Raw genomic sequence first — 60948 nt, forward strand, 5'->3', positions numbered from 1 at the left:
AAGACTGAATGCTTGAGGATCAAGGAGAACACACCAAAGGAAGGATCCTACAGAGACTACAGAGTTATAAGATGGAAGGGACATCAGAGGTCTTCTAATCCAACCCCCAGCCCAAGGCAGGAGTCTTAATTCCATCCTGGTCAAATGTTTGTCCATTTGAAAATCTCCAGTGATGGAGCATCCACAACTCTGGAAGGCAAGCTATTCCATTAATTGTTCTCACTGTCATAAAATTTCTCCTTACTCCTATGTTGTATCTCTCTTTAACAAGCTTCTACCCATTACTTCTTGTCCTGCCCTCTGGTGCTCTGAGGAATACGGTAAGTCAATCCCCTCTTCTCTGTGGCAGTCCCTCAAGTACAAGAGATGCTACTCAATCCCCCTACTCTAAATAAGTTTCTTCAAGAAATCCCTAGATCATTTTGCTCTACTAACTTACATATTCTGAGATAGAGAACTGGTTTTCTTCCAAAGACAGAATATGGCCAGATACATAGCCAATTTGTTTATCTGTGGTTGTTGTGGTTCCTCACCAGACAGTGGATCCAGCAACTGAGTCTGAGGAATCAGATGAGGAGGAGGGGCCTGGAGTGACATTAGAATCAGAAAAAGGCTCTGAGGAGCTCCAAGACTTACAGTCTGAGGAGGAGCCTGGCCCCTCTACTCACACTCAGGCTGAGACACAGCTGTGCTGGGAGTCTGAGTTGGACAGTGATGAAGCACAGCTGGGAGATATCCAGGATGCACGAAAACACTGGCAAGAAAAGAAAGTAGGACAGAGGAATGCAACGGGGTGGCTCCAAAGGCAAAGGAGAAGGCATTAGGAAGCCATTCCTTGGCTGAATAATAAAAGTGAAGGTGTGGGAGGTGCTGGTTGCTGAAGGCAACCATTTGTATTGAGAACTGAGTTTCTGTGAACTGTGCTTGTTTGCCTTGGACATTGACTCAGGTCTGTGAATAATACAAGGGGTTAGTTTTTCTTGCAGTTCCTACCTGTTTGTTGGAAGAGGGGTTTCTACTTGTGAGCATAACAAGGACTCACATAGGCTGGGACAGAACAGCGTTTGAGGAAGAATTTCAAGGTAGATACTCCAGACTGCCCCTCTCATTTTCTCATTCAAGAAAATGCTACTTTTAATCTCATAACCATAAACATTATTTTAGGATGATAATGCAAAACCTCTGCCCAGTCACACCACTATAAGTCTACTACACCAGCAATAGCCACATCCTTGTCACATAGCATGTCCAATATTATATTAATTGCCTTGATACTCATCCAGTTAAGTTCTTTCACCCATTCTTAGGATAGTGCAGCCCAAAAAACAACTTTAATTAGAAACAAGCTGCAAGTTCTTAGTCAAGAGCACTCTGAAAAAAACTTTCCATTTACACTGAATATGTCAACAAATTAGGACATATGACATTGGTTGGCTTTCTCTTGAGAAACCTCTATCATTTGCTGACTTAGATAAGTCAGAGATTCATTCTCACAATTGCTCTCTGACCAGGAAGTATCATCTTGCAAACTCCAAATCACATATAAAGGGGATAGTAACTCTTTGGGGAGGATATTAAACCTCCCTCTTGTTTGTCAAAATTAGACTAGGAGTCTAACCACCAAATCAAAATTTGGCTCAGCTATATCTCAAAATTTGCAAGATTCTATGCATTCCATATCAGATGCAGTAATTCCAGGCTGATTGCTGGAAGCACTAATAATGAAACTAAAGGTTAAAAATTCTGGATACACAATCTGAAGTTTGGAGTCAGAGGAGAAGATCATCATTCCAGAAAAAGAAAGATAATTGTCAGAGATAAGTTGCTAGATTCTATCATTGATGACACAAACATGAGCTTACAAGTATTCAAAGAAGCAATTACTACTGGGCAATTCTAACAAACTGAAGTTGATCTACTCACAAAGTCACACATGACTGAACACAAACATCATAGAGCAGGGGTGTCAAACTCGCAATATCACGTGACGTGTCGTGATGTATCATGACTTTTTTGCCATTGCTGGCAACGGGATGGGCACGGTTTCGCTATGATGCATCCCGCCACGGGCTAGCAGTTTAACACCCGTCATAGAGCTTTTCCTCTTTAGAGTTTGAAAACACTTGCTGGCCAGTGAAACCAGAATCTCAATCTCCTTCTTCCCCATAAGTTCACTTGATGACCTTGGTTTACTGTATATCCTTCTCTAAAATTAAATTACTTTAGAGACAGCGCAAGAAATATATGTCAAGACTTTAAAAAAAAGTCTTGAAGGAGGTTCAGAGCACTTTGGACAAAAGCTTTCTAATAACCTCAGGAGCAGGCTATGACCTTAGCAAATGTGGCAAACACCTTCTGTGCTCATCTCAAAAGAAATTACACCTGTTGACACAATTACAGGGACAAATGGGCTACAGATCTTGCAGAGATTATCAGAGCTATTCAGAATGTCTAATGGCAAGTGTATTTTATATGTGTCTTAGGAAAAGTCTGGCATGCCAACAGTCTCACCCCATGCGCAACCAGCCAGAAAAGGCAGATTATCCATAGTATGGGGATGACATATGTTCTGTAGCCTCAGGAGATCTAGGCAATTGCATAGATTCTCACTTAGGGTCCACAATATCTTCAGCAGAGCGACTTGCTCCCCAATTTTGCCTTGGGGCTCTTTGTAGTTGAATAGGAAAACAATGCCTGTCGTCTGGATGGAATCCCCAACCTCACCTCCCCATGCCTCTACCTTTGCCAGGAAGCAGAAGGTAGGGAGGGACTTACCTAGATTTCCCTGCTCGTGAGAAACGATCAGAGGAAAACAACCCTAAACACGTGTAGCGGCGGGGAAAGCTTTTTGCTCTAACACTAGAAAAGCAGCTTTTGCCCGGGTAGGCGCTCCTCCTACCTACCACAAGGCCAGGGATGGACGAGAGGTAACAGCAGCTTTCCTCTCCGCAGCTCTGCGGTGTACCCACGTGCAGCTCTGCCGCCGCCAACACTTCGGGTCTCACCACTGGGCTGACATTCACAAGGACAAGCACCGCCCATTTCGCGCATCGGGATGACATCAAGCCGCTCATGCCGCCTACCGCCATATTAATACCTGGCACTGGCTGCGTTCCTACTGCAGGCACTCCGAGCCACAGGTTAGCCTTATAGGGTTCAGTGCTGTTGCTTTATAATTGCACGAACCGTGTACATTCAGAGACTATTAATTCCTAAACGATTACGTTAACCGTGGATAAACGTGCCGTGAAACGCAGCCAAACAAACACAGCTTGCTTAACCTGTTTGCTAAATGAGTTCATTTTTTACATGAGCAAAATACACTGAAAAGCCAACGAATCAAATAAGAGGCGTTTGCGTAACACACTAAGCAAGTGTTAGCAGTAACCATTTAAGAGACCTGATTCAGCACGTTGTGCAAACCTTAACAACGTCTTTCAGCTCAACAGTTTCTGAAGATGAGGCAGGGATTTTCTCAGCCAAGTACAGTGAAATACCTCAGCAGGCATATACCCCACCTCTCGAGTTACAAAACGTTCAGGTTAATAACCTTCCATAGCAGCGAGCAGTGAGATGTTGCTCAGTGAGATATCTAGATTTGCTAATTCACATTACTAAACCAGGTCAGTTTTCCAGAAACAGATGGAAACTAAGTACCGTTGGTCCACTCATTATCTAGACCACTGTGTTCTCAAACTTAGCAATTTTACGATTTATGGGATTCCACTAGCTAGGCTATGTAGCCACTAGGAATGTTAAATTATCCTTTTTTCCATAGAAATTGATAATTGCTTTTCAGTTCTGCAAAGAAATGGGCTGCCCTTGGGGAGACAATGTTTTTTTAATAACTTCATTCCCTAAAATGTATTCCCTGCCTCATTCTGGCCATGATGATGGCTTTGGGTCTTCATGCAGAGTATAGTATTCAAACTCATGGCATCTAATAGAGGTCCTTGTGAAACTTAATGTTTGACTTTCACTTTCTTCCTGCATATATACACAAAAGAATGGGTACCTTGCTAATACAGCTAAAGAGACTATATTTAACTGATATTACAACAAATTGCTGAATGTTAAATGGGCTGGTGTGGCTTGTGGAGACAAAGATATTCATCTGTTTTTCCTACTCATTTAAACAGGCAAGAGGTTTAGCAGCACCTCACCCAAAATGCAGTCTGTTTTATTCCAAGTAATGCAAAAAAGAAACTCTTCCCCAGAACTGTCCATTCTAATATTTAAAAAATATACTGTTGACCCTAAAAACAGAACTGCCTATAGGAGTTCATTAGCACTGTAGAACCTCACTATTAATAAGGAATTACAATTTTCTTAAGGCCTTTTACATTGTTAGAAAGTTGGAAATAAAATCTGGTCTTGGGCTGCACTCTTAATGATTGAGTCTGTAAGAAGTCACAACCAGGGAAATATGGAAGAAGGTGGTTCCTTAATTCCAAATAGGAATAACAACAAGTGGAGTTAACAGAAAATTCAAAAGCTGATTGAAAGCTAGTTTCATCTAAGAGGGCTTGATGTAGGTTCTCTCATTCTCAACTGTGGTGGTTCTGAATCCATTTTTGGACTATCTTTTTTAAAGGGCAACATAAAATTGAGATGGTGACATACAGTCATCTTTTGCAATGATAGGTTATTAGTTATCATAACTATTTCTATTAAACTGGAGATATGCTGAATCAAGGGTACTGCCAGAACTGATTAAATGCCATGCCAAAGTGGATGGATTGTGCCAATACATTTTAAGAACAATGTAGATACTGCTGGAATGTTCTTAGAAACATATTGTGGTTAGGTTAGACATTTTTAGTCTAGATTAGCATGAAGTTGGGTAGGTTATAGTTTGCAGTGTTGTGGGAAGCTAGCCATTAGACATATGAACTAAGTTATCGTATTGAGCCATAATAAAATTAAGATATATTTAGCTTTTTTATCACTTTAGGTTTTTTCATTTATACAGTTTCTCTAAAATAGTTAATAAAATATTATTTGACAAGTGACCATCTTTAACATATTTTCATATCTTTAATATATTTTCACCTCTGAATTGCTTTGTGAAGTAAGTCAGAAACTGATTTTGCATTTTTCAGATCCAGTGGTGGCTGATTTAACAACTCTATCCTCCATGTTGTGATCCTGAAGATGAATGTAAAAATCATCTACTTGAACTGCAGCCCAAAGTTTGTTGAATCCTTTAAAACTAAGATTTTTCATTCACTTTCAGTGTCAACCTCTAAGTTATTTTTTATGGCTTTGTTGTGGCAAATTTCTATATGATCAAATGTACTGCTGAATTTCAACCTAGGTACCCTTGCAAGTACAAGTGGTGGCAATTTCTTAGACCTCAAATGCCACAAGAGCAAGTAGATGGCTTCACATAGTAAACAAAAGAAGCATGAGATACCAATTAACATTATTATTCAAAAATCTGCCGTGATCACTGAGTTGAAATGGTGAATTGATACCAGATGCACTTTGGTCTGGACTTAATGTTCTCTTTTTCAAGGAATCATCCTGGGGAATTTGAAAAGTATATTGGTACAATTATGTATCTTTAACAGTTTATTATACAGGCTTTCAAGGTCAAAGTGATAAAATGCAGTGGCTTATAAAAGAGGGAGACATCCTTGAGAAAATGATTATCAGTCCCCTAGTATATCTCTGAAAACAAAAAACAGCCTGATTAAACCTTGTATATTAAAATTTAATTTTGACTTCGGTGAATAATGGTTTGTTCTAATCAAGCTTAATTTAACCATGATGTATTGAATAAATCTAAAACTAAGCGCACATAAAATACTAAGCTATAAACTGTGATTTACAAGTCACAAAGACTGAGTTTATATAATTTACTGAGCCTAAACCAAAAAAGATCCATTATGTTTTAACAGATTCTATGAGTAAGTGCTGTGCTAATTATTTTATGCTTTGTGCTTTATTCACATACTTTCCAAGGAGATAAAGTGATGATCTTCTTGGAAATAAAATATATGGATTACTTCATGCATTTAACCTCATGTCTCAAATATGACACACAAGTTTGCTAAATATTTTTCGTATAACACTCTGTACACATAAGAGCTTGAAAATTCAGAAGGTTTTAAAGAGGGATTTCATGAATGTCCTTCAGACTCATAAATAGCAAGCAGCTGTATGGAGGAGGGGCAATCCTAAAATCCATAGCTATGTAATATTAAAACCAACCCATTCTTGTCAAAAGGATATGAAAGTTCTTCAAAGCAATTATCAGAAAATGTTAATTAATAGGCATGTGAAGAAGCAAGAAAGCCAAAAATATGAGCCAGATGTTAAAGACCTAGAGTCTGCAATTTAAAGACAGTCATGAAAATAGAGATTATAGACAGAATGCAGAGGTATTGTTTTATTATACTGGTAGAAGAGTACAGCCAGAATTCAAGAATGGAAATATTGTTTCCTAGAATGATGAAAGCACAAAATAATAGCTACTTCATGCCAGGGTGCACAGACAAAATTTTGGGAGAAAGTAAATAAAACTCTCCTAAGCCTCTTTACAAACTGTTCATAAACTGAACAGGCCTAAGCCAAGTCTGATGTAGTAGCCCTGCATTAACCATTAAGCAAAATAAGCAAATGCTTGGGGCACCAAGGGAAAGAAAGCACTACAGAGTTTTGTTTCCCCCATGACCTGGAATAAAACTGAATTTTTAATCTCTTATTTCACCTTCAGTATTTATTGAATGGATCTTAATGTCTTGAGTTAACCAATGGAGGGGCCAAAGGACACCATTGTTTTGCTTAGGGCTTCAGGTGGCCAGCAAAAGAAAGAAATTTGGGAGAAACAAATTAAAATAAGGACTGTAACTATCTATGATAAGGCAACCAGAATGATTGGATTAAAAAAAGAAATATTATATTGATGTGTTTAGTATTTTTAGGACTATTGGGAAAATTATATATTTAATTGTTATCTATCAAACCAATAAGAACTGTATTAATTCAATGTTTGCAAAAGAGGATATTTGGGAAAAGAGGAAATCAACTAAAACTATTATGTGGACTGTGGATTATAGACATCAGTTGTTAGTGATTGTTTTACAAATGTAACCCAGACAACATACTGTTCACCAATTATTAAGTGATTTATGTTTTTTTAAAAAGTAAAATATATTTCACAAAAAAGGAAGAAGTTCAATAAAATGGGCTGGATAAGAGAAAAATGCAGACCATCGCCATGGGAATTGGACAAAGGCTTGAAAGGCTGTTGCTCCTAAATTTTAAGTCATCTTCTTTCTGGTTATTGGCACAGGTTGGAACATAATTTGCCTGTTCTCAATACACCCAAAGATGCTTTCGTTTCTTACATTGTTGCACAAAGGAAAATACAGCCACTGCTATCAGTATCTAAAACTCTATGCTCTACTTACTTTCCCTCAGTTCACTTTTATGCTTTCCAACCAAACAGAATATAGCAAAGAAATTGTAAAAAAGAGGTTCAGAGCTCTGTATCTGTCAATAGGAAAACTCTTCAAAACTGAAAAGAAAGAGATCAAATGTGGTTTGAGAGACACTGTAACAAGAGAAAGATAAAGTTTAAAAATAGACTTGGATAAGACCAGAGGTTGCAGAGAAGATCCAAGGGGGAAAAAAAACCCTAGGAGAGGCAACTGATAGTGGCTCAAGACTGTTATGCGCTCCTGGCCACTTTCCTTCATGACCAGACACAAGCTCACCTGACCAATAACCAGCCAAGACACAGTGAAGGCCTTTTGTTTCATTTATTGCAATAAGCAGGGAGAGAAGCTATCAAAACATGGTTCTCTCCAAAGTTTCAACCCAAAATATTCCCATTTTTATAGATCCCTGGCCCCCGGCCACACATCCCTCCTCTTTCCCCATTGGCTGAGGTACTATGAGGTTACACTCTTTCCGACCGCCTCCTACATATTTCCTGCTACATACTAAATCATACATCCCATGTACATTAAAATTAAGAGATAATTTATGCAAGGTGTGTCAGTTATTATTAATCAACTAATTGCACATGCGCAGTTGCTTGAATTCTAGCCCCCTTTTTATGATCTTTTTGAAACAAATAGGTTCTTTCCTGTTTTGCTAGTTATCTTCTCTTACAGATGTTTTTATAGCTTGTCTTCTTCCTTTCCCACTCTTAAGACCTAGCTAATTTTTGCCTACGTGTTTCACTTAACATCCTTTCTTTGTGCTCTCCTTTACTGGCTCTCATCTTCTTAGTAAATTCAGTTTTAAATTTCTCTTTCAATATTAAAATTTTTGAAGACTTTTCATTTACTTCTATCAAAACCAAAGCATATTGCAGCCTGTTCTGCAATGTTCATATATAGCCTCCACAACAGATACTATATAAGGGGAGAGCCGAAACACCCAGCTAACATGCAACCACCCCAATAATTAGATCTTCAGAGCCAGTCTCTTAATTCTTGTGAGGAAAGTGCATGTACTACACATTATCTCTTTCCCCCTCTCTCTCGTACACACACATAAACATGTAAGTTTGTTAAAGAAAATAAAAGTACAGTACTTTCTTTGGCCACTGCTGGTACAAGGGGTTGGAAATAATCCCAGAAGCCCTGTTCCTAATGTTTTCCCCATGTGTTTTTATATACAGTATTAATTTACTTTGTGCGATCAAGTTGTTTCCCACTCCTAGAACCACATAGATTTTCCCATGGGTATCTAAATATCTAAATAAAAAAATGTAAATATAAATAAAATAGCCAATTCAAATTTTTCTAGAACTCATAAGTTTATACGTTCCAATAAAAAAAATCTAATAACCTAAGACGAATATTCCAGCTTTGGATTTTTTCCCCCCCAAATTCATAAAGAGTATCGTTATTATAACTCTTTTTTTATTCTCTCACGGGAGAGAACAACGTGATTTTCATTTTTGTTTTTATTCAGATTCACGTGACTGCAAGCCTGCGATCATGTGACGCATCATGGCTGCGCCCAGCTGGCTCTGGGTTCCGCAGCTGTTCCTGTATTTGGTGTTCCCCTCGTCCGCCGCGTTCCTGGTAGAAACCTTAGAGCAGGTAAGGGGGGGAGGAGGAGGCTTGTCCTGGGAACTCCGGGAGGAGGAGAGATATGAGGGGTCTTTCATAGTTTCCGTCTGCCTCGTCCTTGCAGGTCTGTGGTTGTTGTGCCGGGCCCATGCGAAATGAGTCCGCAGCAGCCGTTTTCTGCGGTTCCCGGATGGGTACGGTACGGCGGGGCCGCTGCTGCTTAGAAAGAAACAAGAAGATTATTTTAGGGTGAGTCAGTTCGAACTGACATGATCAGTTTCTAACCTTTATCCGGACTCCTCCTCCCCCGCCTGAGGTGATCCAACTTACACCCCGGATTTGCTAGCTTTTTTCTCCACTTTCGCTTATGGGGAAAATGACGCAAGACTTCGAGCTGGTAGCCTAACACAGCGTTTTCCAACCTTAGGAACTTGAAGATGCGTGGACTTCAACTCCCAGAATTCCCCAGCCAGCTATGCTGGCTGGGGAATTCTGGGAGTTGAAGTCCACACATCTTCAAGTTCCTAAGGTTGGAAAACGCTGGCCTAACAAAATACGTTCCGTAATACAGCCAAGTACATTACCTTTTGCTTAACCGTGGTAACGAGGCAATGCAAGTGCAGCCCCTGGCATCTGATAATTGTATCTGGTTTTAGATTCCATGATGCATTGTCCAGAAATTTATTTAAAATGTTCCATTGCCCTCAAGAGATCGTGATCTGATTAAGTAGACTTACTTTATTTATTTTTTTAAAAAAAAACAAAAGTATATTATGAGAACGTATAAAATGAGCTTTTCAAAAATAATGTTGCTGTTTTCAAAATAAAACTTTTCTTCTTCGTTTGTTCGTTCGTTCCTTCCTAACTTCCAGTGGTGAGGTGACAACAGTGACATAGCTAAATATTATTTAAATGGGAGAAAATATGACAACATTGCAAAAATTCTCCCAGGAATTAAAGGGTGTGAAATAGAAGGCAGGTCCTCTCTTTCTATGGAAAATGCCGCCTTAAATGTAATTTACCTTTTACAGTTGTGGCATTACATTTCTTTGGGCATCTAGTTTTAACTTTAAAATGATTGTAATGGAGGTGAGATTGATGGGATTTTATTTTTTTTTATGTTAGGAGTTGAATCTTGTGAATGTGTGAATTTACTTCTGTAAGATAAAGTAAATACACTTTGGTTACTAAGAGTTCTAAATATATAGTTATTTAACATACGCTAATTTTATCTTTCCTGAATTGCTGGGCAGTTCATAATGCTTGATTCCTAGGATCTGAAAAATATTAATTAGAACAAAATATACGTACTATTATAACCTGAATGATAATTTCCACATTCTCTTAGTATTGGGCTATGCTGACAGGGTAATCTGAGTTGAAGTTAAATGTTAAGTAATATACACTTTATTTTCCCAAGTTGATTTATTCAATTCATTAATGTATAAATGAACTTCATGGTATAGTATCATCCTGGAATATTTTTTTCTCCAACATCATTTGTTAGATAAAACTTAGGAGATAGGATCAGAACTTTGGTGGAGGATAACACCGGGAGTGGGGGCTGCCATGAGACATAAAGAACATTGTGATAGTTCCACCTTTATTCTTGGAGAAGTTCCTGCCCTCAACAACTTTTTCAAACAATTTGATATGTCACCCAATCTGGATTTGTGCAGCATGTTAGGATTGTTGGATTCAGCATGTTTATTTTTCTTTCTTTGTTCCATTTTAATTAATAAATGTACCAAAAGAATCAAAACTGTTATGGGAATCCAGTCAACAAGCATAACTGACTGCTGCATCTGTTCAAAAGGTGTTATACCAACAGACGTATAACATTCCATAAGTGAGGTTTGTGATAAGTCTTATCTAGCTATCGTAAAATGTTTTTTTTATGACTGCCAATATAAAAATAACCAGTCCTTTACAGTAGAAGTAAAATAGCTGCTTATCTCTCTTCATCTATAGATTGGATTATGGGAATTGCTCATTGCATCAGCTCTGCTCTGGCTTCCAGGAGGTGAACACAGCTTTTGTCATGTAAGTTGAATTTGTTGGACCTGCTGCAGCTTAAACCTCTAATTAGAAATGATCCTTGGCTCCATTTGTTGAGAAAGGCATAGTTTATTAGAGATCAAGTGTATTGCCATAATGCAAAACCAGAATTGAAAATCACATGCCAAAATCTCTAGGTTCTATTCTTCCCTCCCCTTAACTGTCTCTCAGTGCTCCCCACCTTGTAACCATCTGTTTGGGCAAGATGTTTTCCTAACAGTTCAAGTGCAGGTTGGTATGTGACCCCCCTCCTTCTTCCAGCTAGGTGACCATGAGGCAGCGTTGCGGAGGTACCACACTTAGTTTCATTTCCCAAAGCATTTTCCCCTTCATCTCCCCTCCCCACAGTTCATGACAGTCTGTCACCGAAGTGAAACACCAGTAAGCATAAGATGGCAGCTGACAGAATTATTGATACCATCATGATCATAATTCCCCATACAAGACACAGGACTGAAAGAATTTTTATTTTTGATAGTACAGCTTTTGGGGGTTCTTTGTATACCCTGAACACTGAGGCTGGAGGAGACAAAAGACAGCTGCTGGGTTCTGATTTCCCTCTCTGAAATACTAGCAATAATTGTAATTTGTGCTCAGATGCTTGGTAATGGTTTATATGTGAGTCTCTGATTTATATATGCATTACATTTGTTGCGTAAACAGCCATGGAATGTGTTCTTTTTGTATAAGCAGCTGTTGGAGAGTGTTTGAATTTTATATTTGGGCATTTGAATTGCACATGTTATATGTCTTCAAGCTGGAAAGAAGGAAAGCCTCAACATGAGATACTTGTTTTTAAATGTAAATTGTCCCACCACAGCAGACATAACATCAGAGTGATGGATTACACTAAACATTGTTCACAGCACAGAGGAAGCACAACATTGGCCTTGAATATGTCTTTTCTTGATTATTTTGTTCTTAATGTAGTGATCTGACTGACAATCCATTGGAAAGTCTCCCTGAAGACCGCTTCCGAGGATTCACACAGCTACAGACCCTGTGAGTATTATACATGACGACAAATGGAAAATCAGTGGAGGCTGCTCATTTTTCATTTATCAAATTTATATGGTCGTCCATCTCACAAGAAGTGATTCTGGCTATGTAGCAAAAAAGTATAAAAACATGAACATATGAAAACACACATACAAACAGTATGAGATTTGATCAGCCACAGAGCCACCTCAAGATCTCACTGGTGCTCTTAAGGGACTTCCAGAAAATAAGGAGGAACAAAACTGTCTCCTTAAAGGGAGAATGCTCCATAAGTTGTGGGCATCACAACAGAGAAGGCCTACCTCCTGGGGCCCACCAAATGAGGTTTAACAGGAGATGAGAACTGGAGCATAACCTTGCCAGTTACGCATTACTGCCACATTCTCATTAAAAGGATTCAACGAAAATCCAAAGCTTTTCTTGGCTACGTGCATTAAGCATTTGGGATGTGATTTTGAGATTTTATTTATTTGGGGGAGGGACCCTATTAAATTTGCCTCTTACCTGTTTCTGATATAATTTATGTTGATCCCCAGTGCTTTACCCCAGAAGCTGGACTGTCCTGGAGGCAGTGAAGTATGGAAAAATGTCACCATCCAAGGGAACAATCGTATCTGTCGTGACCAGAGGAACTCCTGCAATGGCTCATTGGGACTTGGTATGGATATAGTAGGCAAGATCTCGTGTGCTTGGGTTGTAACCACCTAAGAAGAGGTGGAGAATGGTGGGGATTGGTGATGGGGACCCGTAAAAGTAAGTTGTTTACCTCCCAAACTCCAACAAAATTATTTTCAGTCTTATGAAAAAATAGTAAAGAAGAGTAGCTGCCTGTTGGGCCTTCAGGGCCAAGGTGTTCCATAGGATTGAGGGCCCTCAGAGAATGGTTTTCTCCAGAGCTAGACTTATTGAAACTCTTATCAGGAATCGGATGGGCCATTAATAACCACTTCCTGGAAGAGCATGAGAGACAGGCACAATTATATTGGAGAAGATGGTACTAAAAGGTCAAACCCAGAAGATAGATTTGGAAGCCTCTTAGCAGCCAATGCAGTAACTGAAGAATAGGCGTTAATTCTGCAGTAATGGTTCTTATCTGCTAAAAACCTACCCAATGCATTTTGACCCACAGCAGTTTGGGTCGTGTTCCAAGGCAGCCCCAGTAGTCTAACCATCAGTTGGTAAGGGTGTGAATCACTCTTACTATGTTTTGCCACAGTCTACAAACATAAAGTCTAGAGTTCCTCTGCAGTGAAACAGCTACAGGAAGGCAAACTGAAATAAGCAAGAAGGAACTCTCACATTTCATGTTCCCACTCTGCTATCTCTTGTATGCTGATGTCAATGAGGTAGCTAAATACTATATATTAATCTGAATTTGGCTGTTGAGGTTTTGATTTTTGAGTTTCTTCATTGATAACATGCAACAATAATTATTACATGGAAGTAGCACAGTTGCATTGGGCTGTTCTGTTAAGGGCAACGGAGGACTATCCAGCAGGAAATTCTTTTGCACAAGATCAGTGTTCTTGCTTAGCTATTATTTCTGAAATTTGTAGATGAATATTTTTCAGAAATGAACTGCAGCTGGGCAAGGAGGTGGGTTTTCTATACATTTCTCCAGTGGAATCTATTTCTGATTTTAGCATTTTATGGGCTGATCCTTGTCCTGAGTCGACTGAGCAAAATATTTGCTAAGTGGAACACCTTGTACAATAAAATATCATCAGTGGTAGTTAGGAGGCAAACGCCTGAAGTGAGGGCAGCAAGGTCCTCACGTCCTGAATCTTAGGAAGCTGGCAGGAATAGCCAATACTCCAGAAGACAGGCTTAAGATACAGGAGGATCTGGACAGACTCGAACACTGGGCACTATCTAACAAAATGAAATTCAATTGTGAAAAAAGTAAGGTTCTACATTTAGGCAGGAAAAATCAAATGCACAGGTATAGTATAGGTGGTACCTTGCTCAATAGTAGTAACTGTGAGAGAGATCTCGGAGTCCTAGTGGACAATCACTTAAATATGAGCCAGCAGTGTGCTGCAGCTGCCAAAAAAGCCAACACAGTGCTAGGCTGCATTAACAGAGGGATAGAATCAAGATCACATGAAGTACTAATACCACTTTACAATGCCTTGGTAAGGCCACACCTGGAATACTGCAATCCAGTTTTGGTCACCACGATCTAAAAAAGATGTCAAGACTCTAGAAAGGGTACAGACAAGAGCAACAAAGATGAGTGGGGTACTGGAGGCTAAAACATATAGGGAACAGTTGTTGGAATTGGGTATGTGTAGTTTAACGAAGAGAAGGGTGAGGGGTGACATGATAGCAGTGTTCCAGTATCTCAGGGGCTGCCACAAAGAAGAGGGAGTCAAGCTATTCTCCAAAGCACCTGAGGGCAGGACAAGAAGCAATGGATGGAAACTAGTCAAGGAGAGAAGCAAGCTAGAACTAAGGAGAAACTTCCTGACAGTTAGAACAACTAAACCAGTGGAACAACCTGCCTCTAGAGGTGGTGAATGCTCCAACACTGGAAGTTTTTAAGAAGAGACTAGACAGCCGTTTGTCTGAAATGGTATAGGGTTTCCTGCCTGAGCAGGGGGTTGGACTAGATGACCTCCAAGGTCCCTTCCAACTTATTATTATTATTGTCTTAAAAAAAGGTGGGTTTGGCAGAAAGGATTAAGGTGGGCAGGATAAGTTCAGCTGTGCAAATGGATGGTACAGTATTAATGGTGTGGGAGAGACTGATGTAGAAAGAAAGAAAAGACCAGAAGCTGTGAATTGTGCTGTTTATGGAATGAGATTTGAAAAGCAAGAGGATATCCTCACCCTTTTCCATCCACTCTCTACAGTTTGGGTATGCCCAGAGGGATCACTTTGTACTTCTGATGGACCAGGCTTGTCCCAGTGCCTCTGTGTAGAACCATACCATGGCTATAAATGCTTGCGCCAGGTGAGCTGCTCTTGGATTATGATGGGGTTTATGTTCCGTGTGCTTTTTTCCTCTGGTACAAGGAGATAGGGCTCTTGGGCATGGTGGGATGGAAAATCCAAAGTAAGTGCTCTTAAATGAAATTGATTATTCCAACTGGGAATAACGTTATGTGTTATATTGCCTTCTACTTGCTGAGGTTGTTGGAAACTAACATGCAACAGCATTGGAGGACTTCAGTTTGGTAAAGACTTCAGTTTGGTAAAGGGTTTTAGCCCATTTGATTCAAGCCTTTGAGGTTGATGAAAAGGAAGCTTTGGGAGCTAATCAAATTAGAAAAAAGCTTTCTAATTTATTTTTGCCTTTCAGGGCAATTTTCCATACCTGCTGTTCTTTGGAACTTTGGGAGCCATCACCATCACTCTCTCCACCTTCCTTTGGACCACACAGCGGCACAAAGCCAAAACCATTTAGTGGCCTCCTCCACTCTCCTGGCCCACCCGCAGTACACAAAGGAGGTGCTAGTCTAAAGTCTTGTCTGCTGTCTGTTGCTACCCTTTGGTTTTGGAACTGGAGGTTCCCAATTTTTCTGGGGGAAATAATTTTTTGGATTGAAGCCTGTCACTCTGTTACATGTTTGGACACATGGGAGAACACTGTAGCAGTTATTGTACAGGAACACATTATTTTCAGCTAGCCTGGTTGATTTGCCAATGCATAGAAACGCGGGCTATTAATAGAAGATATAAAAGAAATGGGGAAAATTAATGTCTTATTGGATGTTAGATATTCTTTGGATTGTACAGTTTCTAATAAATACAACTTATCAGGGTTGTATCTGGATATGACGAAAACCAGTGGTTGTGTGACTCCTGATTCCTTAGGCCTTAATCCAGATTCCTTTCTTTTACTATTAGAAGCAGAGCACCTGAGAAAAAGTGCTAGTTAGAAGCTGTGTTTGGGTGCTTTTTTTCCAGGGGAAGTTTTTCTGGGTCTGGATTGCTCAGAAGAAAACTTACGAGAAAGTCAACCCCATCCTTACTCCTGTTACTTCAGGACACCTCCAGGATTCTACCATTAACGGACCCAGATGTTCTCCTGCCTTAAAATTTAAGGGTTTATTTTAATAAATAACCAAAGCATATTTCTTTCCCTAGCCTAGCCTTTACTCTTTTCTGGGACCTGGTTACTGCAAAACACCTGTTCTGCTCTTTCTCCCTATGCGTGTTGCAGAAAGCTTGCAAGTTTGCCTTCTTTCTTCAAATATGTTCTACAAATCATGAAGCAGTTGAAAAAACTGTCTGCATTCCAGGCCAAAGTTGAACTGGTAATGTGATTCTGTGTTTGAACAATACCCACCCTTGAATGCTTTGCTTCTTTCTCCTTCATTGTTAAAATACTTATGTTTACTTAGTCAGCCCACTGTCCTCTGTTCATGCAAGATTCCCTAAGCTTTTAAATCTGGTCAATGCTCATTAAGCATTAAATTTATATGCCGCCCTTCTCCCTGTATACTAAGTATTTGAAAAGCACCCGATGTGATTATTTTAATTAAACCATTATTTTCATTAAACAATTAGCTTGTTCGTTTAGTAACTATGATTGTTTAAATTAAACCATTAGCTTATCGGTTTAATAACTGATTTAAAATCACATTTCAAAAAGAAATCATCAGATTTTCCTGGGATTTGGGTTTTTGGGACACACTGTTCCAAGGATTTGATCCACATCTACTTCCCATTTGCAAAAATAAATCCAAACCTGGCTCTCGAGATTGCTAGGTTAGGCAGAAATTTATATAATCAAAGCATCAGCAATGTAATCAAGAAACTTCAGTTAATAAAACAGAAGATTTCATAGCATGTCTGCTCTTGATTGTTTTACATTCCATGCAGTCAGTTTTGAAGTTTAGGAATGTGCTCAGATAAACAAGGAATTTGGTTTCACTGAATATGTACAGAGGAGGTCAGCAATCTGTAGTGAGAGACAAATGGCAGAGGTACAAGATAGTCACTTTTGAAAGGTCAACAATAAAGAAAGATAACAAAATAACCATGTTAAATTTTGGCAAGAAATCAAACCCTGAAGATGGAAGAATTTAATGGTATCTTGGGTAGAATCAATTACAATTATGAAAATGGATATACTTCAGTACCAACAACAGTGGCAGGATGAAAAGCCAGCAAGTAGACCCTCCCTGTGAGAAGACTTCAAAGCAGTCTCCTGCGGGTTTATAAAGCTCTGGAAGACCTTGACCCATCTTGCTCAAACCGTGGAGGGTGCCTTTAAAAAGTGCACCAGGTTCACATATTCCCTTTTCTAATCACTTTCATAAATTGGTTGTTCAACTGCTATTCAGCTATTAACAACATTTGGATTTACTCCGAAATGAAATTTTTCTTAAAAGACATAATTTCACGAGATCACAATTTAATGAGAAATAAGCTCACAGCAGCAAGTATAAATTTTGTCCAAAATTTACTAGAAGGAAGACATAATCCTGACAATATTTAACTGGAAACTTAAACTTGAAGAATATGCACTAAGGACAAAATTAGCAGCATAATAGAATTTGACTAAATTTAAACAAGAATGGTTTCCGTACAATATATCAGACATCATGGTAAATATATCGCAGTCTGACTTCTAAATATTCACAAATGCTGTAAAGTAATTGATAGGGAAAGTACAAAAAGGGAAAAGGTAGAAATCAAATTGTCTTTTTCTCCCTTTTCCCTTTATTGATACTCTTAATTATTGTCAAACAGTCCGTTTGGTATAGTGGTAAAAGCACAAGTCTAGAAATTTGGAGATTGTGAAATGACGGCTCTTTCTAGGCAATGGACAAATAATGTACATATATATTAGATCTTCAGTTCACTGTCTCCTTGCCTTGGCGTTACTGCTTGGTCATCATTGCTCCATAAGTAAACCTTTACCATAAGGTAAAGGTTCCCCCGCACGTGCGTGCTAATCGTTTCCGACTCTAGGGGCCGGTGCTCATCTCCGTTTCAAAGCCGAAGAGCCAGTGCTTGTCCGAGGACATCTCTGTGGTCACGTGGCTGGCATGACTAGACACCAGAGGCGCACGGAACGCTGTTACCTTCCCACCGGAGTGGTCCCTATTTTTCTACTTGCATTTTTACGTGCTTTAGAACTGTTAGGTTGGCAGAAGCTGGGACAAGTAACAGGCGCTCACTCTGTTATGCGGCACTTGGGATTCGACCCGCCAAACTGCCGACCATCTGATCGACAAGCTCAGCGTCCTAACCCACTGAGCCACCGTGTCCCTTATAAGTAGTATGGAGTTATGTAAATAAAAGTAAGAATTGAAAAAAAATTGAAATGTTTTCTATAATACAGCTCCCTGATACAGTGGCATAATGATAGGTGTTTACAGATTTCCATTCTTCTTCCATTCTTTGAAGATAACAAATCTTGCAAGATATATATTTTTTTTTCCAAAAATTTCAATAGCAACAGTACATGAATCCTATTTGCAAAAATACTAAGTTTTTGCTAGGCCACAGGATGGTGCTAGAGTGCTATAATTTGTGTTGAGAGACACTGCATCTAAGTTATGAACTTACATTTGCACAGAAAAAAAATCAGATGGCTTCTAATATACCTACAACAAAATAAATCAAACATCTAACAAAAGATTCCTAACTAAAAACATTTATTTATATACAAATAATTTGAATCTTGAAACAAAATATTTTCTGTAGATCTCCCCTAGTTTCTGGGGGTAAATTCAAACTTATATCAGAATTATTTTTAGCTTTACAGTATTTTTCCCAGATTAGGCATAGCAACTTCTCTAGCCTGCATCTCCAGAATTCTGCCCTTTGTCTTTTATAAGACAAAGCTTTTTCCCAGGCAGGAGAATGGATTACAGGGAAACTTTATATTTTTAGGCCAAAACTCAAGTTTACCTCTGAACAAAAGGCAACTGATCCAGTCTGTATTACGACATCACAAGGTAAACTCTAGTCTTACCCTTATGCACTTGATGAATCTGGGTCATTCTTAATCTTTTTTTAATTGAAAAGTTTTACAATACATTTTAAACATAAACTCCTTCCCTCCCCTCCCCCCAACTTCCCCTCCCTCCCCCTCCCCCCCCCAACTTCCCAGAGCTGAATACAGGGTATTGTCTCTAACAAACTTAAGCTAAAATATGCTAACTAACTATAAATATACTTTAAATCCTATCGCACTTTAACTCCACTTAAACATAACTAAATAGTAATACATCTTATAATTCTAATACTCATTCATATATTAAATGAAATTTTTTAGTCCCTTATAAATTCTGAATATAATTGGTCCATCTTCTTTCTCCATTCTGAAATATATCTCTGTTGCGATTGTTCTTTCAAATATGCTAAAATTGTTACCATTCTGCCAAGTTTAAAACTTTTAAAGTCCACTCTTCTATAGTATGCAGTTCCTCCTTCTTCCAGTATTGTGAAACCAAGTCTTGCTGCCATTATTAAATTCTACATCAATTTAGATTCTATAACAGTACAATCTATAATAATACCCAACAAGCCCACCATATATGATAGTACATTGCATCCTCGCAACCACATCTCCAATATTTAGACTGATAATTTAAATACATACATACTAATTTTTAAGATCTAAATACCATCTATAAAACATTTAATAAAAATTCTCTCGTAAACTTTATGCCTAAATAAATTTAACATTTCTGACCCAAAGTTTTTGCAGGTATCCATCGTTATTAACTCCTGAGTATTCTGGGCCCATTTTATCATACAGTCATTAACAAATTCCATTTCTGCATCTATTTCTATCAATACATTATGTATCCCTCTTATATGCGCTTGACTTTGATCTCTAAATTGTTTTACCAAATTTCTTTCCATCTAACTTATATCTGGCCATACTGAAACCAAGTTTGTACTATTTTTCCTTCTTTTAAAATATTAAATGGCTTTAATTGCCATACATTCCTTTCCAGTCTAAGAATATCTTTATATGTAATCACATCATATTTAAATCCCAAACTTATATTTTCTATAAAAACATTATCCACCTTTTTATCATACAATATACACGCTAAACCATTAACATTCCATATTAGAAACTTTGTTACCATCTTTTGCTACTTAAAACTTTCGGGGCGTGTCTTGCACATCCTCAAACCTCTGCATCTTTGATCTCGTTCCCCCCACTGCTCCACTATTAGTAGATTCTTGAGTTTTAATTGTAGGATACTATTTCTGTTGCTGTTGTTGTTGTGCCTTTCGTCTGGTTGCAGCCCGTGTCACTCTTGGAGCCTTTAATTCTAATAAGACCAAGGGCTGTGCAGTTTCCAAAATTTGCTGTACTTCCTTTGGAATCAGCGAGATTTCTTCATCTCGCTGTATACCTTCCAATTGTATCTGTCGCGCTCCTTCTTCCTTCCCTCTTTCAGTTTCTGGGGATGGCGGTGAGTCTGCTTTCAGTATATTACAATAAAAATCTCGTGCCTTCAGAACTGTATTAAGATGATATCTTGTACCAACATAATTCACCACTATCCCAGTTGGTATCTCCCATCTAAACTGGATCTGTCGTTTTTTTAATTCATCTGTCAGGAAAATAAACTCTTTCCTTTTTCTTAAAATTCTTGGTGGAATTTCTTTCAAAATTAAAACCTCTTGATCAGCCACTTTAAATCTGTTATTATAAAAAGCTTGAATAATCACCTTTCTGATCGTTCTCTTTGTGAAATAAACAACCACATCTCTTGGTAGTTTTCTTTGCCTAGCAATCCAGGAGTTAACACGAAATATTTTATCTATTTCCAATATAAAATCTTCAACTCGCCAACCCAAAATAGGCACCACAGCTTTTGCCAATATCTCTTCCAAGTTTTCTTGTGGATTTTCTTTCAGACCTCTTATCCTCAAGGCAAACTCCATGTCTCTATATTGTATCATTACCACCTCATCATCAATTTTATCCATTTTATTTTCGGCTTCACACATTTTAGCCTCCAATAGTAAATTATTTTGATTAACTTCTTCCACACGTTCATCCAGACTCTCAATACAAACTGTCAGTCTCTGAAATACCAGCAAAATATCCTCTCGTATTGCCTTATTTTTCTCATTAATAAGCTCTGCCATTTGCTCAGATTGAAGTTTTAAAGCATCTTGTAAATCTTTTAATGCTAATGTGGATGTAGGTACTGCGGGGGATGACATCAATGTCTGAAACCCAGATTGTTGAACTTGTGATGCCCCCGCATTTTTAGAGACAGTAAATCTAGGTGGTTTGGAAGCCATTTTAACACCCAATTAACTTTCGTTTCGCACTTTCACTTTTCCGCCCAAATTGCAACTTTGTTGCTTCACTGTTAAATATCCAAATCTTTTAAGTCTCTTTTAAGCCAATTTCAAATGTTTTTAACAAAGTCCTTTACAACTTTAAAAATCCACTTTCTGTCTTCCTCCTTGATCTTTTATTTTATTTTCCTTATTCTTTTGTTCTTCGCCCTTTCTCCAAAAAATTTATTCCGGCGCCATCTTCCTCCCCTTCTTTTAAGTTAAACCGGAGTTAAAGATCATATACTTGCTGTTTCAATATTCTCCTGCTCAGCTCTGCCTGCGTCCAAGTAATCCAAAGTACAATATTGAGTGCAGGGATGGTTGCAACGTCCTGCTCTGTTTTAAAGCTTTAAAACAGAGGAGTCCCGGAGTCCAGAGTTAAATTCAGGCTCCGAGGGAGCTCTCACCCTTCGCTCCCCAGACTAAACATTATGGGGATCTAGGGGAGCTCTACCTCTACCTGAATACTCACCTGCCCTTCTCCCGAAGGGGAGATTCCCAAATCGCGAAACAGCTGATAGTCGCTGTTTTCGCGACTTGAACAGAACAACGGGGCTGATGGTCAAAAATGACCGCCATCGACAGAGGCTTGCCACCCGGAAGTCTGGTCATTCTTAATCTTGTAGTTTATTTATTTATTTATTTATTTTATTTTATTAGATTTATATACCGCCCTTTCCCGAAGGACTCAGGGCGGTTTACAAGGTATTTAAAACAAGAAATACAAAAGTTAAAAACAATTTAAAAAATTACATCAATCCCTGAAAAAAAAGTAAAAACCCCAATTAAAATTAAAATTAAAATTCTCAGCCTAGGCCAGAGAGCTCGAAGAGGCAGGTCTTCAGGTCCCGGCAGAATGAACGGAGGCCGGGGGCAGTCCTGAGCTCCATGGGGAGCTGGTTCCAGAGGGCAGGCGCACCCACTGAGAAGGCTCTTCCCCCTGGGTGTTATCTGCCAGCAATCTTTTACCGGCGGCACCCTGAGCAGACCCTCCCTGTGGGAGCGCACTGGACGAAGGGAACTTGATGCTGGCAGCAGGTGTTCCCTCAGATATCCCGGACCCAAGCCATTTAGGGCTTTATAGGTCATCACCAGCACCTTAAGCAGCAGTGTTACACATACAAATGCAATTTTAATTTCAACTGAGTGTAAAACACTGAACTCTGCATGGGTTTTCCCCTGAATATAAAAACCAGGAGCCTGGAGTTCTAGTCCCATTTTAGGCATGAAAAACCAGCTGAATGACTTTAGGCCAGTCACTCTCTCAACCCAACTTACCTCACAGGGTTGTTGTTGAAAGGGAAAATAGGGAGGAGGAAGGAACATTAATCCAGTCCTATTAATAATGTACTCTTGCTCCCTCATTATTTGTAAAAACAATAAAGGTAAGTTATTAAATAAAATCTAGAAGGAAAACATGAATTTTGATCCCCAAATCCGAACTTAACTGTTCAGGCGACCAAGACTCGGCACTTTTGTCCTGTGGGGTCCTTGGTGCTCTGAGCTTACCACAAAGTAGGTAACATCTGTGTTAGCATGAGTGCTTACACCTAGTTGGATAATGAAACGTCTTGCAAGAAAACAACCAAGCTCAGAGAGCGTCAAGGACCCCACTGTTCAACCCCGAGCCACAAATATTCTCTTCTATCGGTACATTTTGTCTTCCTGCCACTAATATTTGAGTGTGCCAAATGCAACTGCCCGCTGGCAAAAATCTGCCCGTGGAATGCATTTTTTTTTCCCGTAAGCGCCTTCCTTCTACTACAGCACGTAGCGATCGGGCCTGGCGAGGCGCAGGTACCGGTAGTACCGTAAAGGGACTCGGTGGCAGAGCAATCCCACCAGGGCGGAGCCTGGAAAAAACGTGGCCGGCTCGGTTCGGGCTGCGCCGCCCCTCGACAGGTCATTTCCTCCCTTCTTCACCAGCCCGGCTCCGCCTCCTGCTAACGCGCTTTTCATCGCTTCGGCCACATCACCTCCCCCCTCGTGCGTTCGGCGCCGGCCGCATCCTCTGCTTTTTTGCCTCCTCCTGCTCTGCTCTGCCTCCCGGTGTGGCTCTGTCGCTCCCCCGCCCCCGGCCGGGAGTCCCAAGCCATCCCATCCCGCCGTCGTCCTCCACGTGCTAAAGCGAGCTATGGGCAGCCTAGTGCTGGAGGATGGGACGGTCTTGCGTGGACGTCCCTTTGGACTCGTGGGGACTCCGGTTGCGGGTGAAGTCGGTGAGTTTCTGTCCAGGACCAAAGTGGGGGAGGAAGAGAAGGAAAGCGCTTTGGTTGGCCGGTTGCACTTCTGCCTTCCAGCAAAAGGAAGGATAGAGGTGCCCTCCCTTCTGTCTATAAGTAGGGAGGGTCGAGATATGGCCCTGCCCTCTGTCATTATGCCCATTTGCTCAGCAGGCGCCTCTGACCGTTGTTGGATCCCCAAATGTGCCTAGGGGTTACTTGTAGAGGAGTGGCCTCTGAACGTGCCCAGACTTGGTAGCACAGCTGTCTGATAGACCTGATAAGATCACATCTATTCTTGTGGTCAGGCTTCTAGACTTTCTCCCGCTTGTCACGTTGCTGATGTTGAAACTAGGTCAGGCCCATTCCCAGGTCAGATAAATTAGAAGTAAGAAGGTATCATCTTGTCTGGGTTCATCATTCTGCTTGCTTACACCAGTACTTCTCAAGGTGTTTTTGAAACATGATCAGCTGAAAGGTTTCAAAAGTGCAAATAAGGAATTATCACTCCTTACTCTAGTCCAGACATGTCAAACACAAGGCCTGGGGGGGCCGGATCCGGCCCGTGAAGTGGTTTCATGTGGCCCGCGAAGCCATCCTGGAAACAGTGAGGGAACGGCCCCCACTGCCTTGGCCCTGGCCCAGAGACCCTCCTTCTGCCAGAGACCCTCAGATCTGTCCCACTCCTGCCCAGGCCCCCATAGGCACCCTTGATGCAAATGATGTAGAGCTGGCCACGCCCACCCAGTAGGCCATAGACTCTAGACACACCCACCCAGTAGGCCACGCCCACCCTGGCCATACCCACCTGGCCCCCTAAGGGCAACCGCAATGCTGATGCGGCCCTCAATGAAATTGAGTTTGACACCCCTGCTCTAGTCTATGCCCTATGATGGCGATGGCCCTCCAGAATTTTTTTTTTTTTAGAAAAGAGGTTCTAATTCTTGAAAACCAAGGCTGTTGCTGTCTTCAAAGTATGCCAATTAGGCCTTTGGAATAGTGGCAACATACACCTCTCGGTGCCATTTGATGGATAACACAAGGGAAATGCGCTGTTGTGTTAAACTTTTAGAAGACATTGAATCAGCTGTTTTGTGGACAGGCTGCTGGACAGAACAGATCAATGTTCTCATCCAATAGAATGGTTCTTCTATTGCTGAGTGGAGCCACATCTGGTTTGCTGATTTCTAAAAGTAAAAAATATCTTCTTGAGGCGAATGAATTAAAGTGGATCTTCCCCTTTCTATTGAAGAAGGCAAGTCCAGAATCTGAGAACGTGCCACTACCAAGAAGATAACCCAAGCTTTCATACGACTCAGCAATCATAATAACAAAACAACAATAATAAACATTTGTGTAGTAGTTTGGAGCGGTCAAAGCACATCACATGCTTTATTTAGTTGTAATCCTTAAAGCAGTTTTGCATGGATGAATTGAGAAACAAGAAGCCCTTGAATATTAATCTGCAATCATGATCTAACCAATGTTCACGGCTAAAAATTCAGCACTATTTGGAGGGTCACAGATTGCTGTAAGAATAGTCAATATTGGTACTTGTGGAGAATAAGGTTTAGTTAGGCCTTTAGTTTAATCCAGCTGCAGACCTTCCCGTGTAACACTACTATCTTATTAATAAAAACTATAGCATGGTGAACATTCTCTTCTGGTAAGGAGACAGCTGTACTGGTAGTAGAAAGCTCATATCAGATTAGAATTAGAATTAAGCTGGAAGTGACCTTGGAGGTCTTCTAGTCCAGCCCCCTGCTCAAGCAGGAGAACCTATAGCATCTCAGACAAGTGACTGTCTAGTCCAGGGGTCGGCAACCTCGGCTATGCTGGCTCAGGAATTCTGGGAGTTGAAGTCCACGAGTCATAAAAGAGCCGAGGTTGCCGACCCCTGGTCTAGTCTCTTCTTAAAAATCTCCAGTGACAGAGCGCCCATGATTTCTGGGGGGAAGCTATTCCACTAGTTAATTGTCCTCACTGTCAGGAAGTTTCTCCTTAATTCCAGGTTGCTTCTCTTTTGGATCAGTTTCCAACCATTGTTTCTTATCCTGCCCTCTGGTGCTTTAGAGAATAACGTGACTCCCCCTTCTTTGTGGCAGCCCCTCAAATACTGGAACACTGCTATCATGTCTCCCCTATTTCTTCTTTTCTTTAGACTAGCCAAACCCAAGTTCTGCAGCCGTTCTTCGTATGTCTTAGTCTCCAGGCCTTTGATCATCTTAGTTGCTCTTCTCTGAATTTTTTCCAAACTCTCAACATCTTTTTTCTGATATGGTGACCAATATCAGTATGGTGACCAATCAGGAATAGGATGAGGAAGAAGCAGAAGTGGATAGAAAAGAGAATGCCAAATGATAAGAGGTGCTTTGAGAAGGCTGTGTGTTCTACAAGTTCTTACAATTGTGAGCATTCAGCTTATTTAGTGAGAAAATCCTTGTGCTAAACAGAAGCAGCATCATTCTTAATACTTCTGTAATAGTGTTTCCCTCAGTCTTTGAAAAGCTTATGGCACTAGAAGAAGCCTGGTATTGGATTGCTCCATGTGACAAATATCCTGACTGGAGATCAAGCAATGTGTGCTCAAGACGGGTTTTCTGGATGTGGAAATTGTGAGGATGGGGCAGTTGCTGATAATTGTTTATCTTGGCTCTTTACCTTTTTTATGTTAGGAATATTGTACAGCTGTAGAAGTCAATATACAGATATGGTCTGGGATTCCACACTGGGTAAACTACAAACAGAGATAAAAGGTGACAAGCTCAGTAAATGATCCCTGCATTTACTTTGATGGAGGGGTCAGCAGTCCACTCTATCCAGTCTTCTGAAAAGGCTGCTGATGTCACATCTGACTTCTTTCCCTTGAATGCTCCTTTTGCCAGATGCAGCAGAGCTGTAAAGCACTGAAGTAACAACTACAAATGGGCTGGAGAAAGACTACTCAGTGCTTAGGCCTGGTTTTTATCCAGAGTCATTTGCCAAAACCAATATGGGCTTTTGCCGAGGTCACTAATCCAATTTTATCATTTCTTGAAATCTGCAGTGTTCCAGACCGGCATGGTGGGTTACCCTGAAGCACTGACAGATCCCTCCTATAAATCCCAGATCTTGGTACTGACTTACCCACTGATCGGGAATTACGGTGTTCCTCCAGATGAGTTGGATGAGTATGGTCTCAGCCGGGTAAGTATAGCATTGGCAGAAAGAAACCTATTCTTACATGTTGCAGTAAACATTTCAGATGACTTAGCACTGAGATTTGATTTTTGGAGGCCTGGAGACCAGGTGCCAGAAATTATTCTGGCCTAGTTGAAGGGTTCTAGGAATTTCTGGCTCAGCCAGCCTGGTGTTCACATACTTCATCTGCTCTCTCAGTGCAATGCTATAAAATGGACAGGCTGCATATCTAAATTTGGGTTATCTGCATATTCGACGTAGAGATTTGATTTGATTCCTAAGTGATAAATTAGCTTGTTGTCCAGAATAATCCAGTGTCCTGAATTAAACTGATGATTCATACCAAATAATCAAAATACGTTGGATACCTTTGAACTGATTGGATGAAATGAACTGGATTAGAAGTTCATGCACTGCTAATCTGCTTGCTGAACTAGTTCAGTTTATAGTCTTTTTTAACTATATCCCTGAGGTTGTGGAGAATTTCTGAGAACAGGAGAGAAAGAGATATATATTCTTTCTCTCTGGGAATGACAGCTGAAAGTTAGCTGCAGAATTTATTTTAATGCGATTGTTGATACAAGTGATGAATATAAATATATATATAATGTACATATTTCAAATAAATAAAATATTTTGGGGACTTGAAGGGGATTAGGAAATGTTTGTGATGATATGTTTCTTTATTAACTCTTTGCTTCCTCTCCTCCAGTGGTTTGAATCTAGTGGCATTCATGTGGCTGCACTGATTGTGGATGAATGCTCTCGAAATCCCAGCCACTGGAGTGCTACACGCTCACTGGATCATTGGCTGAAGGAAAAGGGGATTCCTGGTTTGGAAGGTAAGCACTGCTTATCACAAAGTGCTAGGCTTTGCCGCTAGATAACCTGGTGAAGTGCAAGTTGCAAGTTTCTCTTATGTGCTCCTTGAAAGCCATAGTGGGGTGCCTCAAGGCTCAGTCCTTTCTCCCTTCCCATTTAATATCCACTTGAGGCTATTGGATGCTATTTTGCCTAGGCAACAGCTTCTGCACGTATCCATTAAGGTAATCTTCCCTTCTCTCTACACAGACAGAAATTTATCTCTGCAACACCAGTCTGGGGAAGTAGGTTGCTCTGAGAGATTGTAGGAGAAGTTGTGTCACTCTGTACAGGTGGCCTTGACTTATGACCACAGTTGAGCCCAAAATTTCTGTTGCGAAGTGAGACACTTGTTAACTGAATTGTGCCACATTTTACAACCTTTCTTGCCATAGTTGTTAAGTGAATCATTGCAGTTGTTAAGTTAGGACATGGTTGTTAAGTGAATATGGCTTCCCCATTGACATTATTTGTCAGAAGGTCGCAAAAGGTGATTACATGACCCCAGAACACTGCAACCATCATAAATATGAGTCACTTGCCAAGCATCTTATTTTGATCATGTGACCATCAGGATCTGCAACAATTGTAAGTGTGAAAAATGGTCATGTCGGTTTTTCCAATGCTATTGTAACTTTGAATGGTCACTAAATTAGCTGTTGTAAGTCGAGGCCTACCTGTACTAACAAAAATCACAAACTGTACTATAGCACCTTTTCTGATTACCAACTTCTATTAAAAGACATAAAGTTTTCTGACATTTCCCATCAAATGCATGGAGTGACTTGATTGATGTAGGATTTAAATTGGGAGAAGACAAGTTAGCTCTGCAGATGAGGTTACATGGGTGAGAAATTACCTACATCCATGAAGCCACTCTGCAATGAAGACAGGTGCAGCTCAGGAAGGCTTATGGCTTTTAATAACACCTGTTATTTGGAAAAGGTGCTGCCGGTTACCTCCTGACTTTTTGCTGGGAATAAGACTTAAGTGATCCAAAGTTGCCCACTGAACTCCAAGAGTGAGTGAAGACTTGAACTGGATCACCCTGCCTGAAATCTTAACACCTTAGATGAGGGATCTTCAAATTTGGCCCTTTTATGACTTGTGGACTTCAACTTGTGGACTTCAAGTTGTGGACTTCAAGTTGAATTCCTCACCCAGTGTGCCTGGCTGAGGAATTCTGTGAGTTGAACTCCACAAGTCATAAAAGGGCCGAGTCTGAAGACCCTTGCCTTAGATGGTACACTTGGCTACATAACTGTATTTAATCAGAAATATAGGGAAGCAAAATTGTGATAGAATCAACATTACTGAAAACAGGCAAAATATGAAAATAGTTAGCTTGTTCAGGTTGTCTCAGCATAAATAAAAATGGAGATTATCCTGTCTGAATTCTCCTAGTGATCACAGAACCACATTGTCTACTGAGATAGTCCATCCTTTCTAATAGCTCATTTCTCCTGCAGGAATTGACACACGAGCACTAACCAAGCGGATCCGGGAGAAAGGGAGTATGCTGGGCAAACTGGTACCAGAGGGCATCCATAGTTCACACCAGCCATTTGATGATCCAAACACACGGAACTTGGTGAAGGAAGTTTCACTGAAAGTAGGTTGCAAGGATAGGGTTGGGAGGGAAAAGACAACTTGGGTTAAGCCAGCTATGTTGATTCAGGAATTCTGGGAGTTGAAGTCCATGAGTCATAAAAGAGCCGAGGTTGCCTACCCCTGGGTTAAGCAAATTGGAGATGGCAGGCAATAGCTGTGGATATACTGTATAATATTCAGAGTAGGAGAGGGATTTCTTTAACTGTTAATACATAACTTGGGAAAATGCATTATTCTGAGAAGCAGTTCTGATTCTGTGCTCCCTCCTTCTGCCTAAGAATATGCACTCCATACTTTCAAGTGGCTCAATTCTTTTATAGAGCCTTTCTGCACCAAAACGCTATTATTTTATAAGATTTCTATAGACACATAACTTATATGGCATAACCTTGGGTGGCTCACAATAGCAATAAAAGACATAAAAACCAATCCGTTTTTTATTGTTGCAGGATTCCACTTCTGCTCAATACCAAGGCATGGGTAACTGAGCAGGAATTTAAATTAGATAGGTAAATTGGGAAAAAGTCATGCATTCCTGGAAGAATTTTGGGTGGGAGGAGGTTATTCCAAGGAGTTACGATCTTCCCACCCATCACCCCTTCTTGCTTCTTCTCTATCATTAACAGTAGTGGTAAAGGATTAAGTGTGATTTATTGGCTACTGTGCCATAAACTTCAGCATAACTACTTTTTCCACTATGACTCCATAGGAACCCCACTTGTTCAACCCTAATGGGTCTGTGAGAATCACAGCAATTGACTGTGGCCTGAAATACAACCAGATCCGGTGCCTGTGTGCTCGCGGGGCAGCTGTTACTGTGGTGCCCTGGGACCATCATCTGGATAGTATGGGTAGGCATAACTGAGTGGTGAGTAAGGGGTTCACAGATCCAGACAGGTGGTTTGTTTCAGCTTGGGAACAAAGAATGTGGAGCCCAAGTGGCTTGTTCAAGGGGAAAAGTAATAATAAGGTCATAAAGAGATCCAGTTTGGTCTGGTGGTTAAGGTGCTGATCTAGAAACCAGGAGACTGTGAGTTCTAGTTTCACCTTACGCATGAAAGCCAACTGGCTGACTTTGGGCTGATCACGCTCAGCCCAACCCACTGCATAGGGCTGTTGTATGGGCAAAGAGGGTGAGGAAGGAGGTTTACATATGATCATTAGCTTGAATTACTTAAAATAATAAAGACAGGGTAAAAATGAAATAAATAAATGGATAATGCCATCTGATAACTCATTTCTTCCCCCAGAATTTGATGGGTTGTTTGTTAGCAATGGTCCTGGAGATCCACAATTCTGCCAAGAAAGTATTTCCAATCTGCACCGTGTGCTGGAATTGCCAACTCCAAAGCCCATCTTTGGCATCTGCTTGGGTCATCAACTGTTGGCTTTGGCCATTGGAGCTAAGACCTATAAAATGAAGTAAGTGTTTGTGTGAATATCTGAAATAGCAATAGCACATAGACATATACTGCTCTATAGTGCTTTGCAACACTCTCTCGAGTGGTTTGCAGTGTCAGCATATTCCCACAATCTGGGTCCTCATTTTACCAACCTGGTAAGGATGGAAAGCAGAATCAACCTTGAGCCCGTCAGGATCAAATTCCAGGCTATGGGCAGTGTTAGCCAGCAATACTGCATTCTAACCACTGCACCATCACGGCTCTTAAATAACCAATATATATCTCTTCAATAATGTTGAGCAGTCTAATTCTTCAGCACTATAGTAAATGGCAGGTAGTCCTCAACTGGTCATAAAGCACCTCTGGCCATTGTTAAATATCACACCAGCACACCTATTGCCCTGGTCACATGACCACACATATGGAGGACCAGACCTCAAATTTATTGAAAACACTGGCATTTGCTAGTGTTTTCCCCTCTGGCAGGTTAAATGCTAGTGAATACCAGCATTCTGAAAGGCTTAGAATACTGCCATTTCCACTCCAGGGTGGCAGAAACATGGGCACTCAGAAAGGCTCTTCCGAAAATTCCTTGGCACACTGGAGAAACAGATCTCAAATCTTGTGAAAATATTAGCAAATGCCATCATTCTCACAATTGTTCTCCCTATCCTACCATGCCCAGGAGGCCCAGGCTCTCTCCCCAGCATCCCTCCACTTAACGATCGGCATGTTTGCTTAATGACTGCAACTGGGAGAGCTGGGATTGCAGTCATTGAGCGAAGGAAGTCATGTGGTTCTCAATGACCGCTTCACTCAACAACAGATTCTGGGCCCAATTGCGGTTGTATGTGAAGGACTACCTGTAGCTTGAAACTGAGGATTTCCCCCCACACACACAAGCTAAGCCTTCAAATTCCTCCTCAGATACGGAAACCGTGGACACAACCAGCCTTGCCTGCATGAGGGATCCCAGCGCTGCTTTATCACATCACAGAACCATGGCTTTGCAGTAGATCCAGCTAGCTTGCCATCTGGCTGGACTCCTCTCTTTACCAATGCAAATGATCACTCTAATGAGGGACTTGTGCATGAGTCAAAGCCATTTTTCAGGTAAGGAAAAGCAAGAGACGGGGAGGTGAACAAGTTATTTGGGGTGGCCTTCTTTATTCTGATTTGCTGGGACCATACGGAAGACCTAAAAAGAGCTTTTCTGGATCAGATCGAGGTTCCATTTCTCCCAGGCTTCTGTATTGTATAGTGACCAACCTGGTGCATTCAGGAAGCTCCAAGCATTATGATACTTTTCCCACTGTTGCATTCCAAACTTTGGGATGTGCTAAGGTGTGCTGGTTATGATTTGTGTGTTGTCAAGTCACTCTTGCCTCCTAGCAACTACGTGGAGTTTTCAAGGCAATGTTTTCAAAAGTGGTTTGCCATTGTCTTTCTATGGCTGTGCAAGAGTGACTGGCCCAACGTCATCCAGCTAGCTTATGTGCCTAAGGCAAGACCAGAACTCAGATTTCCCTACTCATGATTTAGCACCTTAATCACTAGATCAAAGACAGGAAGTAGCTATCAGATGTAGTTGCCATTAGTAGCCCAGTCTTCCATCAATTTCTCCAGTCTCTCCATCAGATGGCAAAAATTTCCAGGTTCTTTTATCAGCCCCAAATCTTCTTTCATTTAGTTTTCTTGAGATTTTGAATTCTCATTTTAGGTTCATAATGTGCACGCTCCTGTATGCCTTGAATCATGTCTCCCCTTATCAGCCTTTGTTTGAAATAAACAGCCCAACTGCTGAAGATTTTCCTTACAGAATAAGTGCTCTAAGAATTTAGATAGAGCACCAGAGAACGGTATTGTGTTGCATTGTCTAAGGGGCTTGGATTGCATCCATAACATTTCCCTCCTTGTTTTCTCCCCCTGTCTGATCCCAGTGTGCAGTTCCACCCAGAGCACAATGCAGGGCCAATGGATCTTGAATGCCTTTTTGATGTCTTCTTGGAGGCAGTGCAGGACACTGTTGCTGGAGGGCAGGGCCCTAAGACAGGTGGGAGCTCTGTGACTGAGTTGGCTTCTGAAAGCCTGGATAGAGGCCTGGCTTTACCTCCATGCTACCCCGTATGGTCAGCAGGTTGTGCCCCTGCTATAGGGTGCTTGCTAGTCTCCTGGCAGGGTTGAAGCTTTGCTAGGTCCACCTGTGGGCTTTAACGACTGCAGTGATCATCCAGGCATCTCTCTCTCTTCCCTCCCACCTCTAGTGTATAAACGGCTGCAGGACTGCCTGCACAATTCAAAAGTCCTGCCTGCCAGCAACCTGCCCCGCCCTCACAAGGTGCTCATCCTGGGCTCAGGGGGCCTTTCTATAGGGCAGGCAGGTGAGTTTGACTACTCTGGCTCCCAGGTGAGTGAGTGAGGAAATGGAAGTCAAAAGGCAGTGGGGAAAATTACAAAGTGGGATGGGGGTTGGGTGGAATACACACAAGCAAAAAGGACTGTGGGTTTTTGTCAAGGGCAAAGTCGCCAATGTGCTTGAGGTATCAGGTGTGGAGGGATCATTTCTTTAGTACTGATACAGGGCAGCAGCTGATCTCAGCTCACCTTGGGCTGCATCACAGAGAAGCAAGGATGATTATTATGGTTGGTTGCACAGTCATCCAGAGGACTGGATTTGATATTTTTATCCATCTGTTGAGTCCTTCCCAAGGATCTGGGATAGGTAGGAGTTGTTTTGATGGTGTTAAAGGTATCGTTGCAGGATGTAAGCTGTTCCATGTAAATCTACCTTTTGTAATTAATTGATGGGGATTTTGTCAATGCTGGTGGTGTTCAAGTAGTGCTCTAGACATTTGGGGATTGCACCCAAGGCATCCATTGCTATTAGTGTTATCTTTGCTTTCTTTTATCATTATTATGGTTGGTCGCACAATCAGCCAGATTTTACACAGGATTTGGCATTTTAGCTACTATTGAGTCAGTATTAATTTAATGAATATGTTTCCTAACTCCCAGTGACCTTAGATGGTTTACAAATTGTTAAAAACAAAGGTGGCAGAGAAGACAATGGGAACAAGGAAAAGGAAGAAAAGGGGATAGGTAGGCAGTAACAATTTGGTCAACGGAATTGTTGTCCCTTCATACCATGAAAGTGAAAAAAAGTTCAATATGGAGAAGACAGTGGGTCAGGATTAATCATGGCCTATTTCAGGAAATTATTTTCCCAAAAGAGAACTATGTCTTTATTCTAAAACTGTATCCACATGTTTATCTTGATTACTCAATTCACCACAGTTAATTTCCTGGTTTTGCATAATATATTTAGCTATAAAGTAACTGTAAATTAACCAAATAGATTGGGTTTGCCCAACACAACGGGTCCATATTCACATTAGCCAAATTTCCCATGGTGTGCAAATTCAACTGCTAAGTCTTTAATAGACTTGGTTAATACAATTTTTGTTTCGATGGTGTTACCTTGTGAGTGGGTTTATTACATTATGAGGGCTATGTGCATATTTTGACACGACTGGTGTTGTGTTGCAAGGATGGCAATTTATTCAAACATAATCTCACTTCCCACCCTCCCAGGCCATCAAAGCTCTGAAAGAAGAGAACATCCAGACGGTGCTCATCAACCCAAATATTGCCACCGTTCAGACCTCCAAAGGTTTGGCTGACAAGGTCTACTTCCTGCCCATTACTCCTGATTATGTTACCCAGGTGAATTTACTATTTCCCTTCCCCAGATTCCTTGTTTACCTGCCACTCAGTATTCCTATTCTATTTGGAAACTATGAATGTCTTAACATACAGGTACTTACAGCCATTCGTTGAGTAACCATTCAAAGTTACAGCTTCACTGAAAAAAGTGATTTATGACCGATTTTCACACTTACGATCATTGCAGCATCCCCACGGTCACATGATCAAAATCTGACATTGGCATGTATTTATGACAGTTGCACTGTCCTGGGGTCATGTGATCACCATTTGTAATCTTCCCAGCTGGCTTCTGACCAGCAAAGTCAGTCAGGGAAGCCAGATTTTTCTTAATGACCACACGATTCGCTTAACAACTGTGGCAAAAGCATAATAAAATGGGGCAAAATTCACTTAACTGCCTTGTTTAACAATGGAAATTTTAGGCTAAATTCTGGCTGTAAGTCAAGGATTACCTGTACAGTTGAAGGGACTGGAGAATCTCTCCACTTTCCTTACAGAATTCAGGGGTGGGATATGACTGGAAGCGAGCAGGGGGACATTCTTAGCCTTCCACTGTCTTCTCTATGATCAGGTGATCAAGAATGAGCGCCCAGATGGAATCTTGCTGACATTTGGAGGACAGACAGCACTCAACTGTGGGGTGGAGCTGACTAAGGCTGGGGTGCTGGAGCGCTACAATGTGCGTGTGCTGGGCACTCCCGTGGCTTCTATTGAGATGACAGAGGACCGCAAAGTCTTTGTGGAGAAGATGGAGGAGATAGGGGAACATGTGGCACCTAGTGAGGCTGCCTGCTCCATTGAACAAGTATGTCATTCTGCTTAATTATAGCCATACCTCTCTTTGGGGGAGCCCAAGACAGTGGAGATAGAGTTCTCCTTCAGGTCCCAGTAGACCCAGCTCTGGAATAAAGCGTGCTTTTAAACATGGTAGAAGAATTTTAAATAGAAGAATCCATGCAAGAATATACGGGAAGGGGACTAGGTTTGCAGGATAGAATCAGTAGTTCATTCTTCAGTGAAACATTGTTAGGAACTTTCTCTGACTGACAAAGAAATCAGGCTTTCTGATGTGAACCTCATATAGTCCACTTGGATCTGTCAGAATTGCTGGTCAAAGATATGATATGTTTTCTGATCACCACCACTAGGGATAATGGACTTTCTAAATGCTTCCTCCCAACAGGCACAGGTTGCTGCAGAACGACTTGGCTACCCAGTGCTTGTGCGCTCAGCCTATGCATTGGGCGGGCTGGGCTCTGGGTTTGCCAATGGGCGGGAGGAGTTGATGGCACTGGTGAGCCAGGCCTTTGCCCACACCTCGCAGGTGCTGGTGGACAAGTCACTCAAGGGCTGGAAGGAGATTGAGTATGAGGTGGTGCGTGATGCCTATGACAACTGTGTCACGGTAAGCCAATTGGGTTAAAGGGGTAGAGGGAGGTTAATCACCAAAAGGGCAAGTTTAAGCTTGTTTTGGGTGCCAGAAAAAGGATTTTTAAATAAAATTAAGCAGCCAAATGTTTGATTGCAGATTGCTATTTACTGCTGGGTGTCCAAGATAGCTAGATAGGTCCCAACCTCTGACTATACCAACAAGCACACTGCAAGTCATATCTATGCAAGGAATTGATTTGCAGCAGGAGAAAACACTTATTTTAGTTAAAAATAAATGTAAGCTGCTTCAGGGAAAGGCTGGGGATGAGACAAAAGCAAGATAATGATGAAGGGTCCTTTAACAATAGCGAGGCATGATACCTAACTTAGGATCTAAGAACTTGGAGGCATGGATTTGCAGTGATCATGGCCGCCTTCTTATCTAGCTGATCTTCTCGGTTCCCAATCCTGAACAGGTATGCAATATGGAGAATCTGGATCCGTTGGGCATCCACACTGGTGAATCTATAGTGGTGGCCCCCAGCCAGACACTCAACGACAGGGAATACAATCTCTTGCGCACTACAGCCATCAAAGTGGTTCGTCACCTTGGGATCATTGGAGAATGTAATGTTCAGTATGCACTGAATCCTGAGTCTGAGCAGGTGAGATGCTCTTGAGTTGACATTGCAAATGTGTGGCAACCTATGATTGCCCTTGTTGAGCAGTGTATGCTGATACTGTGAGCTTGCAGTTGCTTACAGCAGCTTTCTGCTGAATAAAGTCATGGTTCACCTAGTACAGTATTGTCAACACAGAATAGGATTGACTTCCCAGAGTTTCAAGGCAATCTTTTCTAGCTCAACTCAACCTGGGACCTTCTGCATATTAACCACACGCTCTGTTCTGAGTCATAATTCATTCCCAGGAAATATGGAAACTTACTCATTCTGCTTGCTATACTGAAGGATAATGGAAATATTGGCTGGGCTGCATCTGTCTCTTTCCTGTCCCACAGTACTACATCATAGAGGTGAATGCTCGGCTCTCACGGAGTTCAGCTCTGGCAAGCAAGGCTACTGGCTACCCCTTGGCCTATGTTGCTGCTAAGTTGGCTTTGGGCATCCCATTGCCTATCCTCAGGTAATGCCTGAATGCTCTGGGGTGCAGGATGCATTGCTTTGCTAGAACTATCTGGGGAGGGGTCTGCTTACTCATCACCCCCACTGTGTCAATGGGTTATTTGCTTAAACATTATTTCACCTTTTATGGAGCCAGCCCCCTATGTACTTTTAATTTTGTTTAAAACATGTGAATGATCCATTTTGTCTTAGCAACTGCTACCACCATGGATTCTTGCCATGTCTTATACAGTCTTTCTAAAGGAATGACAACTGTGCCTGCTGTTATAGCTTTTTGATCACAGATTCAGTAAGAGATACATCTCCATCTTAGCCTTCTCTTTCCCTTCACTTCAACCCAGGAACTCAGTCACTAATTCCACCACAGCCTGCTTTGAACCCAGCCTCGATTATTGTGTAGTCAAGATTCCACGCTGGGACCTCAGCAAGTTTCTGCGTGTGAGCACTAAAATTGGCAGTTCCATGAAGAGTGTGGGTGAGTGTTGAAAGGAAGAATATGGTGGGAAGTGGATATTGGAGTCAGGCTCCAACCTTGGAATCAAGTTTGATTTTCATTTGTGCTTTGTGTGGTACAGGCAGCAGATCAGGTATCAGGATACCATGATTTGGGTGTTCCATCAGCTGACAATCTTCTATTTCTCCCCTTTTCTTATCCTTTGCCTATGTAGTTATATACATTATCAAGTTGGTGCTATTCTTCCATTGCTAACTATAAATTGATGTTGATAGTTGTATTCTGTTTTTTGCATTCAAAATTCCCAGAACAACTGGACCCCTTTTATAGATGTGTCAACATCACATGCATATCAAAAAGAGGCAAGACTATATTTTGACACTACTTCTGCCACTTTCCCTTTTTTGCCACACACAAACACTTAGGATGGCTTTGATGCTATAATGCAGACACAGTTGTGGGTGTCTCTAAGACAATGCTTGAGTGATCTTGGCATTCCCTGAGTTATAGTCTTCTCATTCCTCATGGTTGAATATTGTTTGTTTCCTTGATACATACTGACTTTATCTGGCTTTGAAAGAAGCCCTGTTTATTTATTTAGTACAAAAATCTAAACTTAGTAATTTTCCCCTGGGTAAATTTACTGTTGTTCTTGTCATTCTTTCAGGTGAGGTCATGGCCATTGGAAGGAGTTTTGAGGAGGCATTTCAGAAGGCACTTCGCATGGTGGATGAGAATTGTGTGGGCTTTGATCCCACAGTAAAACCAGTCTCTGACATGGTAGGCGTTCCTGGTGAGGTGATGAAGCATGCTGAATGTCCAGTAGCTGTTGTCCCCAGTCCCATTGGACTAACACTCAGGGCTGTGCTGTCCACAATTTTCTGTTCCTTCCTCATCACTGCAGGAGCTGGAGACTCCCACCGACAAGCGGATCTTTGTGTTAGCAGCAGCACTGCGGGCCGGCTATTCCATTGAGCGTCTCTATGAGCTCACCAAGATTGATCGCTGGTTCCTGCACAAGATGAAAAATATAGCTGATCATGCACTGTGCCTGGAATCATATCGCCAGGCAGAGCCGGGATCCATGCCACCTCATGTCCTGAAGCTGGCCAAGCAGTTGGGCTTCTCAGATAAGCAGGTGGCTCAGGCTGTGCTCAGGTACAAGCATCAGTGTGGTTATGATTTGTCTAAACTGGTTTGGCTCCTTGACTATTGTTGTTTTATATTATGTTATTCTATGAGTAAATAAATACACACTTATGATTGTGTATCATTGTGGTTTGGTATGCTGGTCTGACAGCCGCAGACAGGAAAGTATTACAGAGGGTAGTGAGCACAGCACAAGGCATTGTGGGCTGTTCCCTGACACCACTGGATGACATCGCCGGGGCTCGTTGCCTTGGAAGAGTGAGGAAGATTCTCAGGGATGACTCACACCCTGGACGGTATCTCTTTACTCTCCTACCATCCGGTAGGAGATACAGGAATATAGCCAGCCGTACCAACAGGCTGAAAAATAGCTTTTATCCATGGGCTGTTAGGCTTTTAAATGGGACATAATCTTAGGCAGAATTGACTTGGGAGGCCGGTGTGTGGTGTAGTTGGTTCACATAGTGTGGTGGGATGGAGGGTTTGTTGTCACTGTGTGTTGGGGGGAGAGAGCACGGGGGGAGGCTCAGCTAATCTCAATGTACACATATTGTACTTTGACAATAAAGGTTTATTATTATTATTATTATTATTATTATTATTATTATTATTATTATTATTATTATTATTATTATTATTATTAAAAAGCAGCCCAAAGGATTCAGGTCTAGGCGGTCCTGACCATTAGCCAAAAACTGGAAGCAAAGTAATAGCTACTGCTTACTAAGAACCGGTTGTAGGGATGGAGACCATGAAGAGGGATGAGATGTGTGGGGGGAAACCTATAATGCTGACTGTGTCAAAGTGGATACCACAGTCTTTGTCCCTTGGTTGCTTGTTTTCTGACAACATGCTGAGTACAGGCTGAAATAAGGTGGTTGGCATGTTGTGAGAACCCAGCCATAGTTTTACCTTGATTCACATAAATATGCAATTCACATAAGCTATCGTGTTAATAAGGGGGACGCGGTGGCTCAGTGGGTTAGGACGCTGAGCTTGTCGATCGGAAGGTCGGCAGTTTGGCGGGTCGAATCCCGAGTGCCGCATAACAGAGTGAGCGCCTGTTACTCGCCCCAGCTTCTGCCAACCTAGCAGTTCGAAAGCACGTCAAAATGCAAGTAGAAAAATAGGGACCACTACGGTGGGAAGGTAACAGCGTTCCGTGCGCCTTTGGCGTCTAGTCATGCCGGCCACATGACCACGGAGACGTCCTTGGAGAAGCGCTGGCTCTTCGGCTTTGAAACGGAGATGAGCACCGGCCCCTAGAGTCGGAAACGACTAGCACGCATGTGCGGGGGAACCTTTACCTTTACCTTTATCGTGTTAAACGTATGTAGCAGTTATGTGTAAAAACTGTTCAGTCTCTGAGAACAAAATCTCACTGAAGTCCTGGAAAACAGCTATCAGTTGGAGCCAGTACCCTGACCCAGCATAAGACAGCTATTTTGTTTTATTACTTTATTTTAAACATTTATATAGCCACCCATCTTTCAACCAACTCTGGGTGGCTCCCAATCAAAGATCAAAAACTACATAAAATCACAAAACTATAAAACCAAACCAATTAAAACAAAAGCTTGTTGTGTTTCAGCACGGAACTGGCAGTGAGGAAGATGCGCCATGATCTGAAGATTTTACCAGTGGTGAAACAGATTGACACGGTGGCCGCAGAATGGCCAGCCCAGACCAACTATCTGTATCTCACCTACAATGGCACTGAGCATGACCTGGTTTTCCATGAACCACACGTCATGGTCATCGGTTCTGGTGTCTACCGTATTGGCAGCAGTGTGGAATTTGACTGGTGTGCCGTTGGGTGCATCCAGGAGCTGCGCAAGGTAAATACTTGGATGCTTCTTCTCCAAAGGCATTTCCTAGACATGTCAGGAGTTTTCCTTGTTCACCTTGTATCATAGAGGCCTTTCAGTTCCTCTCTACGTCTTTCTCCTCCACTATTCACAATCACTTCGTTGCTCTTCTCTGAATGTGTCACAGGAAGTCTGACAGTGGTGCAAGAAGGCCACGTGGTCTGGTACCAGAGTGTTCCATGCAACCAACATACAAATGACTGCATGAAGTATCAGCTCCAGATAACTCTTCTGAAGCAGTGGCAGGTCACCAATATATCTGCAAATTTGTGGATTGCTGATCACTCGTTGAGTCCCAAAGCCATGATGAGGCTAGGTTCCTATAGGTGTGAGTTCAGAAGATGTAAACTCTATGTGCCTTTCTCCAACAGATGGGCTACAAAACCATCATGGTGAACTACAACCCTGAGACAGTAAGCACGGACTACGACATGTGTGACCGGCTCTATTTTGATGAAATGTCCTTTGAGGTGGGTCTTATATGGTGCTGCATTAAGATTTGGTTTTAAAAAGGGATCAAAAGTGTGTTTTCAGCTCTCTATTTTGAAATAGAAGTGTCTGTACTAAGCAGTAGGGGAACTCTAGGATGAATTGGTCTCCTCTTGAGATGTTCTAGGAATATTAGTTTAAGGGCTTTAATGCTTGTCATCAAAGATTCTATCAGCACATCTGGAGATTCTACCAGCGCATCTCAAATCAGTAAATTTTCAGTCTGCTACTATGGGGAAAAAACAAGGTGGAAATAAACTCATTTACTCCAGATATTACTCACATGGCCATTTCTTTCCTTGAGGCTACCACTTGTGTCTCCCTCCATTCACGCAAGTGCTTCCACAAATATACCAGCATTTTTCTTATATCTATCCTTTTCCTTGCTTTTTAGACAATATTATTCTCTCAAGAGGTTTATAACCACAGAAAGGGTCAGACCCTGCTCATGGCCTAAAAATAATAAGTCACATAAGGTTCAAGAAGGAATGGCAAGATAGTCTTTAAGGCAAGGAAGCAATGACCTGCAATATGGTGACAATCAACTGCATTTCCTGATAGGCTGTTTTGTTTTCTTTGAGTTTTTGCCTGAACAGCAATTTGGTGCTTTTTCAAAATAATTGGCCCAGAATTATTGTGGTGAATAGAATAGAATAGAATAGAATAGAATAGAATAGAATAGAATAGAATAGAATAGAATAGAATAGAATAGAATAGAATAGAGCTGGAAGGGACCTTGGTGGTCTTCTAGTCCAGCCTCCGCTCGAGCAGGAGAACCTATACCATCTCAGACAAGTGACTGTCCAGTTTCTTCTTAAAAACCTCCAGCACCCACGATTTCTGGAGGCAAGCTGTTCCACTGGTTAACTGTCCTCACTGTTAGGAACTTTCTCCTTAATTCCAGGTTGCTTCTCTCTTTGATCAGTTTCTAATCATTGCTTCTTGTCCTGCCCTCTGGTGCTTTGGAGAAACGTTTGCCCCCCTCTTCTTTGTGGCAGCCCCTCAAATACTGGAAGACTGCTATCATATCATTCCTATTTCTTCTTTTCTTTAGACTAGCCCAGGGGTAGGCAACCTCGGCTCTTTTATGACTCATGGACTTCAACTCCCAGAATTCCTGAGTCATTATAGCTGACTCAGGAATTCTGGGAGTTGAAGTCCATGAGTCATAAAAGAGCCAAGGTTGCCTACCCCTGGACTAGCCAAACCCAAATTCTGCAGCCGTTCTTCGTATGTTTTAGTCTCCAGGCCTTTGATCACCTTAGTTGCTCTTCTTTGAACTTTTTCCAAGGTCTCGACACCTTTTTTGTAGTTTGGTGACCAAAATGAATCAATATATACTGAATTGTCAACGGAAGCTCAGAGATCTCCTTGCTTCTGGCAGGGAGAAGCAAGGAAGGCTTCCTCTAACCATTCCTCCCCTTGTTATGGCCATTTTCCTGAGAAGCAGATGCAGTCTTGTCTTGCAGGTCTATGTTTTGTGTTGTTTGGCCAATAAATAGCATCAACGTGTTGCTTTCCAGGTTACCTATAAGTTGCCACTTAGGGTAACTTCCCTTTAGGCAGGCTATAATAAAAGCAAAAACAAAGTTGGTGCCATTTAAAGTCCATAGTGGAATCAGAAAGTTTCTTCCTTTGGCAGTAACTGCATTATTGCTACCACTGGACTGAGTTTATGCCGTTAGTTATGATTCATTTAAATGGAGTGTAATTTACCTAGATGGCGTGATTGCAGCAAATAGACAGGATAAGGGAGGCAGAAGACGTCTTTTTATTTGGTTGCCACAAGCAAAAGGTATCTGGAGCCAAATCAAAGATATGTTGGGAGGGAGGGAGAATCTGTCCTCAACTCTAAGAAGCATCATAAAGCATCCTCTTTTTTTTCTACCTCTTTTCCTCATTCTCAATTTTGCTTTTCAGGTGGTGATGGATATTTATGAGCTGGAGAACCCTGAGGGTGTAATTCTGTCCATGGGGGGGCAGCTTCCCAATAATATTGCCATGGCCTTACATCGGCAGCAGTGCCGGATCCTAGGCACTTCCCCTGAAGCCATTGACTCTGCTGAGAACCGCTTCAAGTTCTCCCGTCTTCTGGACACCATCAACATCAGCCAGCCCCTCTGGAAGGAGCTGTCAGACATGGAGGTGAATAGAAGGTGCTACAACTAAAAAGAGTGAGTGGGTGGGAATAAGGGGGGAAAATCCCCAAAGTGAGATAATATTCGATTAGGTCTCTTTTTCCATTCCAAAAGCTGTAGAGCTGGTGTTGTCATGGGAGGGTGTATGAGGGATTATGGCAAGTTCCCAGTGTCACCTCTCTTTGGGTGTTTTATTTTTCCCCCCGTTGCTAATGAACTGCAGACTGGCATTTTAGGGTGAGAGGGGAAATTAAGGTCCATTTGTCATTGGTGCTAACTTGTTGCATGTTTTAGGGAAGAGAGGAGGTGGATAATTTAATGCCTGGAATTTCTGGTACATCCTGGGAAAGTGGCAAAGGAAACAATGGCCAAAGATGGGGCCAAAGAGCTGTTTCTTCAGATATAGCCTTTGTAACCCTACAATATCTCTCCTCTGCAGTCAGCCAAGCAGTTCTGCTGCAAGGTGGGATACCCTTGCGTGGTGCGTCCTTCCTACGTGCTTAGCGGTGCGGCCATGAACGTGGCTTACACAGATAACGACCTGGAGAGGTTCCTTAGCAATGCTGTTGCTGTTTCCAAGGAGCACCCTGTGGTCATCTCCAAGTTCATCCAAGAGGCCAAGGTGGGCAGGGCTGATTGGGTGGGTTTTGTATGTCAAACAGTCACTCTGGAAAATGTGACAGGCTCGACTGATCAGAATAAGCACAGGACTCTTGCAGAAGGCCACTCTTGAAAGCAGCCCTGTGATTGTCATACTTTCAGCACAGGGGAAATAGGGGCTTGCTGTTTGTGTGCTCAAGCAAATCACAAAGGGGATGCTCTGCTTTCTTTGGCATTCAGGAAGACACGCGTGAGGGAGGCATTATTGGCAAGTGTTGAGGCTCTTGTACTTGCCTCCCAACAGGAGATAGATGTCGATGCTGTGGCCTGTGATGGACAAGTGGTGGCCATTGCCATTTCTGAGCATGTGGAGAATGCTGGTGTGCATTCAGGGGATGCCACGTTAGTGACACCCCCACAGGACATTACACCCAAGACACTGGAGCGGATTAAGGCGATTGTGCATGCCATTGGACAGGAGCTGCAGGTCACAGGACCCTTCAACCTCCAGCTCATTGCCAAGGTAACAGGAAGGGGAGGCAAGAAGTCAGTGAGTCTGGCTTTCATGGATTGAATCAGATTTCTCAGCTCTAGTGTGCACAGATGCTGTCTGGGTTTGACTTTCCTTTATTAATTGACGATAACAGAGATCGATCTTACTTAATTGAGAGGCACTGTATATCTTGTTAATGTGAAAAATGTGGTGTAGATCAGAGTCTGATTTGGAGCTAACATCCTCTTGGAGCCGTCCTGCCAACCTGCTTTTCTTTTCTGCAGCATGACCAGCTGAAGGTGATTGAATGCAACGTGCGAGTGTCTCGATCCTTTCCGTTTGTCTCCAAAACGCTGGGCGTTGACCTGGTAGCTTTGGCCACGCAAGTGATTATGGGAGAAGAGGTGGAGTCCGTTGGACTCATGACAGGCACAGGCATTGTTGGTGTCAAGGTAAGCAGCCGAATAGCTTAATAGCTTAATCACATTCACGTAGATGGTGAAGATTTGAGCCCTAATGTATCTTTTCTTTGTTTCTTAGAACAGTCACAGCTTGGGATATGGAGTGACTTGACCGTCTAATTTTGGGCTCTCCTTTTCTTACTCAGGTACCCCAGTTTTCATTCTCACGACTGGCAGGTGCTGATGTGGTGCTGGGGGTAGAGATGACCAGCACAGGTGAGGTGGCCTGCTTTGGGGAGAATCGTTGTGAAGCCTACCTCAAAGCCATGCTGAGCACTGGCTTCAAGATTCCCAAGAAGAACATTCTGCTGACTATTGGGAGTTACAAGGTCAGTTGGGTGGGATCGGTCAGGAGGAAAAGCAGAACAGTCCTGTTGGTGTCACCACCTTTTTTCAGATTAAACATTCCTAATTTTAAATGTCCCAATGTCTATGCTTTGTTGTAGTAGCAGAACAACTGGCAGCGTTTCTTACAAAGCTTTCATTGTTCAACCCTTCTAGATTATTTTGAGGTTTGCTTTAAGGGTTTATATGGAATAAAAAATAAGCCAAGTATTCTTGTTGTAATAAATGGTAGTAACATTGGATTTGGGGAATAGGGCGAGAGAGAGAGAAGAGGAACGTAAGGAAGTCAGTGGGAAGGATTGGGGAAGGTAGCTTATAGTAAGAGCAGGCATGCTTCTGATGTGTCTGAATAGGTGTGCCTCTCCTTTTTACTTCACATCTCTTTTAGAACAAGAGTGAGTTGCTGTCCACAGTACGTACCCTGGAAGGCTTGGGCTATAATCTCTATGCCAGTCTGGGCACTGCTGATTTTTATACAGAGCATGGCATTAAGGTAGGTACACAGATGGTCATGATAACATATGCTATTTCTTTCTACAAAGACGGGTTCATTAGGTTAATCATTATTAGGTTAATAAACTGCAGTAAATTACCTTCCAATGCAGTTTATGTTGTTCTCCTTTGAGGAAAGATGAAAACAATGAAGGGGGAGCGCAGAAGAAGAGAGCAGGAATAGGAATTCTTTGTTATTCCAATGCTGGAGGTTGCTGGGGGGGGGGAAGAAGTTAGCACCACGGTGAAGCTGTTTCAACAGCAAGAAAGAGAGATGGCTTCCAACTTTAGCCTTGGGCTGAATAGAGGTTTGCTTTCTCCTTTACTTACTTCTGGGTCCTCTCCCAGGAACACATATCCTTCCTATCTGTAGGCCCTATTTCCCCAAATTGATGCTTTCCAGAATTGTGAAGTTTAAGGCCCTTTAAGTTGGGGGATGATATGGAAGAAGGTTATGCTGTCCATCAGATGCGTGTTGCCTTTTTTTAAACGTTCTTTTTAATTTTTGAAACCAGGGTTGTTTTGAAGTTGGGTGAATGTAGGAATGTAATAAATAAATACAGTCCCAGAATGCTGGTTGGGAATTCTGGATGTTTATTTCTTTACAATAATAATACACTGCCCCAGTTGTAAGACTCTGTGCAGCATATAAAGCAAATAAAACAATTAAACAAGCAAACGGGAATACCAAAACGGAACAAAACATTCATACAAGGTGGAATGCATACATCAAACAGTTGGTTGAAGACCAAACTCATAGTGGAAAGAAAAGCAAAAAGAAAGGTTGCTAAGTGTACCTCACAGGGAAGTATATCCCACAGTATATAGCAGTGATGGTGAACCTTTTAGAGACATAGTGCCGAAACTCCAACCCAAAACCCACTTATGTATGGGTGCCGGGTGGGCGTGGCCCATTGAGTGGGTGTGGCTGCAGTGGTAATGGCAGACTGGGTGGGACTAAAAAGTTCAATCCCAACTTTGCGAGATCTTTTTTTTCCCGTGAGAAGTTGAAATTGATTGATTGAACTTTTTTTTTGCACATGGCGGCAGAGGCCTAAAGCGAAAAGGTATTATAAAACCCAGCTGAAGGCCTATTACTGGGGCAGCGGCGCGTGTGCCCACAAAGAGGGCTCTGTGTGCCACCTGTGGCACATGTTCCATAGGTTCGCCACCACGGGTATATAGGCTGCTCCAGAGAAGGCCTGTTGCCTCATGTAGGTAGGCTCTGTGTACTTCCCAAGAAGGGGAAACTTTCAGTAGACTTTTTGTGATGTTCAGACTGGATGGGCAGAATTGACCTTGACAAGATGATTCCTGATGTAACCCAGTGCTACATACTGGCAGCCCCACTAAATAGACCACACCAGGAAATCAACTTCATAGAAAGCCTAAAACTACTTTTATTGAGATCGGCTAAAATAAAATAGCAGAATCTTACAAGTCTATTGCTGTATCTCCTCCTCCTGATAGTTTAATGAATTGGGGTGTGTGTTGCTTCCAAAGGTTCCGTGAGCTTTCTGGACTTAAAAATGCTTTGGCCCCCTTTGCTTAAGCAACAGTTTTTGCATCTTCTTCCAACCTACTTCACTTTTGTACTTCAGAGCCACATCATTATGTAACTTATGGAATGTGTGACTCACAAAAGGTTCTAATGACTCTGTGTCTATTTTGCAATTGTTTGGGCTAATCTGCCAAGACTATGACTGGCATTCTTGCATTATCTTGAGTGTTTTGTATCCCGATGGCTTAAGGACTTGCCGCTTCTTTTGTGGCAGGTGATGGCTGTGGATTGGCATTTTGAAGAGGCAGATGGCAATGAAATACCATGCAAGGAGAACCAACAGCGCAGCATTTTGGATTATCTGGCTGAAAATCACTTTGATTTAGTGATCAATTTGTCGATGCGCAACTCTGGTGGGAGGAGGCTCTCTTCATTTGTCACTAAGGGCTACCGAACACGACGGCTGGCAGTTGACTACTCCGTGCCCCTCATCATAGACATCAAGTGCACCAAGCTTTTTGTTGAGGTTTGTGAGGGGTGGCAAATGAATTGGAGAAGGATTGGGCAGTGATGAAGAGAAACGTGGGATTCAGCTTCAGGAGAATGCTCAGTTCTCCAGTGTGCAATGTGTGTATGTTGGATGGGGGATGTCCTTTGCTATTCTGAGAGATTGAGTCCTCCTCTTTTTCTTTGTTTCTATTCTCCATTAGGCTCTTGGGCAAATTGGAGGGCCCCCTCCGTTGAAGATGCATGTGGACTGTATGACCTCACAGAAACTCATCCGCTTGCCAGGTAGATCAGAGTTTGAGCACCTGCATAGGGGGAAGATTTGTCTACAGACAAGAATGCACTTAGCTGGTCCAACTTGGTCTTTGCCTTTTTAGACAGGCTCACTTATTGAACTTGGAGCCCTTGCAAGGTAGGATTAGTTCCTTTGCCAGCCCCTGAGAACACGGAGAGGAGAGCAGGGCTATTAAAAAAGGTTCCAAGGAGAGGGGATATATCACAAAATAGCTATGAGCTATTCAATGTGGCTTCAGACTAATTGCAATAAACATTACTGTGCTGTGAAGAGAGTCTTAAGAGATTCTATCGACTTCAAGCTTAACAACCTAGTTAAGCCATGTAAAGTCGGGGATCTGTGATTTATAGCTGAGTCCAGGTCCAGAGCTTGACAGACAGATTGTCTATTTATGATTACAATTGAACCTGGAATTTTGATGATGTCATTGTGATCATAAGTCAAATCCACTATGTGACCAGACTCATTTTTATAGCAGTTTTTACAATAGCTGTAAAGTAAGTCACCATAGTCACCAATAAAGGAAAATGAAGTTGAAATGAGGCGTCCTTGTTGCTGTCTGAGCTTCTTGTTTTCTTACAGATGTTTCATTACCCAAACTAGGTAACATCATCAGTGATGTTGCCTAGTTTGAGTAAAGAAACGCGTGGAAGAAAACAAACAAGCTCAGAGAGCAACTCCTCACCACAGTCATTAAGGAAATCAAATCAAGCCAGCTTTCATGCCTAAGACGGGACTAGTTTCTAACCACTGGACATACTGATTTACCCATTGACTGCAGATGCAGTTTATCACAATTTATCCATTGACTGTGGGTTGAGTTCATTTATTACATGGGAAATTCCTGTTCTAGAGATTGACTGATTTCCCCTTTTGAAAGGTAAGAATGACCGCAGAAGAGTTGAACAGAAAATGGCTTTCCTAGTTGTTGAAAGTGTGAGAATTTAATTTGTTTAACTTTATTTTTATTTATTTATTTGTAGCCCATCTTTATTATTTGTTACAAATAACTCAAGGTGGGGAACATATCCCACGTATCTTTCTCTTCCCTATTTTCCCTACAACAATCCTGTGAGGTGGGTTGGGCTGAGAAAGAGGGACTGGCCCAAAGTCACTCACAGTCTCCCGCTTTCTGTCCTTTTGTCTTAGCCACGACCAAACTGGCTCTCTCAATAATTGAGAGCTGCAGAGTATTCATTTTTTTGGTCCCAAGGGTTCCGTAATCAATTTTGGCTTCAGGCTGGGTACACCTATACCGTGGACCTGAAATATACAGAAACTTCACACCACATAAACTTAAGCATTCACACTATGTGTGTAGGGATATACAAGCAGCAGCCCTGTACATGCATTTTCAGGCGTGAGCCTTAACAAAAACGACACCTCTGGGTTCACATTTGCAGCATTCTGCCGTAAATGCCTGAGTTTGTACAATATGCTAGATTTGGCTAAAATGAGATTGACTGTTTTTTTTATTCAGTGGACTACTGGAACCCAGTGTATTTCATGTTAAGCTATAACATGGTTTTATTATTGTTGTTGTTGTTGTTGTCATTACTATTGTCTGTGAGCACAGCTACTGTGCTATAAAGCACATGCGTTGTGCAAAGGAGTTTATCCTCAGGCTTGCCATCTTCTGTTAAATGGGGACTAAAATAGGCCTGTCTTTCATCCGCATGGTTTCCTATGAGCATAATATCACTCCCTCTTTACGATCCTGTAATCTCTTAATTCGGAGTACTGGATGGAGCTGAACTGGATGGAGCTGAACATTTACTGGGCGGATGCCCTTCCTGATGCCACATGGAGTTTGCAGCTATGAGTACAATGTCACTGTGTAATCAAAAACAAATATAGTCCTTTTCCTGTACTGATTTCTCCTCTTTCTCTTCCTTCAGGTCTAATAGATATCCACGTGCACTTGAGAGAACCAGGAGCCACCCATAAAGAAGACTTCAAATCTGGTACAGCTGCTGCTCTAGCTGGTGGCATCACAATGGTTTGTGCCATGCCAAACACCTCGCCTGCTGTCACTGATGCCAGTTCTTTTGCCCTAATGCAGAAGGTAAGGGCTGCCCGGATCGTGACTAATGAGGGCAAGGGAAGGATCAGATTTTTTTTGATAGTGGTGTCCCAACTAGCAAAAGACCTCCGAAGAAATATATTGGCCCTCTATTACTTGCCTTTTGTATTAGGAAATATTCTTCAGCGTGCACATTGCTGCTACTTCTTATGTTCTTTTTATTAAATTAGTGGAATGTTACCAGTTTAGTTCGTAATCAAATGTAAAGACAATACCAGTCAAGAAAATAATTTCCTTGCTGCCTGGAATTAATTATTAAAATCATGTTGCCTACAACATCTAGAAGAAAAAAGTTGTCTTTACCATGATATAGGAGGCTTAACCTGTAGTTGTATTAAAAATTTCAGCATGGAAATATTTAATGCATGTCTCAGCAAGCATTTTGTTATGTATCTGTTTATTGAATGCTCTTCTGGTCAAGATGAGGCTCTTCTGAGTCTGGCAGTTCTCAGCTTGGTATATGATAAGAGCGGCTAATCCAAATATTAAAAAGGAAAGAACTTGTCACACCTTTTGAGACTGTCTTTTTCTTTTTGCACCCTTGCCTACCTCTAGTTGGCTGAGGCTGGAGCCCGCTGTGATTTTGCACTCTATGTTGGCGCCTCATCTGACAATGCTGGCTCTCTGGGGCCAGTGGCTGGAGCTGCTGCTGGTCTAAAGATGTACCTGAATGACACTTTCTCTGACCTCAAGATGGATAATGTTTCTCTCTGGATGGAGGTGGGTTTAATTTAGTTCTGAAGGGAAAAGAAATTCAGACGAAGGGAAAGGAATTCAGACCCGGGTCGATAGAGTTGTCCTGAACCAGCAGGGCAGCCTCGTCTCCAAAAAGAACTCTGGAGAGCACTGCCCGCTGAACTTTTATTCACCTCCAATATTACAAAAACTACATCAGTCTCACACAAACAGGATACACAGAAATAATTGGATACTCAGGTGTCTATGAGATTACACAAAAACAAGGTACCACAAGATGTATGTGAAGGCTTTATCATAGCGTTTCCCAAACCTCCCACATGCCAGGCTCCCCTCCCAGCCAGGAGTGTGTGCTCTCACTGAAGCTAACAGAGAGGCCCAACTAAGAGGGAACGGAAAGGCTGAAAGGTAAAAAACCAAATTCTTGAGAGACCAAATTCTGGCCGTTCCCACAAGTTCGATCTCTGGGGCTTTGTTTCTTCAGCAAGTAAGGGAAAGTTGCTTTGATGTGGAAGGTTTTATGCTTTTCTCTTACTGGAGCCCTGAAATAGAATTTCTACTACCCCATCTGCCAATATTTCAATAATTTAATGGCTAGGCTATTATAAGGCATTCAAACAATCTCTGGCCTATGTTATCAGTGCGTATGTATCCTCTGTATTTAATCTTCTTCTGATCTTTCCAAACCACTCCAGCACTTTGAAAAGTGGCCCAAGCACCTTCCAATTGTAGCACATGCTGAGAAACAGACAGTGGCAGCCATTCTGATGGTGGCACAGCTCTACCAACGTCCTGTCCACATCTGCCATGTGGCCCGCAAGGAAGAGGTAGGTAATTTTTGCAAATAAGCTTAAAGGATAAAGTTGTATGTTCAGGGAAGGTCCATGAACAGAAAACAAGGAGAAGATTTTTCTTCTCCCAACCAAATAGCCCATAATCTCTGGTATGACTAGAGAGCAAATGACCTGCAAGACTTCTTATATTTTTATTAAAATACTTGATATGAACCTGGATGAAAATTCCGGGGGTAACATTGTGTGGATATATGCTGGGAAGGACAGGTTCCCACATTTCATCTCTTCACAGATCCTGATCATCAAAGCAGCAAAGCAGAAGGGCATTGAAGTGACCTGTGAGGTGGCTCCCCATCACCTCTTTCTCTGCCAGGAAGATCTGAGGCGTATTGGGGAAGGCCGGGGTCAGGTGCGCCCCACGTTGGGCACCCGGGAAGACATGGAATCCCTTTGGGAAAACCTGGACACCATTGACTGCTTTGCTACGGACCATGGTAAGTGTGGCTTTAGTTTAGATTGCTGGAAATCTTCAGCCTCGGGACACGTTCCCCAAATGGTTTCAACAATTGATAGCCCCATCCTCTTATTCCTGAGAGTTCAGAAGAATGTGTGGGACCAGAAGCAGGGAAGGCAAGTCTGCCTTTTATACCCAGTGCCAGTTGGCAGAGCTGTAGTATGAAAGCGTTTCCTTTGCCATATCTTTCCTTTTCTCCTTCCAGCTCCACACACATTGGAGGAGAAGCTTGGGAAGGACCCTCCCCCAGGCTTCCCAGGTCTGGAGACTATGCTGCCTCTGTTGCTTACAGCAGTTTCTGAAGGGCGCCTCACGGTGGAAGATATTGTCAAGCGCCTGTATGATAATCCTCGGCGCATATTTGGGCTGCCTGTGCAGGAAGACACATACATTGAGGTGGGGCTGCTGTTGCAAGAGGAGGGGCTTGAGGGGAGAAACTTAGAGCCCTGTCAAAACTGGCATCTTTGCCTTAACTCGTGTTTTGTCAGAAAAACTATTGCTAGAAAGCTTTCTTTGCCCATAAAGCCATAACTGTCCACTCAATGGCGTGGACTTCCCACTCTCAGTACCAGCAGCTGTTCTACGTTTGTTATGTCTTCTGGCAGGTGGATCTGGAGCAGGAGTGGCTGGTGCCAACCCATACAGCCTTCAGCAAATCCCAGTGGACACCTTTTGAAGGGATGCGAGTGAAGGGGACTGTACGTCGTGTTATTCTCCGTGGAGAAGTGGCTTATATTGACGGACAGGTGAATACAGAGCAGCTGAGGAAGGGGTGTAGGGGAAAAAAATGTCCTTTACCTAATTAAAGGAATCTTCTGTGGCCCTTTGGGCTACCTCCCCTTTATGAAGTTTTGATGCCAGGCGGGTTAGGACTGATGTGAGCGTTTTGTGTTGTATAGGTTCTCGTATCCCCAGGTTACGGGCAGGATGTGCGAAAGTGGCCATGCTCAGTACCTCTCCCAGCACCAGCCAAAGAGATCCTGAAGGTAGGTGCTGGAACTCAGCTAAGAAGGAACAAAGGAGGAGAATGCTTGGGAGTCGATGGATAAATGGATAAAGGTGGGAAATTTGGGAGATGCTGCTAGTGAAAAGAGAAAGTATTCCCTAAATTTCCATTGCTTAGTTCCTCTCATCTTGCAGACACCTGAGCGTCCTCATACCACTGTGCAAACAGAGATCTTTCGCGGCCGTGCGTCTAGTCCTCGGCGAGCTGCTCCAGCGGGAGATGCACGATTCTACTTGGCCCCCCGCATCCATCGTGCTTCAGATCCTGGGCTGCCAGGTGATGGATGAAAGGGTACCTGGAATGGATTCCTTTCTGGGGCAGATGTTTAGGGAAGGAGGGCTGGAGCCATGGCAAGGTGTCTCTATTAGGCTGTAATTCTTGTATCCTTCCTTTAACTAGCTGATGAACTCAGAGAAAGAGCTATCAAAAAAGCACCTGAGCCAGGTGAGTTCTTCTTCCCCCCAGATTCAGACTGCTGCTATTCCCTCTGTGATTTTTTTTTCAAATCAGGTTTTTTTCCCTCCTAAGTAGCCTTGTGGAAAGAGCTTTTCCTTTAAATTCAGATACGGCCATGTAGATTTCCAGTCTCTTACAGCATTTCTCCATGGGCGGCTTTGTTGAAGGAGAAATGTGGAGGGGGGGAAATTGGTTGCAGTAGACAACAAGACCTGAAAGGGATTCTGCTTTGGATTTTGTGTCAGATGGGACTCGGTGAGGCAGGAGGGCCAAGGTGTTAAGGGCCAATGGCATTAATATTTATTTAATGTTGATTATAACATAGTTGGCTCAGTGGGTTAGGACGCTGAGCTTGTCGATCAGATGGTCGGCAGTTTGGCGGGTTGAATCCCGAGTGCTGCGTAGCAGAGTGAGCGCCTGTTACTTGTCCCAGCTTCTGCCAACCTAGCAGTTCGAAAGCACGTAAAAATGCAAGTAGAAAAATAGGGACCACTACGGTGGGAAGGTAACAGCGTTCCGTGCACCTTTGGCGTCCAGTCATGCTGGCCGCATGACCACGGAGACGTCCTCGGACAAGCGCTGGCTGTTCGGCTTTGAAATGGAGATGAGCACCGGCCCCTAGAGTCGGAAACGACTAGCACGCATATGCGGGGGAACCTTTACCTTTACCTTACCTTATAACATAGTAAGGTATGTTTTATCCTTGCAACATTGCATATCAACTAATGAGAGACAAAGCAGTTCAAAACCATCAAGTTACTAAAAACATCTATAAATTTAGAACAATGCTTTTAATCCTGGCCTGCTTAAAACCACCTTATTCCTCTTCTTATGAAGCAAATCCATTAAATGGATCCCATTGTCTACTATCTCATCTGACAAAGACAGTTTTGCCACCATGATCAAAATCTCAAAATTGACACTTTAATTTTTAAATACTATTTGAGGATTGACTATTTCTTATACTTTGCTTGTTGCATCCGTTAATGGAACATAATCTGAATGTAGGTAAAATACCGTTTGGTTCTGCCTTTTAAAAGTTCAGGTTCTAAAGAGTTGTTCTGCTTGTGTTTGTCCTGTTGCCAAAAAAAATTCCTCCAAACTTTTCCTCTCTTTTTTTTTTGGCTGGGGACCTGTGTCCATGTAGTGTTTGGACAAACAGTTGCTTCTTTCCTGGTTACACTAATGAATGGTAATAGCTTAGAATGAAGGCATTCAAGGTTATGGAAGGAAAGAATTGGAGGAACAGCCCCAAAAGGAGAGCAGGATAAGAAAAAGGCAAAAGAGAGACAGAGACAGATCCCTCACATCTTCTCTTGCATATTCTACTTGAAGAGCTGATCTTTTTTTCTTTGTCCCTTTAGACCTGTCCATGGTCCAGGATGGCCCATTATACCTTGCTGGCCCATTACCCAGACAGGCATCTCCTCAGAGTTTGCCACATCCTCAAACCTCACCATTACTCCATCCTCTTGTGGGGCAACATATACTGTCAGTCAAACAGTTCACAAAGGGCCAGGTATTTGCATTACTAGCTTTTTTTCTCCTACATTCTGGTGTCTGCGTCCTTGGAATTCCTGTACTCAAATTCCTAAGCTCCTTCCCCCACAACATCCTCCTCTTTTTTGTACAGATGTCTCACTTGTTTAATGTCGCACACAATCTGCGCATGATGGTGCAAAAAGAGCGCAGTCTTGACATCCTCAAGGTGAGGAAAATGTTGAATTGGGGCGATGGGAGTGAGATTTGGGGAGGGCAGGAAAAACAGCAGTACTAAAGCAGAGCTGCGTTTGCACAGGGGAAGGTGATGGCCTCCATGTTTTACGAGGCAAGCACACGGACCAGCAGCTCCTTCTCTGCAGCCATGTACCGTCTGGGTGGCTCTGTGCTCCCCTTCTCTGAGGCTACCTCATCCTGCCAAAAGGGAGAATCTCTGGCAGACTCAGTTCAAACCATGAGCTGCTACGCTGACGTCGTCGTTCTAAGGCACCCCCAGCCAGGTGCAGTGGAGGTAAAGATGCGTAAGGGTTTAAAGAAGAGGTTGCATGATGAAGGCGTGATGGTGGGTTATGTTCATGGTATGGTACAAGTTTAGAGAAACTAGCAATTCTGTCTTCCCTTTCTCACCTGTTTTTGGTTGGTTCGTTGGTTGGTTGGGGTTTTTTGCCTTTATGATAGAGGCCATTCTTAGCTTTTAAAAATAGGTTTCAGAAATCCATGGCCGATTTTATTGATTGTAAATTCAAGCATCTGGTTCTCCAAGATGCCTGCAAAAACACCTTCTGTAGAAGCTGTTCCTTTTATTATTATTATTACTCCTCTGGACTTCTTGATCTCACCTTCTGGTTTCCAATAAGTCATCAGATTTGCTGATTTCTGATTAAGAACGACTTATATGGAAGCCACAAAGGGCTTATGAACTGACTGAATAAAGACACGAGTCAAATGCTAACTTTAATGGCTTCTTCCCCTCTCATTTTATACCAGTTGGCTGCCAAACATTGCCGAAAACCTGTGATCAATGCAGGTGATGGAGTTGGAGAACACCCCACTCAAGGTCTGCTGGACATCTTCACCATCCGGGAAGAGTTGGGCACTGTCAATGGCATGACGGTAAGGGAAGTTGTGGGTGTATGCTGATACTTTTGTCTGCATGCCTACTTTCCACAAATCAGAAAACCTCACGATCTTCTTCCCTCTCTTCCAGATCACCATGGTGGGAGACCTGAAGCACGGGCGCACAGTCCACTCTCTCGCCCGCCTTCTGACCTTGTACCGTGTCAGCTTGCGTTACGTCACTCCACCCAACCTGCGCATGCCCTCTGATATCTTCAACTTCGTAGCCTCCAAGGGAATCAAGCAGGTGAAGATGGAGGGGAGGGAAGTTTACCATTGTGGGTTCTTGGTTCCATTGCTTGCATCTTGATGTTGACTCATTCCTGCTTATACTCTTCTTTCCCAGGAGGAGTTTGAGAACATTGAAGAGGCTCTACCAGACACAGATGTTCTTTACATGACTCGCATCCAGAAGGAGCGCTTTGCTTCAATCCAGGAATATGAGATGGTAGGTGAAAGCAGCCAGATGAACTGTCCTCCAGGTCAGTACACCAAATGGCCAGATTCAACACGTTTGCCCTAAGTCCTGGTTTGTTTCAGCCTTCATTTCTTGAACAAGCTATAATTAAGTTGCTCCCAGAATTATTTTCTGAACCTCAGAAAATAACTCAATATGTGTATGAGTCCCTTGTCCCAGCCAGCAGCACAAGATGCTTTGTTTCTCCTTACCATCAAAATACATTCTAGTATATATTCTCTTTCTAGAAAGAAAGAGAAGATTCTGTTCTTGCCCTTTTATTGAGACAGATACCCTGCTTTCCAGCTAAGGTCACACATGTTGGATTCACATGACATACTGGGCTAATTTGGTTCAGTGTATTGTGTTGTTTCAGACATCATTTATTTTTTAATTTATTTGAGAAACATACAAAATCGCCTAGTTTGTATGTCAGTTTGGCAAATCCTGGCCTTGGTCTTTTCACTTCAGTGGTTGAATCCATGTTTTCTGAGGGCTCAAAATGTGGAATCTCTAGCTAAACTCATTTTTCTGAATCCCGACAACTTGGAGCAACACAAGGGCTGAGTATTTTGAAACCATCTGAAAATTGGCATTTGCAGAAAAGGGCAGTTTCCCTCAGCATGGGATAGAGCTGCTAACAACTAAGAACTCATTTAAGTCTTTTCTCTCTAGTGTTTTGGGCAGTTTATCTTGACGCCGCATATCATGACCCGGGCCAAGAAGAAGATGGTGGTGATGCATCCAATGCCCCGCGTCAATGAAATCAGGTGCGAAGGAGCTAATCCTAGCTCAGTTCATTTATGTTCTCCTAGAATAAAAAATACGCTACCCTTGGGTAAGACTTTCTTCCAAGAGTTTTCCACCCAGCCTGCATGCACAAAAGGCTCAATCCTTGATGCTGGGGGAATGGTAAGCAGCAGCTCACATTCATCTGAAAAGTAGAACAAAATGTTACTTCTGGTCAGGTTAAAACTCCTGGGTTGTTAAGATTGTTATGGACCATGGGTCCCCAACCTGTGGGCCACGGCCAACTACCGGCCGTGGCCTACTGGCCACCAGGCCACCGAACAGGATGGCCAGTGTGCCCACTCATCCCCACTCGTGCTAGTGCCCCAGCCGCATGACCTAAAGGGCCGTGGCCTAAATGGGGCTCCATGCAGCCTAAACAGGGCTCCGTGCGGCCTAAATGGGGCTCCACATGGCCTAAACGGGGTTCCACGTGGATTAAATGGGGCTCTGCACGGCGAAAACAGGGCAGCACTAGTGCCCATGTGGCGAAAATGGGGCAGGGCTAGCGAGTGTCACACGGGCAGTAGCGCCGTCCCATTTGTGTCACCCGTACGCATAAAATGCTTCCCCTTCCCTTTCCCTCCGGTCCGCCAACCGAGAAAGCTTGGGGACCTCTGTTATGGACATCAAAACTCTTAGCTCAGAAAATCCTATCAAAAACAAGCGTTCTGTTTGATCAAACTGCCATTCTTACTGAATAAAGCAGTGGTCTCTTTCAGGAGATTGTGCACGGGAGGAGAGGGAAAGCTTCTGCAGATTTGGTGGTGGTAAATGATCATTCTTATCTTGGCAACTCTTTCTAGTGTGGAGGTGGACTCGGATCCCCGTGCAGCCTACTTCCGGCAAGCAGAGAACGGCATGTATATCCGCATGGCACTCTTGGCCACTGTGCTTGGTCGGTACTGATCCTTGCCTATTGCAGCCCAGACTGGACATGAAGAGGGATTAAATTTGGGTCCCTCACTCAGCTGTCTCACCTCATCTGCACGTTGATACTATTTGACTGGGTTTATGCTCACTTTGTGCTACCAAAGACCAAATAATACTCTTGGTGAGGCAGGCTTTCTGCCAGGGACATCAGGAGTGACAGAGCAAAAAGCAGGGGTTCAGGAAAGGTAGCTTGCTTCTTTCTCTTTAGTTCTTGTCTTCCACAGTCCTGTTTCTGGAATTTGTACTAGGGAGATACTTTGTCTGACGCAATTTCTCATTCTCTAGTTCAGGGGTCTTCAACCTTGGCAACTGTAAGACTTGTGGACTTCAACTCCCAGAATTCTGGGAGTCCACAAGTCTTAAAGTTGCCAAGTTTGAAGACCCCTGCTCTAGTTCTACTTTTTTTCGGTCCAAATTCTCAAACTGCTGCTCCTCTCATTTGGATCCCATCCATTAGGCAAAAGGAGGGGGAGAGCTATTCGTTTGTCAGTGGCTACGCAGAGTACCACTACAAATTTTTTTTTCAAGGCTGAGAAGCAATCTTGGCTATCATGTGAGCATTCTTCTCATCTGTGAACCAAGCTGATGCCTTTGGGGGTTTTTTTAAGAAAAATTAAAATATTGAACACAACCTGTGCTGATTGCTTGTATTTTGGGGAGCTATTCAAAAAGAAACTGGATATATGTCCTACTGCAAATCAATGAAAGGGGAAGGGTAACCCTTTCATACCCCAAGAGACTGTTGCAAAAAAAGAAAGGTAGTTAGGCATTGCTGGATGGACAGCAGCATACTGGATCCCTGAAGGGCAAACAAGATATAGCCTTACCTTATAAGCAGAAAAAGAAAAGAATCATAATTGATGACTCATTGATGCGAGAAGCAGAAGCAAATGTATTACTGATTGATTCATTAGATGCATATGCTATTTTCCAAATAGGAGCTCAAGGTGGTATAACAAGGACTCCTCTCATTTCTCCCCACAATAACTATTGTACCATATGGGCTGGGTAGGCTGGTTTAAGAGAGAATAATTGGCCCACAGCACCCATTGAGTTACTGTGCAACGGAAACACAGTATGCTGACAAAACCCACTTGCTCATAAAGGTGAGCTATTAACCAAGATCAGGAATGAAGGGTATGACAGTTTTCAAGATTTATCAAGTCTATTGATGATTATAATCCCATCCTGCTAACACATATGAATACATGATACTGCATGAAAAGAGCTAAAACTGATTTTATCTATAAAATCACCATATATTTTAAGACTTTAATTCAAAGTCTTGGGGATTCAGTTGGTATCCATCCTTCAATCCATAGGGAAAGGGAAAGGAGAACACTGCAAGTGATTCATGATGCTAATGGAAAGGTTTAGTTTTGGGTCCCTGTCTGAGTTAATTAGGTGAAAGACTGCTGGGAATGAGAACCATATAGCTAGTTTGGCTAGGAGAGACATTTCCAAGAATTTACTTAATATTGTAAAATATTGTAACATTAAGCAATTTAAATCACAATGAATGCAATGCTAAATCTGAATACTTCTATATTATTATGATAAAGATTCTTTTGAAAAGTTAAAAAGCTGCATCAAAGTTGATTTTTTCCCCAAAAACAAGATTTAGAAAAAATGGTAATTTTAGATGATCTTTTTGAGCAATCAGTATTATTTCATTCTTGTTTTTAAACAACCCATCAACTGAATTGTAGCTATATTCTCTACATATTCCACTAAGTGATGTAGACAAATCAAGAGTTTCAGAAGAAGACTTAGTGATGGCAGTAGTGCAATAGAAATTACCATATTTTTATGTCTATAAGATGCACCCTTGTATAAGACACTGGCATGCGAGTTTTTCCCCGCCAATCAGCTGTTCGGTGGAGTGCCGAACAGCTGAGTTGGCCAACGATCTTGCCCCTTTCCCCCCTCACATTAGTGGCAAGCCCACAGGGGCTTGACACCTGCACCAGGCGGCATGGCAACCCACACAGGCATGCCCTGGGCTGTGGAGGTTACCATTATTTTTCTGTGTATAAGACGCTGCACTTGTATAAGACACACCTGACTTTTGAACAGGGTGTTTACAGGAAAAAATAGCATCTTATACACTGAAAAATACAGTAATTCCTTGACAGCAGTGTTTCTCAACCTGAGCAACTTTTAAGATGTTTAAGACCTCAACTCCCAGAATTCTCCAGCCATTTTATAGTTACCGAGATTGAGAAAGACTGCTTTATAGGAACATATTTCCCATTATTTACTGAGGAATTTTGTTTTTATTTGCCCAGAGTCACCCAGCTGGCTTTTATGCCTAAGGCAGGATAGAACACCTGGTGTTCTGGTTTCTAGCTTGGTGCCTTAACCACTAGATCAAATTGGTCAAAAATCCTAATGGTTCTCACTTGGTTGCACCGACAGCTATCATTTCACTCTGTCTGGGTGTGAGTAAGTTTAACCTTGACAAAAGACAACTGAGAATACATTTAAAATAGCTGAAAGAATATTGCATTCCAGATGCTGTACACAAAATGGGTTTCTGTTACAGAAAGGGAGATTCTAATGGAATCTTTCGTCTTAAGAAAACTTGCTACAGAGCAATCTGACAGAAACAATTAGAGATTTGGTGGGCTCCTCTGTATTGGGATGTGCTTAGGCAGAAGAGAGAGATCCATCTCTTTTGGGTGCTTTAAATTTAGGTTCCTTTAAATTGCCTCCTCCAACCCTTGATTCTACCCAAGCTTCACACTACAAAGGTAGCAGGTGACTTTAATTGCTATGTAAACGTAATGGAGATTTTGCTTAAGCTAGTACTCTTGGGCTGGGTATTTCTTGGAGTCTATAAGGGAACCAAGTAGTTGTGTCACTTCCATGCAATTGCATCTTCCAAGCTGCTAGTAGTATGACTGAGGACTCGATTCTTACTAT

At 42.2% G+C, this 60948-nt stretch overlaps 3 protein-coding genes across 6 annotated transcripts in view; 2 read left to right on the forward strand and 1 right to left on the reverse strand.

Moving 5' to 3' along the window:
- SLC5A6 (solute carrier family 5 member 6) overlaps nucleotides 1-3011 on the reverse strand; it is a 25929-nt gene extending 22918 nt beyond the window's left edge. The window contains exon 1 of one of the 3 annotated variants that reach the window (XM_083348302.1): nucleotides 2904-3011. The gene's annotated coding sequence lies outside the window, so the exon portion shown is untranslated. Of the gene's footprint in view, nucleotides 1-636; nucleotides 654-2775 lie in introns of those variants that run through there. The other 2 variants (XM_083348303.1, XM_083348304.1) reach the window with 2 other exon arrangements.
- A 5923-nt stretch (nucleotides 3012-8934) lies between these two features.
- On the forward strand, nucleotides 8935-17347 carry ATRAID (all-trans retinoic acid induced differentiation factor). 2 transcript variants are annotated; one of them, XM_083350374.1, is made up of 7 exons: nucleotides 8935-9065; nucleotides 9160-9284; nucleotides 11007-11078; nucleotides 12024-12095; nucleotides 12629-12750; nucleotides 14948-15048; nucleotides 15397-17346. In XM_083350374.1, the coding sequence occupies exons 1-7, from the start codon at nucleotides 8973-8975 to the stop codon at nucleotides 15499-15501; spliced, it is 690 nt and encodes a 229-aa protein (XP_083206500.1). In that variant the 5' UTR covers nucleotides 8935-8972; the 3' UTR covers nucleotides 15502-17346. The 2 variants fall into 2 exon arrangements, with proteins under 2 accessions (XP_083206500.1, XP_083206501.1); XM_083350375.1 differs by having other exon boundaries at nucleotides 8958-9047; nucleotides 15397-17347.
- Nucleotides 17348-21940: 4593 nt separating this feature from the next.
- Nucleotides 21941-59592, forward strand: CAD (carbamoyl-phosphate synthetase 2, aspartate transcarbamylase, and dihydroorotase). The gene is made up of 44 exons (XM_083367570.1): nucleotides 21941-23590; nucleotides 26640-26779; nucleotides 27486-27615; nucleotides 29104-29246; nucleotides 29955-30096; nucleotides 30496-30667; nucleotides 31576-31761; nucleotides 32589-32701; nucleotides 32913-33055; nucleotides 34240-34371; nucleotides 34946-35179; nucleotides 35558-35779; nucleotides 36222-36410; nucleotides 36764-36888; nucleotides 37229-37362; nucleotides 38009-38121; nucleotides 38246-38499; nucleotides 40082-40328; nucleotides 40730-40828; nucleotides 42768-42992; nucleotides 43425-43607; nucleotides 43890-44108; nucleotides 44363-44530; nucleotides 44686-44868; nucleotides 45273-45377; nucleotides 47152-47403; nucleotides 47588-47669; nucleotides 49578-49744; nucleotides 50318-50482; nucleotides 51154-51285; nucleotides 51545-51746; nucleotides 51972-52162; nucleotides 52372-52512; nucleotides 52666-52752; nucleotides 52907-53048; nucleotides 53172-53216; nucleotides 54593-54747; nucleotides 54862-54936; nucleotides 55027-55239; nucleotides 55716-55841; nucleotides 55936-56091; nucleotides 56191-56292; nucleotides 56977-57071; nucleotides 57897-59592. The coding sequence occupies exons 1-44, from the start codon at nucleotides 23506-23508 to the stop codon at nucleotides 57997-57999; spliced, it is 6717 nt and encodes a 2238-aa protein (XP_083223696.1). The 5' UTR covers nucleotides 21941-23505; the 3' UTR covers nucleotides 58000-59592.
- The last annotated feature ends 1356 nt before the right edge of the window (nucleotides 59593-60948 follow it).

The sequence above is a fragment of the Vipera ursinii genome (assembly GCF_947247035.1).
Source record: "Vipera ursinii genome assembly, chromosome: 1".
Taxonomy (NCBI): domain Eukaryota; kingdom Metazoa; phylum Chordata; class Lepidosauria; order Squamata; family Viperidae; genus Vipera; species Vipera ursinii.

Excerpts from the sequence above, each read along its gene's own strand:
- ATRAID (XM_083350374.1), top strand. The coding sequence starts at position 8,973 with ATGGCTGCGCCCAGCTGGCTCTGGGTTCCGCAGCTGTTCCTGTATTTG. Across the intron at positions 9,066-9,159 it reads TGGTAGAAACCTTAGAGCAG|GTCTGTGGTTGTTGTGCCGG; the intron begins GTAAGGGGGGGA and ends TCGTCCTTGCAG. Across the intron at positions 12,751-14,947 it reads CAATGGCTCATTGGGACTTG|TTTGGGTATGCCCAGAGGGA; the intron begins GTATGGATATAG and ends CACTCTCTACAG.
- CAD (XM_083367570.1), top strand. The coding sequence starts at position 23,506 with ATGGGCAGCCTAGTGCTGGAGGATGGGACGGTCTTGCGTGGACGTCCC. Across the intron at positions 44,531-44,685 it reads CAGGCATTGTTGGTGTCAAG|GTACCCCAGTTTTCATTCTC; the intron begins GTAAGCAGCCGA and ends TTTCTTACTCAG. Across the intron at positions 51,286-51,544 it reads ATGTGGCCCGCAAGGAAGAG|ATCCTGATCATCAAAGCAGC; the intron begins GTAGGTAATTTT and ends ATCTCTTCACAG.